At 31.8% G+C, this 60,948-nt stretch overlaps 6 protein-coding genes across 8 annotated transcripts; 3 read left to right on the forward strand and 3 right to left on the reverse strand.

The window, feature by feature from the left end:
• The first annotated feature begins 9,245 nt into the window (after positions 1–9,245).
• LOC11412849 (receptor protein kinase-like protein ZAR1) lies at positions 9,246–14,233 on the forward strand. Its single transcript, XM_003623335.4, has 2 exons — positions 9,246–11,072; positions 13,166–14,233. Exons 1-2 carry the CDS (start codon positions 9,536–9,538, stop codon positions 13,792–13,794), a joined length of 2,166 nt encoding a protein of 721 aa, XP_003623383.1. The 5' UTR covers positions 9,246–9,535; the 3' UTR covers positions 13,795–14,233.
• A 2,242-nt stretch (positions 14,234–16,475) lies between these two features.
• On the forward strand, positions 16,476–23,026 carry LOC11412157 (protein DETOXIFICATION 44, chloroplastic). Of its 3 annotated transcripts, none has more exons than XM_039828307.1 (12): positions 16,476–16,922; positions 17,161–17,319; positions 17,491–17,564; positions 18,136–18,271; positions 18,856–18,952; positions 19,059–19,159; positions 20,274–20,437; positions 20,981–21,052; positions 21,159–21,275; positions 21,664–21,759; positions 21,897–22,018; positions 22,409–23,026. In XM_039828307.1, the coding sequence occupies exons 1-12, from the start codon at positions 16,481–16,483 to the stop codon at positions 22,467–22,469; spliced, it is 1,641 nt and encodes a 546-aa protein (XP_039684241.1). In that variant the 5' UTR covers positions 16,476–16,480; the 3' UTR covers positions 22,470–23,026. The 3 variants fall into 3 exon arrangements, with proteins under 3 accessions (XP_039684241.1, XP_024625929.2, XP_024625928.2); XM_024770160.2 differs by having other exon boundaries at positions 16,477–16,922; positions 17,431–17,564; XM_024770161.2 differs by lacking the exon at positions 22,409–23,026 and having other exon boundaries at positions 17,431–17,564; positions 21,159–21,267.
• Positions 23,027–23,370: 344 nt separating this feature from the next.
• Positions 23,371–26,274, reverse strand: LOC11408065 (uncharacterized). The gene is made up of 2 exons (XM_003623337.4): positions 25,967–26,274; positions 23,371–25,051 (listed from the first exon to the last, which is right to left on the reverse strand). The coding sequence occupies exons 1-2, from the start codon at positions 25,987–25,989 to the stop codon at positions 23,554–23,556; spliced, it is 1,521 nt and encodes a 506-aa protein (XP_003623385.2). The 5' UTR covers positions 25,990–26,274; the 3' UTR covers positions 23,371–23,553.
• Positions 26,275–35,086: 8,812 nt separating this feature from the next.
• On the forward strand, positions 35,087–45,465 carry LOC11416699 (nucleolar complex protein 3 homolog). Its single transcript, XM_003623339.4, has 13 exons — positions 35,087–35,306; positions 36,864–37,033; positions 37,141–37,334; positions 38,896–39,104; positions 39,245–39,347; positions 39,607–39,770; positions 40,619–40,757; positions 41,033–41,212; positions 41,296–41,432; positions 42,532–42,867; positions 43,397–43,536; positions 43,664–43,761; positions 44,728–45,465. The coding sequence occupies exons 1-13, from the start codon at positions 35,140–35,142 to the stop codon at positions 45,205–45,207; spliced, it is 2,517 nt and encodes an 838-aa protein (XP_003623387.1). The 5' UTR covers positions 35,087–35,139; the 3' UTR covers positions 45,208–45,465.
• Positions 45,466–46,066: 601 nt separating this feature from the next.
• Positions 46,067–48,461, reverse strand: LOC11415714 (macrophage migration inhibitory factor homolog). The gene is made up of 2 exons (XM_003623340.4): positions 48,193–48,461; positions 46,067–46,406 (listed from the first exon to the last, which is right to left on the reverse strand). Exons 1-2 carry the CDS (start codon positions 48,301–48,303, stop codon positions 46,179–46,181), a joined length of 339 nt encoding a protein of 112 aa, XP_003623388.1. The 5' UTR covers positions 48,304–48,461; the 3' UTR covers positions 46,067–46,178.
• Positions 48,462–51,766: 3,305 nt separating this feature from the next.
• LOC112416665 (uncharacterized) lies at positions 51,767–52,552 on the reverse strand. The gene is made up of 3 exons (XM_024770974.1): positions 52,525–52,552; positions 51,919–52,420; positions 51,767–51,779 (listed from the first exon to the last, which is right to left on the reverse strand). Exons 1-3 carry the CDS (start codon positions 52,550–52,552, stop codon positions 51,767–51,769), a joined length of 543 nt encoding a protein of 180 aa, XP_024626742.1.
• Positions 52,553–60,948: the final 8,396 nt, after the last annotated feature.

Consider the following 60,948-nt stretch of genomic DNA (forward strand, 5'->3'; position numbering starts at 1 on the left):
GCACATTTCATCTTCCTATCACCATCATCACTCCTTCTCCGTCCACAATATCCTCCGCGCGCCAACGCCGCCCATTTTCGTCCATATATCGGCGGCGGCGCTCTCTCGCTTCTGCTCCACATCAATTTTGGATATTGAAGAACCGGATCAGTTTGATTATGGTTCCGTGGTTAATTTATCATTGACCCAATTCTATCTTAATACCTTGAAAAATCAACCTTGTTTCATGGTTGCACTTTCTGCTATTAGTTTCATGACTTCAATTACTGAATTCAAATCTTATAGTATGCTAACAAAATTTGGAAATTTTGTTTTAAACTTAGAGAACGAGATTTTGCTAAATTTTGTATTGTTCGTTGATGCCATTGAATTGTCACTAAGAAAAAGGATTAAATTACTAAAGAAAGGGAATCAGATTGGGGAACATGAACCATAATTTGTGAAATCCTTAATTTCATTCATCCTCCTCCACCTTCCTTTCAAATCATCCTCACCATTCTCTTTCTCTTTTGTGTTTTCTATTTTGTTCTTCAAGCACATCATACGACATTCGTTTTCGTTTTTGTTATAGCTTGTAGCGTTGTTGTTTGAAACCATTTTGTACTAAACAGCGTATCATAGAAAAATCGTGATTTGTCAAATTCCGCATCACCGACTAAATCTCACTCAATTTTTGTTACTTTAATTTGAACTCTAAATATTAATTAAATTTTATGATTTGAACATAACAAAGTTAACTAAAGATAAAACCGTGAAAAAGGACATATACAATCAAAGTAGTCAAGATAAAAGCGCTAAAAAAATGTACATCTCAATAAAGAAAGAAACTACCATTTAAAAATAAAGAAATAAAATAATAATTCATTTTACTAATTTGCATTATTTGTTGACATAAATTAACAAATTCGAGTCTAGAAGTCCTAACTCAATTGGCAAATGCCGATATTACAAGGTCGGACGTCGTGATCCAGGTTCGAACCTATGACCTTACAATTGTGTATGAGTTTATTTTCTGTGATTTACCACTTCATCTAAGACCTAAAAAAAATAACAAATTCGATAACATTTATCATATAAAAAAATAATATTTAAATATCAAAGGACTTTTTTTTTGAAGAAGAAATATCAAAGGACATTAAGAACAGGGATCTGTATTTTCGATCCGAACTGATCTTACTTTGCAAAACCGAACTGTGAACCTTTACTAATCGAATTGGTTTCTATGTGATCAGAACAATTTTTTATGCGAATCAAACTATTGCTATTTTCTTGAACTAAATTTGAAGGTTTTAATTTTGTCTTTCTCTCAGTTTTTATTTGGGTGTTGATAACCTTTAAAAAAAATTCTAAGAATAATAAAATGGTTTCACAAATGAGAGCACAAGCAATGCAGTGTAGTGCGACAGAACAAAGACTAAGTTTCAAAGAAACTATCGCTAGCACCACTCATATTAAAATTATCATTATTGTATTTATGTTTCTCGTGTCTGTGATCACCACATTTACGATGTTGATGAAATTCGGGATCAAAGAAAGGTCACCAATCGAATATAACATAATTGAGGGCTCAATTATGCAATTCAATTGAGACCTCAGTTACTTTATACTCAATCAGTGACCAATCTTTAGACCCGAACTTCATCAACAATTTCATGGAGTGTTTTGTATCTTTGTGTAAGGTGATGTCCAATTTAAAAAGGTTGTGTGAAATTGTTTGTTAATGATCTTACCCATATTTTCTCCTAATTGTTTGTAGAACGTATGGTGTGTGTACTGCTTTTACCTAGTATTTCGTTTTGGAAATGAAATGGAATGATGATTTGAAGAAGTCATAAATGAATGGTAACATTTCCATTTCATACGCTGAGTTTTAAATTTTTTTTTTTTTTTGTTTTATTTTGTATAATAAAATTTTGATGAGTTGGTTTCTAAGAATAGACTTGGGATACTATATTAGAATTTATAATTGGTTAGAAAATGAGAGACTCATTTAGATACATTGAAATAAGAGTAACTAGCAACTAATGTAATTTAAAAAAAAAAAATACTAAATATTAAAAAACAATAGAATCATAGTTTGTGCAAGGGTTGTATAGTATTAGTTAACGCAATGCATAAGTTATTATAAGTCTTTTAAGTATCTTGCTAACAAGTGTCTTTAGGGCAATAGTTACTCTTAAGGGTAATTTGAAAAGAGCGTAATAATAGAATTTTCTAAAGGAAAGAGGACAGGTTGCAAACGTTATGTGAAAGGGTGAAGCTTTAATCTTTTTTGCGGTTGAAGTCGAAGTACACTACATTCGATTTTGACTACCAATTGTGGCGGCGGAGTCCTTTACATTAGTTAATTACTGTTTTTTAGCTTGTTTCTTTTTCTCTACCATTGTGGCTTTGTACAGTGTGTTTTGAACTCTGATTTTGTCTACGCTTTTTGACACGCCTTATGCTAAATAGTGTAGTTGTGTTATTTTTATATATTATTTTGGCTTTTTCAAACAAAAAAATAAATAATTGATAAATTTTAAGTAGAACATGTTACATTTTAAAGTTTCAATATATTGAATGCATTATTTTCAAATCAAAATTTCTTCTTTGGTTTTCTTAACAACTGGCCTTAAAGCCTTAAAACACAAGTCAGCACAGAGGCCAACCACACCAAAAACCCCAAACACCCATTAGAACCGAACCGAAATACAATCAAACAAATAACAGCCCCACAATACAATAAACCCAATTAACCGTTCAAACACTCCTTAAGATTCCAACACCACTCGTAAAACAAACAAGACGCCAAAGTCGATCTATTTAAACTCCAATGCCAAGCTAGAGTCTTTATTTGTTCCACCATATCATCAACACCACAAATCTTATTATTAAAGATTCTATCATTTCTCATCTTCCAAACAATCAAAATCACCACGTGCCAAATTATCCACGCTCCTTTCCTCAACTTCTTCGATGCATAAATTAATATTACAAAAACCAAAACAAGCAAAAAAAAAAAAAAAAAAAAAAGGACCAAAAGCAAGTTTCCTATGTTTGAAGACAATTTTGTTATGGACTAAACAATTGCTCCACTCCCTTGTGACAAAAATGACTGAACCAGCCATGCATGTGTATAGCTTGGCATTTCTATTGTTTAATTTATGACAATAGAAAAAAGACTTAAAAGTAGCATTAAAGAATTGTGTTGTAAATATTAGGATGTAAATGTTAATATTAGTACATGAGGGCCATTAAATAAGCTCGTTAGGTTTTAGATTAATCTCTATTAAAGCAATTTAGATTTAATTATTTGTAATTACAACCCTGAAATAATATTCAAAAAATTATTTCACAATTCTACATGGTATCACGAGCTCCCGATTTTTGGGGTCTCGCTTCCGCATAAACCCTAGCTTATTTTCATTGCAGCCTTGTTGCCTTTGAGCGCAAAAGCTTCCTGGGTGTTTTTTCTTGTTGCTTTTGTTTAACATCGAATTTGTTTATACCACCAATTCACATACTTTTGTTGATCAGACCAAAACACCATCCAACCATTGTAATTGTCTCCTTTATACCGGCCAAAATTAAAATTTTCTTTGTCATCCATTGAACCCACGTGCCCACATGTGTCGCTTCTGTTAACGCACGTGAGGGCTACACTCGGCGTCGATCCACGCATGTCTGCAACCCGCGTGTATGTAACACACACCGCCTTCTAGGTAGTGTTTTTCAGCCAATTATTATAGTTTCATCGTTTGGTCTTCCTGATTATGTATCTGTGCTCAAAATCACGATTGGAAATATTTTGTGTTGCTGGTTTTCTTATAGCATTTGTGATTTTTGGACAATTTTGTCTTCGTGTACTGGTCTAATTAGAATTGGGTGGTATTGTACATCTTTGGCCTCTTTTTTGTTGTTGGGTGATACTGAATTTCTCTAGTGGTGAAGAATTGAGACCTAGAAGTGTGATCCACGTGTTGGGTCGGGTCCATATAGAGTTTAGCTTTGTGTAAGGAGAAGGAAAATCTCATCTGAGTTGAATCGAGAACTAGTAGAATGAAAAGTTAAAACAAGGATTTAAAGGATATCTACCCTAAAATAAAAAAATAAAAAATATCTACCCTAAAAAAAACAAGGCTTGATGTACTTTTCGTTCCGTATTTATAAAAAAAAAAAAATAATAATAATAATTAATTAATTAATTAATTAATCATCCTATTTTAAAATTTGATTTTTTGGTCCCTCATTTTTTTTTATTTCGAATTTTGTTCCCCACCCCATTTTAGGGTCAATTTTAAATAATAGGTTCACCCTTAAGCAGCTAAAATCTCATAAACGGGCCTAAAGTAACATATATCAAACGTTTAATAATGACAATCATTGTTTCATTTGCATACCACATGAACTGGTGAATTCTGGTTCACGAAGGATTGAAAATAAAAATATCCCAAGCTATTTTAAGGTAGGAACGTAGGCCAATAAAAATTAAAATGGGGGAAGGTAAGGGAATTGAAAAATGCATATTGTGGTAGGTTATTGAGGTCTGAGTAGTCTTCCTGACCTTAAAGAAATACCAGTGGTAGATGCACATGGTGTGTTAATTGATTTCCTATATGCAGGCGCAGCTAGTGATTAATTGACCCTTTTTTTGGAATTAACTAAGAATAACATTTGTTATAAGGGAGAGAGAAGTTTTTTCTTTAATAGAAATAAAATACATTCATTCAAATTGATAGAGTATATTTATACATTACAAATTCAAAGTACCTAGAAGCAAAAAGGATGAATTTACGAACAAACTCGCAGTATCCATGTTAGTAGCATAAAATTACGACAAAGTACATATGCCTACAAATATGATTATATTCAAGTTTTCAGAATGTTCATGTCTTCGGATCTGCAATGTTGACAACGTCAAAATCATTAATTATATAAGGAGTTTTTCTACTTGCACCCTAGTTAATCATGGTTGCACCCCAAAATGACAATATTACCCTTTTATAAAATTTGATTTTCAAAAAGCATATTCCTTCTTTCTTGGTTACACCCCAAAACCCCTCTTCCAAAATCATAATTCTCCAATCGATCGATTGTGTTCTGCGAAGATTTTCAAAACCATACTTTCTCACGTCCATTCATGATTTCAAATAAAATTCGAAGCAAATCAGGTTAGCAAGTGTTGTTCTTCAATCGATTGTGTTTTTCTTCTTATGGGTTCTCAGTTCTGCGATTTTGTGTTTTCCTTGTTCTGTAAACTCAGTTTAAGTAGGTTCATGTAAACTCAATTTAAGTAGGTTCATGTAAACTTAGTTTAAGTAGGTTCATGTAAACTCAGTTTAAGTAGGTTCATGTAAACTTAATTTAAGTAGGTTCATGTAAACTCAGTTTAAGTAGGTTCATGTAATTAGTTTACATGAACCTACTTAAACTGAATTTAAGTTAACCTTACCAATGTAAATTAAAACTTTAATCGTACAGTGCATCAGTGCAATTGAAGGAAAAAAATTGAAACTTGCAAATAGAAGAAGAAATTCAATTACTTATATCCAATTGAGTATGGATGAAAAATATTTTGATTCACTCTTTAATTTTCATGGAGATTGATATTGAACATCAAATTGTTTGCTTGTGATCGCTTGTGGGGGTGAAAGAGGGTGAAACTCAGTGACAATGAATAAAATTAGGGTTTTAAGAAAATTTATATAAAAGGACAATTTTGGTATTATAAAAAACTTTTAAGAAAATTTGGGTGTAACCAGAAAAACATGAGGTGTAAATAGAAAAACTCTTATATAAGCACTAGCTCAAATCTAATTTTTCAACCTGAATCAAATAAGGAAAGGAGAAGTTAATATGTAAAAAAATATTACCATCTACCTACCCCTTGGAGGATTTATTTTCACGTACACGAGTGTAACATATATTTATTTATTTTTTTTATTAGAGTTTGAACTCCATCTTTAAAATTATGGTTAGATCTAACACAACCTGACAAAATCGTGGTTAGATTTGCCCCCACTTATATAAATACTCGTTTAGATCATATTTTATTCGATTTGAGACTCTTTAACACTCTTTCAAACAACTCCAACTCTTTTATATCTTAACTCAAACTAAATAAGTTATCCAACTCGCACGTGTAACATTTTAAGCTTGCAAAAGCTGTGATAAAAAAATGCATGCACCCAAAAAAGGAAAACTGAAGTAAAATGCAAGCTTAGATAGAGAGAACTTGTCAAATTTTAAGGAATCTTCTTTTAAAAAAAAAATTAAGGAATCTTCCCTTTAACAGATGAATTATGGTCCATTCTAAAGCGCCTAATCTGAATACAGGATTTTGTTGAACTTTTTTGTATAATAATTCATTTTCAAATATTTGTATGAGTTGTTGTTGACAATGACATCAAAATGTGAAACCCTTGGATAAATGGATCTTATACTTCATATATATTCTATTTTAACGAAATTTTGTAAACTGATATTCATTGCGGTCACATTTGTAAGCAATTTTTACTTTTTCATATTTATTAAGTAATTGATGTATCTAGAATATAAGTCCAGATACATCATTTATTTAATGGATCTGACAAAACAAAAATTGTTTATAAATGTGACAGAAGGAAGTAATATTTATCACATAGAACAAGCCGTGGGACCTATGTTAATGATCTAACAGTTGAACTAATATTTGTTTTTTTAGCTGGTTTTGTGTAGTTGGAAGGAATTCATTGGTACCAACTATATCCCTTGAATACTAAGCAAAGTGTTTTATTAATTTATTTGCTCTCAAATTGTACTCTCTAATTATTCTTTAGGAGTGAATATAAGCTGTATTCTTATGAAAAAAGGGAAGATATGATTGTGCATGCAGAAAGTGCTTTGATCTTTTGCTAATTTGAATCATTACTGAGATTATACGCACAAGAAATACTCAACACAAGCTTCATCATAATATAGTTCGTGTGGCTTTGTTAGCTTCTAAGTTTGATTTGCATGATTAAGAGAATTTGTTCAAAGAATAAATAATTAGAGGAATAGTTAGGTTTCTTTTAAGTGTCCAATTTAATTAGGGAATGGTAAAGTGTAATTTTGAGTGGAATGTGAGGTACAAACAAGGGTTTAATTAAGTTGTGACATGCCATTATGGTTGTGAATGTGACTAAGTGGTGTTTGGTTGAAGAAAGGGATTGAAGCACCAAGTCTCCAATTTTGCATGATAACAATGTCGTGAAATTCATACTCTTACCGATGCATTTTTACTGTCATTTGCACATATACTTTAATCAAGTAAAACAACACATACTAGCTTTAATAAATGATGTTCTAAATCATCTTTTACGGTGCATTAATCATCTAAACTATTACTTTTCCCACTCAATTAGCTTCTCACGCGCTCTATTTTTTATAAAAATATTCTTTATTTGAATTATGAAATCCAAATCATATAGTAGGGATATTTGGATTCCGAAATCCAAAACATAGTAAAACCAAGAAAATATGTTGTGATTGATGTTAAAGGTCTCTACTAACTGTCGTATGTTCCCTGCCAAAAACTACAAAATAATTTTAGGAATTGTATGAGCGATAAACCTATCCTAGAAAAAACACCCCTAACTAAAAAATGAGAAATAAAATGTAAGAATGATTGAGAAGTAAAGAATGAATATGTTGAAGCATGGAAGAGTACTACTTATAGTCTTAAAATTATCATAGACCGTAACTACAGATAAAGAAAATGTTTACCATGTCTAAACCGACCAAAAATAACATTAAACACACCACAAACAGTCTAAACCTTTGGTGTAATGTCATCATCCACAGTCTGGGATGGTTTGGATTATATATGCTGAAAGTCTCAGCAACATTTCAGATTATATAATTTGAACTGTTCCGGACTATGTTTAACCTTGGCATTTGCAGGTTTTACATGGTAAATAACGCATTGAAAAAGTAAACGACATAATTCAACGGCGTAAAGCAACATAATAAGAGAAGTGATGATGAAAGAGAATGTGTTCTAAGAGGTTGTTTTTTAGCTAGATCATGTTGCCTGCCAACTGACATATTTCTATTGATAAGACAGCAAGATCTAACTCATCACAACCTCTTGGTATGCAGATTTGCCGCATAATTTTTCGCAATTCTTTGTTGAGTTTTTAAGATGAGTGATGATAAATGGGAAAGTGTTCATAACAACGATGTTGGAACACCTTCCCTCTTACATGCTCTCATAACAACATCCGACAAGGTCTTCATAGTTCTTTGTTGTATTTTACAACAAATGAACCAAACATGTATCTTTATACATATTTGGACGGTAACTTGTTCAGCAAGAATAACTCGTTGAACACCTTTTTGACTGGTCTAACCAGTTTTCACATGTTTTATTACCCTCGTTTATGAATCGTTACACTCTATGCACTCATTCTTCACAAATTCTCATCTGTATATACCCATCAATCCTTCCCAATTCTCATTTCATCATCTCACATTCTCTTTTTCTCTTTTCTTCTGCAATGTGCTTTCACCGTTGGTCTTTCATACAAAAATGTTACTTTAGTATTTTAGTGATTGTATGAACATGAAAGACTCCTACGTCCTAGAAATGAAACAAACCTTACTCCAACCTCCTTCCATATCCATTTTCTTCCACCGCAAATTTAGCATTCGGTGTTTAATAAATTAGCCCTAGGTATTTACCAATTTTTTGTAATAACCTCCAATTTTATCGTAAATGTACTATGAAAGTATTTATATATTAATAAGATGTGAATTTGTATCATGTCTCTTTACTTTTCTATCTATTTACATTTAATTTATTTTTTTGTCATTTTCAATTATATCATCTTAATAATATACGTCATTGTTTCTGGAAATTTGGACAACACAAATATTCAGATTATATAATATGAAAGTTCCTTAAACTTTGTTCGGAATATATAATCCGATCAAAGAATATTTTGAGGAAAGAAAATTAAAACGCGTGAGAAAATCAAAGAGTAGAAAAAGTAATAGTCAAAACAATTTATCAATATTGTCCTGTCTAGATTTAAGCCTCATTAAACAAATAAAAACATCCAAGCAATGATTTTTCCCATACATCACTCAAGTACCATTCACAAACAATTTAGTCAAAATAAAGAATCCGACCGAACACTCTTCACTTCTAAAATGATCATGTTATAACCTAACTTCACTGTTGAGCACAATCATTTCAACATTAGAAACTCAACATAATTTCCAAATCCATTGATCCAATTTCATGTTGTATTGTATCCAAATACAGACATTATTACAATATCATGTTACTTCTCTTTCACTCCACTCTTTTCATTAACAAAATCAATCATCTTTTTGGCGCCAAATGGACCCCACCAAATTAAAATCTCATCTTCCCCATAGTATTGATATTTCTCTTCATAAATAAATACAAACCTACTTCACTTTCTCAATCCTCATCCTCATATTCAACTGAACTCAACTGAACTCACCGTACCGTACTTAACTCTAACCAACACAACCCAAAACGGCGTCGTACTTCAAATTCTAAATGCAAATTATTCTTTTCTCCTTCTTCATCCTCCTTTTCTTTTTTCATCCCGTCGTTTCTCTCTCCTCCGACGGCCTCGCTCTTCTAACACTCAAATCCGCCGTCGACGGCGGTGACACCGCAACTACATTCTCCGACTGGAACGAAAACGACCTTACACCCTGTCACTGGTCCGGCATTAGCTGCTCCAACATCTCCGGGGAGCCTGACTCCCGTGTCGTCGGTATTGGACTCGCCGGAAAAGGTCTCCGTGGTTATCTCCCGTCGGAGCTCGGAAACCTTATCTACCTCCGTCGTCTTAGCCTCCATACTAACCTCTTCCATGGCTCCATTCCCGTTCAGCTCTTCAATGCTAGTTCCCTTCACAGCATCTTCCTCCATGGAAACAATCTCTCCGGTAATCTCTCCCCGTCGGCGTGTAACCTTCCTCGTCTTCAAAATCTTGACCTCTCTGACAATTCACTCGCCGGAAACATTCCTCAGTCGATCGGAAACTGTTCACAGCTTCAGAGACTGATTCTCGCGAGGAATAATTTCTCCGGTTACATTCCGGTGACGCCATGGAAGAAGCTGAAGAATCTCGTTCAGTTAGACTTATCAGCAAATGTTCTAGAAGGTTCAATTCCAGAACAAATCGGTGAGTTAAACTCACTCACCGGAACGCTAAACCTCTCGTTTAATCATTTAACCGGTAAAGTTCCGAAGTCTCTAGGAAAATTGCCGGTGACGGTTAGTTTTGATCTTCGGAGCAATGATCTAAGCGGTGAAATTCCTCAAACCGGGTCGTTTTCGAATCAAGGACCGACGGCGTTTCTGAATAATCCGAAACTATGTGGGTTTCCTCTGCAGAAAGATTGTACCGGTTCAGCATCGAGTGAACCAGGAGCTAGTCCTGGTTCAACTCGACAACGCATGAACCGGTCAAAGAAAGGATTGAGTCCTGGTTTGATTATTATTATAACAGTGGCTGATGCTGCTGCTGTGGCATTGATTGGTCTTGTTGTTGTGTATGTGTATTGGAAGAAAAAGGATAAGAATAATGGATGTAGTTGTACTTTGAAGAGAAAATTTGGTGGTAATGGAAGCAACGAAAGATCGAATTCGTGTTGTTTGTGTTTGGCTTTAGGTTGTGTAAAAGGGTTTAAGAGTGATGATTCAGAGATGGAAGAGAGTGAGAAAGGAGGAAGAGAGGGAAATGGGAGAGGGGAAGGTGAAGGAGAAGGTGAATTGGTGGCAATTGATAAAGGTTTTAGCTTTGAACTTGATGAATTGTTAAGGGCTTCTGCATATGTGTTAGGGAAAAGTGGGTTAGGGATTGTGTATAAGGTAGTGCTTGGGAATGGGGTACCTGTAGCTGTGAGGAGATTGGGGGAAGGTGGTGAACAAAGGTATAAGGAATTTGCTACTGAAGTTCAAGCAATTGGGAAAGTGAAACATCCTAATATTGTTAAGTTAAGAGCTTATTATTGGGCTCATGATGAAAAGCTTTTGATTAGTGATTTTGTTTCTAATGGCAATTTGGCTAATGCTCTTAGAGGTAATCAGTTCAATCAATTCCTTTACATTTTGTGTTTATGTTTGTTTGTATGTATCTCTTTCTGATTTTGCTTTTGGGTCATTGATTTCATTTGTTGCATTTGTTCATGAAGAGGCTTAACCTCCATTTTTACACTCACCTTCATAGCAGAGTAGCAGGTTTGTGAGAAGAGAGGGCACTATTTCTTTCATGATGAGAGGTGAATGATAGTACTAGTAGCAACATAATGAATAATAGTTAATGATAACATGTGAAATTGGAATCTTAGATAATGTAGTAGTACTACTTACATCAATTTTATTGGTATAGGTTATACACTAACAATGTAAAATATTTATAAGCCTAGATATTAGACCAATTTGTTAATAGTACTAAAGTGATTTTTCAATTATCTACTTAGTGACATGTATTAGGATATATGTTTAGTTTTTCTATATGAAAAAAGTGGATATCAATTAAACTCTATCATCATTTTAGGTAGATGAAGTGGTTGTAGAGCATTTAATTTAGATGAATGCGGACTTGAATTTTATGTAATATAGGTTTGATGATCATTTGGTCAATTGTGGTCCTTTAATTTCAGCCAAAACTAAATAACTTTATTGTCTTTTCTAGTTTGTTGAAACAATTGATAGCAAGGCAAATAATAATGAACTCTACATATTTTTATAGAAAATGATCCTATACTATGCTAGATTTGCTTTCAGGAAAATAACAAAAGAAATCAAATTTGGGGTTCTGTCTTTTTCCATTGTCTCTTTCTTTTTATAATTGTCGTTTTCTTTATTGTTTTGTGATACAATGGGACAAAGAATAAGATGGTTAGTTAGCTGGTGCAAATGCTCAATATTAAATTTCTACTTTGTCTTGGTAGAAATGAAAAAAATGATACTTTATATTGTATATTTTGATTTGAGGTGAGAATGTGGGTGTAGCTGGGTCAATATCTTATTTAGATGCTTATTTATTATTGGTAAGGGCATTGGATCGAGAAATTGTTTGGTAAATGTCAATGTGATGTCCTTTGGGGATACCCCAAGAGAAAGGAGGACATTCGCCATGTGTTTGGGAAATGATATGGCAGTGGTATTCATGTCTGGGACCATTAACTTCTATCTAGATTCTAGATCTTTATCTCATTCTCACCACATGGGGCCACTCAACTAACCAAAATTTTAGGCGGAAAAGTTGCAATTAAACACCTTAGTAAGTCCTGTTCCTGCACTTAGCTGGCTGGATGCTCTGCAGCCCTCTTGCTTTCGAGTAAAATCTTGGTCGTTGAATTAATTTAACGACTGAGATTTGACTCGAGAGGATTCAAAGGGCGGTGTCTTTTGACTAAAATTTTCTTTTTAGTTGTTTGGATATCTTTTTATACATAAATTTCAGTTTCACACAGCCTCCATAGAATCTTTTAAAGTAGTTTTGTGTAAAGTGTCGTTTATTTTTAGTCTGAAAATGAACTTGCAAGTTTGTGCCACTTTTGTGCCTTTATTACATTCAGCTAAAGTTTAGCTTCTTGACTTTTGGTTTTTTTTTCAGTCGAGCTTTCAAGTGTTGGACTCTTGGTGAAAAACTTTGCTTTTCTTTGTTGCATTATTAATTCCTTTGCCTAAACCTTTTTTGGTTTCAAAGAAGTCTCTACCAGCTTCACGATCACTTGATTCAATTGGGACCTACTAGAACTGTTTTCTCACTCCTTTGCTTCTACTACACTTATGTTTGGCTGCTATAAGGAAAATGCTAAACATAAACACTTAATTTTGACTTTTAGAATAGTCAATAGTGTTATGTGTTATGTAAGATATACGGACCAATTATTTTCATGATTTATTATACCCTTAAAAAAAATCCATGATTATTATATTTGAAACCATTTATAAAGAAAATGAAATTGTTACATATGACTATCTCAGGAAGATCGTGAATTATGTATAATTTTATATGTATGATTAGCATAAATATGTAATTGCAACAAAAAATAACTCATAAATCATAATCGGCATTTGCATTCTGTAATAGATGTATAATGTTCACATAACTCGTAATTTGTTTATCTACAAACAGTTCACATTTAATTCCTGTTTATGCAGGGAGAAATGGCCAACCATCTCCAAATCTTTCATGGTCAATTAGGCTGAGAATAGCCAAAGGAACGGCCAGAGGTTTAGCTTATCTCCATGAATGCAGTCCAAGAAAATTTGTTCACGGCGACCTCAAACCCTCTAATATCCTCCTCGACACAGACTTCCAACCCCTCATTTCTGATTTCGGTCTAAACCGGCTAATCAGCATTACCGGCAACAATCCCTCGACCGGCGGTTTTATGGGTGGAGCTCTTCCTTACATGAAGTCATCGCAAACAGAACGAACCAACAACTATAAAGCTCCTGAAGCTAAAGTACCAGGCTGCAGACCCACCCAAAAATGGGATGTGTATTCATTTGGTGTTGTGTTACTTGAATTGCTCACCGGTAAGTCCCCAGATTCTTCCCCAGGAGCATCGACTTCTGTCGAAGTGCCTGACTTGGTAAGGTGGGTAAAGAAAGGGTTTGAACAAGAAAGCCCTTTATCTGAAATGGTTGATCCATCACTTCTTCAAGAAATTCATGCCAAGAAAGAAGTACTAGCTGTGTTTCATGTAGCACTATCATGCACAGAGGGAGACCCTGAAGTCAGGCCTAGAATGAAAACTGTGTCCGACAATCTTGAAAGAATTTGAACATAATATTCTGATGTTTACCAGCTGAAAGTAGTGAACATGAGACTGGAAAGGAACATGCATTTCAGTTCCATGATGCATTTTTGTGATGACATTTAGAAGATTTTCTTGTGGGGGCATCAAGATGGGGTTTCAATTTGCAAATACTTTCTTTCCTATCTGGAATTTGTCCCTTTAGCTTCTGTTTTGAAGTCAGCAATTTTTTGACAAAGGTCATCATCATCACAAGTCTCACCTTATCTTCGAATGACCAAGAAATTTAATAAATTATGTTTAAACTTTGTTGCAATCTCATTCACTCCAGAATCTGATCACAAGGATTCACATTAGCCAGTGTTATTGTTACTTAATTGGAAAATTCATATGTAATATGGTGTATAAGAAATTTTATTCAATGTCTCCATTATCAATGATAACTAGTTTTACAAGTTCTTCTCTATTTGATGGGATAGTGTTTTAATATTTATTCTAATTTTTGACAATTTTTAAGGGTTTTGTTAACTAGTGTCCTCGGGGTACTCTTTAAACATTTTAAATTTAGAAATTATTCTCTTAGAAAGTCAACTATTACAATTTTCAATACATTTAATACACAACTTTTCATATAAAACTTACCATTTAAAGTGTTTAAAGAGTGTCCTAAAAACACTCATTAACATTTCCCAATTTTAATTGTTTTTCTTTTTTTACAGAAACAACCTCATAACTGAAATAATCTCCTTAATACAATCTGGAATAAAATCATGAGTATAGCAACAAGACAGATATATGGTTGCAATTTGCAAGAAAATGAACAGCCATATTTGTTTGACGTTTAATAAAAACTACTACCGAACGAATTTGACTTTTAAGTTGGTAATGTCTATGTGAGACTAAGTGAATAATATGATATATGCATTTAAATGTTGTATATATTTTACACATCTAAATGCTCAATTTCTTAATATTGTATTTGAATATTCAATATCCAAAACTAATATGTCTATCCAAAGAAAGAAAGAAGAAACTAACAAATTTAGTTGCCAATTAACAAAAACACATAATTGACTTCATATCCAAAAATATGATGTCTCTAGAAGGTGATGTGATGTTCCTTGCTTCTGGTGGTACGCTCATTCTTCACGTCAGGGATACTTACAAAGGGAATTATGACGTCTCTTAAAAATAGTGGTTGGGTCTAACACAACCCTACAAAATCGATTTATGAGGTAAATGTTGCTCCCATTTATAAACATATTGTCATATCATCTCCTATCCGATGTGAAATTCTTTAACACAAGGTTAGATAGTGTGCCAACAGATAGCAAGTGAGTAAGCTAAGTATAGTGATCGTACATGGAGACAAACTCCTTATTTATAATGTAACACCAAAGTGATACACTCCTGATTATTGCTATCTACATGTTGAAACCGGATAAATTCAATTTATTGTGGAAAATTGAATCCGACATAAGTAGTGATTTTATCATATTTGAATGTTTTGCATGAATTAAGAACGACGAAGCACATCAATGCTTCTAGAATCCTGATGTGGAAGAGAGTTAGGGTGTGTTTGGATTGAGGGTTTATGAGGGGAAGGGAGGGGAGGATTTGTTTTTCTTTTATAAATCACGGACTATATAACATGTTTTTCTAAAATAAATTAAGTGTGATTGGAGTATTATATGATTGTTTATCATATTAATATGTTAACTTTTAAAAAAAACATTTCATGATTTTCGTAATTTAAAAATGAAATGTAAACTCTCCCCTCCCTTCCCCTCCTAAACCCTTCACCAAACACACCCTTAGTTTTTTAGGATGACGTCGGAGTGGATTTCTACGTTGTATCATCCGTTATGTTGAGGTGGACACCTCATGTAGAATTAATGTTGGATCTCATTGTTGTGGTGTCTAATGCTTTTAAAGTGGACTTCCTTGTTGAACAATCCATAAGATAATTATAGAGAAATGATATTTGTACATCCACTTTGTGACAACTTTCTCTCTCATACTCACAATATGTTTTTATTCTCTCTCTTCTTTTTTCTCTCTCCATTGTTTTTGACCAATGAAAAGTGAGAAAAAAGAAGTTGTACCAAAAGTTGTCTAAAATGGTTGTTCAAATATCACTACTCATAATTATATTGGAACTTTTAGACTCGTATCATTGGACTTATATATAAATTTGTAACATTTTTGGTGAAATGTAAAAAGGGTGCCATAATATCTAAAAAAATTGATATTTGTACAATCATTTTGTTACTACTTTTGTAATAACTTTCTTTTTCACACTAACATTATGTTTTTATTTTCTATCTATTGTTTTGGTTTCTATGTCAATATCTATTTTTCTTTTTAAATTTATGGTTATCCTAAAAGTTATCGCACAATGATTGTTCAAATAACATTTATAATATCTATTGGAGTGGTGTTTATTTTAATCTATAAGAATAAGGACTAAAATAAATGTTTTAGTCCTCGCAACTAAATACAACGTATCTAAGATTTTATTTTATTTTATCTGATAGTGTAGTGATTGAAGTTCAGATAATCGAACATTAGCTCCTACGTATATTATGCAATTTCTCTCTCAATTGAGTTAAAATTAAAGAAACAAAATTTGATTAATTTATTTGTGAGCCAAAGAAATACACATGTCCGTTGAATTGGAAAAAGTAAAAATTTATATTAAAAAAATGAAGATATGGTTTGTTTGGCTTTGCTTTACAAGCAAAACTCACATACTATGCTCCCTCCGAAATTGAGAATGGCGTCTTCTTCTTCTTCTTCTGCATGTTTTCTTTGCAATTTCCATCACATTCCCTCTTTAAAATCCCCAACATTGAAATCTCCATCTACACTAACCACAAACTTTCTTCCTCATTGCTCTGCTCCTCTTCGACTTCGAGCTTCTCCTTCCAACAAAAATCCCATCACCACCACCACTGATGATGATGATGATGATGATTATCTTGATCAAACACCACCCCCTAAACCTCCTTCTCTTCTTCCAAATTTCAGAAATGGTTGGTTTAAATTTGATGAACTTGGAATGGATATGCTCTCCATTGCCCTGCCAGCTGCTGTCGCCTTGGCAGCTGATCCAATTGCCTCCTTGATCGACACAGCCTTCGTCGGTCACATAGGTACATTTCTTGCAAATTCATTTTCTCAAATTATCGTTATCAGTGTCCATGTGTCAGTGCTTCGTAGATAATTAGTTAGCTGCCTGCAGCATTTTATAGTAGATTGTATTATTCCGTATCCTTGTGAGCTTAGCTCAGTTGGTAAGGACGATGCATAATATATGCAAGGTCCGGGGACACCACCAAAAGAAAAGGATTGTATTATTCCTTAATTAGTTTTTTTTTTCTTTCTATACAGGGGCGGTTGAATTAGCTGCAGTTGGGGTTTCAGCTTCTGTGTTTAATCTAGTGTCGAAAGTATTCAATGTTCCTTTACTTAATATCACTACATCCTTTGTTGCCGAGGAACAAGCGCTAATTGGAAAGGAGGAAGAATCCGAGCAAGCTGAGGAAAATGGTATTGGTTTTTAAGAATGGTTTTCTGGTCATGGTTGTATATTTTCTTGATCAGATGTATCTACAGATAGTTTTGGTCAATGGTCTCACGTAGTTATTGTAAATTTCTCAGGAAAATCCGAAAGAAAGAAGCTCCTTTCTTCGGTATCAACTTCTTTAGTACTTGCTGCAGGTCTTGGAATTGCTGAAACTGTAGCACTTTCACTTGGCTCTGGCCCTCTTATGACTATCCTGGGTATAGCTGCTGTATGTCAAAGCTGGTTGTTAATCCGATATCGCCTATTATTTTATTTCGTTTCTTCTTTTTCTAATTTCTTCCGAGTCTGCGATTTACCATGCAAAACAACCTCACCAACTCAAAACACTAGAAGCACAATTTAAAGAATTTAGTTCTAACTGTGTATGTACAACTTGTGTGGAGATGTGAAAGGTAGAGGTAGAGGTAGAGCTACAAAAAAAAAAATCCATCTTAATTGAAAGTAACATTTTTACTAGTATTTTGAGTTAAATTTGATTTTTCTCATAAATGTGCAACTAATTGTTAAGAAACTTGAGTTTTTCCCAACAAGTCTGAAAGTTAATTATTCATATTGTAATCAATTAAGAAATGTTAACAATCATTATAAATGTATTGTATTGCATTACGTTCAACAGTTACCAGTTCTATGCTATGCATAGCAAGAAATATATCCTTGTATTTTGTTGGTTTGTGGTTATAAAAGGAAAAGAAGAAAGGTTTTTATTGCTCTTCATGGGCATATGATTGGATGTTGTTTTCATATTCTTAAACTGAATATAGATCTTGTATGCTGTACAGGACTCTCCAATACGTGAACCTGCCGAACATTTTCTTACATTGAGGGCCTTTGGTGCTCTACCAATTGTGATTGCATTAGCTGCACAAGGCACTTTTCGTGGATTTAAGGATACAAAGACACCTCTATATGCAGTTGGCAAGTATTGCAGCAGCTTTCTCCCTCTCCCTCTCCATTTACTTACTCATAACTTACATACAGTTGATTCCAGTTACAATCGCTTATAGCCTTTAACTAGTTCTATTTATCCAAGAATGAATACTTAAACTCGGCTCTCAATATAAATAAATAAGAGACAAAATTTTACAGATTTTGTAAATTTGAATTATAAAAGTATCCTTGGCGAAGATGATCCATGGTAAATATGTCATGAATCTTCCATAGTTGACTTAATTGCTGTAACCAATAATATCTGTTGTTTATATTTTCTTAGCGAAGAAAATTCTAACTTTGTCAATATTAGGATCTTTTAAACAATCTATTCATGGTACAGATCCTTTTAGTCTACTATGTTAAATGCAGGCTCAACATGATTCTGTGACCGTTTTCTTAGTTATATCTGCGATTTCCCTGATGGTTTTCTATAAATTCTCACTACTATTCTGCTCTATGAACTGTCAATTTCTTGTTTTTACATGGTTATACTCTGCAAAATGCTCCGTGCAGCCCTGCCAGTGCTGATGTGGATGTATAAATAACAAAGGCTTCTCATTAAATGTCAGGTGCTGGGAACTTTCTTGTTGTGATATTGGATCCAATATTAATATTTCTCTGTGGTCTTGGCATTAGTGGTGCTGCAATTGCTACGGTGATCTCTGAGTATGTCAGGAATGCGGTAAACTTAGTACTATATGTGCATTTTGCACATGTCCTTTAATTCATGTGATCTTCTGCTTTTAACAGAACTTGTCTTTTTGTTCACCAGATATTTAATAGCTTTCATTCTTCTGTGGAATTTGAGTGGCAAAGTTCTGCTAATCCCTTTTGACTTTGATGGGGCAAAGTTTTTCAGCTATCTGAAATCTGGTACGTGCTTTTCAATTTAGTTGAATTGTTTATTTGGCTGTAATATTGTTTAATTTTTCAGCTAGCTAGTGTAATATGGTTTATAATAGAACATTATGGTGTAATTTGATCCATGTAGCCGACCCCACTTAGTACGATAAGGCTTGGTTGTTGTTGTTGATGTTGTTTCTTTGGCTGTCCTTGTCCTTCAATGAAATTATGAATGATAGTGAAATTATCAGAGTTTGTTGGAAAGTTATTTAATAGTTTTAGCATTATATCATTGAAATTTTCCTAGCCATGCTTCAACTGAGCTTGATAGTGTATTTTAGATTCAACTCACTGAGTATCTCAATATTGTCTTATCTTTAGAATGAATCAACTAAATATGAGTATGTGATAGTAAATAACATAAATTGTTGGCTTTTGTTGATTATATGCTTAAGTGGTACTAAACAATAAACATGATATATGATACGAAATTATTACATCGTGTAATCCTTGTTGCCAAACTCATCTGGTGGGAAAAACTTTTGTTGTTGATTTATAGTGGAAGTGTCGTCTCTAGTGATCATACTGAAAAAACTCTTGGAGAAACATTACGTGCTAATTCAAGTTTGATTTTACTGTTTACTGACTAGTTAGTTGAAATGAGAGTTTTAGTAACAAGGATATACTTTGTAGTTTGTCCAACAACAATATTTGTTGGAGATGTTACTAGGTTATAATTCGTAATGCAAAAAAGACAGGAATTAAGTTGCCTCTTTTTCTCTCTCAAAACTACTTTTAGCATGCAATGGTTTTTCTTACAAATCTATTGCTAGTCATAGATGATTGGCTAATTGAAAATAGCGACAGTTTTATTAGATAAAGTCCATGTTCAAAGGATATTATAATCACATTGCCTCTCAAAGGTGAAGTTTCTGCATTTGTACTTTTTACAGGACTTATGTTTGTTCGTGTATGAATCATGATAGTGTATACTTTTGCATTTTTAGCAAAATATGATTTTCATTGGCTTTTTCATTGGCTTGAAAATGTTTTCTTTGGTTAACAACTATTTCTTGACAGAAGAGATCGTGTGATTAAAGAGTAATACGGATTAACTTTTACTATTTATTATTGCATTGTGTAGGTGGTCTGCTAATTGCCAGGACTTTGGCTGTGTTTATAACTATGACACTGACAACATCTTTGGCAGCTAACCAGGGCCCTATACCTATGGCAGGCCATCAAATTTGCATGGAAGTTTGGTTGTCTATATCTTTGCTCACCGATGCTCTAGCACTGGCTGGTCAGGTTGGATCATACTATTGCATTCTCTTATAAAGTGCCATTTAATTAATTCATTTCAGATATATACCAATGTTACACATGATTGAATTATCGAAACATATATCATAGGCAGTTTAGCGCCTACTTCCAAATCACATGAATCCAGACAAATAAAAATTTATAATTATGAAGTGTAGTATGTTGAATATTAAAGGGCTTTCCCTGACCTTGAAATCAACCAAATTGGGTATCATCAAGTTTGAAATGTTTGCTGATAAGAGAAAAAATCCAAATTTCTTTGCATGGCTGAAAATACTGTCCCATCAGTAAAGAATTCCAATATCGTACCATTCTCGCCAACATGACTGTAAAAGAAAAAAACTGTTCGCAAATGGCAAATTTTGAAACAATTGGTTGTGGATCATACTTTTTCAACTGATAGAGATGCTACATAGTGGAATTCCTAATATTGGGAAATCTGACACAAACAAGGTGTTTGAAAATTATTAGTGAGTGCAATTCATTTTACTGAAACTTATTGAGTTATCTTATGCATTTATTTTACAGTCTCTTCTTGCCAGTAGTTACTCACTGGGAAATTATGAGCAAGCACGCCTCATTATATATAGAGTGATACAGGTTAATGATTGCTATCCCTATAATCTGCTTCCCTTTTTTATCAGATTCGAACATAGAATGATCCACAACTCTTTTCTTCTCCTACTCTCCTCTACATTTCTAACAGATTGGTTTAGGAGCTGGAGTCGCTTTGTCGATGATCTTATTTTTTGGGTTTGGACCATTTTCTAGTTTATTTAGCACAGACTCGGAGGTTTTGGATGTTGCTCAGTCAGGTATATGGGTAAGAAATCACAATTGTTTGCTGAGAATCACTTTTACAGTTGCTTGATTCGTGTAGGCTACGAGTTGAAGTGAACTTAATCTGGATGTCTTTTTATATTGAAAATATTTTCTACTTTTATTGAGAACATTTTCAGATTCAGATTGGTATTCCTTTTATCTGGATGAATCATACACTGTCTGCGAATGTTTTTCGGGCAGTATCAAAAATATACAAGTGCTTGAAGGCTATTTTGGCCATGCCAACTTTTTAGGGGTCATACCTAATGTTTGTTATATGTAATTTGAGTCTCCATTCTGTCTTTGGATGCATGTATGTATACATAGAAATGTTTGGTGTATACACAGTAATGTTGTTTGAAATATCTGAAACTTTCCCACATGTGCAGTTTGTTGCTGGATCTCAACCAGTGAATGCTTTGGCATTTGTTATTGATGGGCTTTATTATGGGGTTTCGGACTTTGAGTACGCTGCTTACTCGATGGTAATTACCCACTTCAATGATTAATAGTTGTTTAAGCATTTCAAGTTATTTTATTCTCTTAACTGATTTCCTTTTGTCCTCCTTCTTTTTCCCCCCTTCTTTCTTACCTCTTTGTGTTTGCCTTTTGTCAATGATAGGTGCTAGTTGGACTAATTTCCTCAGTTTTCATGCTGGTGGCTGCTCCAGTAGTTGGACTTCCTGGAGTCTGGGCAGGATTGTTTCTCTTCATGGCGTTGCGTGTTCTAGCTGGAGTTTGGAGGTAAAGTGTATAATTTTTTATGGATGATGCGTTATACTAATCGTGGTGACAACTAGGGTACCCATGGAAGAATGGTGGGTAATTTACCCCAACCAATACACATTAGCCACATAAGCACATTTTTAAGTGGTATCCATGAACTATCTTGACCCCACCAACAAATTGCTCATTTTCATTGGTTGGTGGGTAAATTACCCACCATTCTTCAAAGGTAATTTAGAAAAAACCTTCGTATTTGGATCCTAGCTCAAAGAACAATGGCAGAATGATCCTGGAAACATTGGTTTAAATGGAATTTGACAGAACTTTGCAATCATTAGTTTTTTATTTTCTCTTTATCTATCCTACTGAGCATATTTTGATTAATATTTATATTTTCCATTTCTTCAGGTTGAGCAGCAAAAGTGGTCCATGGGATATGATCTGGTATAAAGATAGAGCAGAAGACTGATTCTCAAGAGCTTCTCCAATATGAGGATACTGATAAGTTCTGCACTCTTTCCTACTTACCAAATCCCCATGCTCCTAAAGAGAATCCAGTAGCAATACAGGACTATAATAAATTATTAGAATGTTGCAAAAATTGCTGCAAACCAAATGCTAAAATCTTTCAAAGTAGAGATTTTGAGAGGCTAAATGAGCACACGGATGGAGAAAAATTGTTGAATGACAGACGTGTAGCATGAAAGTCAAGTCTGTTAACTTTCTGCCATTTTTTGGAAATTTGTTTTATTAAGAGATTGTCAGTTCATTTGCATATTTTCATTGCCAAAGGAAGCTGCATCTTAGAGTTGAGATCTTGTACTGGTATAGTCTACATAAAAAGTCTGTTTCTAGGAAAAACTCATTATTGTCGGTGTAATCTTCACTAACCAATTGGTAAAAGGTCTTAGTTTCTTTTATTTTGGTATAGTAAATATAAACGAGTAGCTTCGGATACTGAAAGTGTCTGTAAATGAATATCGAAATATGTTAATTTCTTCACAAATCATCCCTTTGTCTTTATAATTTGATTCTTCTATCAACTGTCATTAATAGTGTGTAACGGAACAACTACTGTGACATAGTAACTATGCATGTATGTGCTGCATAAATTGCTTACATGAATCCCTATAAAATGTCATGTGATTTGTAACTTCAATAAAATAGACTAAAAGATTAACTTATGAGACTGAAAGATAAATTTGTAAGGGAGTTGACAAATTAGGAAACTTATATGTATACTCAACATTTTTCAAGATTCAATAACCAAAGTACATGAACACTAACTTTTATGGATAGGCAGAGTATGATGTACAAAAAGTATCTTCTAGAAAGTACAAAAAGGCATCATAGTTAGACTTGGACATTCATAAATTGTAATAATTATATATAACTCAATGGAAAATTCATAGTACAGAGCATCTTTACAGTGACTGAGATGCTGAATAGAAAGCAGATACATGGTATCATTTGAATCACTAAGGTAGGGAAAAAAGACCTATAAATAACCCCACCAAAGTGAAAAACAAAAACCTTATAAGCACATAGGAACTTCAAGATCCTATATGTGAAAAACATATATCAAGTAACTTCTTCTCTTCTAATAAACCAAAATCATAATCAGGTTTTAAGAAACTATAATCATAACCAACTTCAAGATCTGCAAACTGCATATTATTCCAATTTTCAGGCAAGTAACCACCCAATTTCTGCAACTGTTGAGAAAGATCACTCAGCTTCCTACTTTGCCCTGAACTAAGTCCATGAAATGCATTTCCATTACTTCCTTTCTCTTTCAATTTAGTGTTTTTATTAGTATTGTTGTTCAAAGCCTCAACTTGTGACATTCTTTCAATTGGTCCAACACTGTCACCACCAAACAGATGAATTCCCTGCATGTAAGGTACTACTATTTGTGCCTCATCATTCTTGCAATCAATAGATTGGCCTCCCAGCTTGTATTCCAATCCCTTAAGCTCACTTTCCATTTCATCAAAATATCCATTTTTATTTTGCTCATTTTGTGACCGAGCATGGCTTAAGAAATGTCCATTTTCTTCCTTCTTGTGTTTCTTTGCAAGAGAAGCCTCGGTTTTGATGTTACAATGCTCAGAACTTGATCTTGGATTGCTATCTGGAAGCATATTGTGCTGGTTTCCAAAGAAATGATTGCTGCAGCTCAACTCAAAGGATTTCAAATCCTCCGGTGATCCTCTTATTGTTTCCTCACTCTGCACCAGATCTGCTATATCAGAAGATCTACGATCAGCTCCTGAGTTCATGCCTGCATCCATAGGCTCCTTCTGCACATGATTAAACTCTCCATCCAGGCTAGAATTCTCCAAAACCTTCCCCAATTCTCTCTCTAGTCGTTTATTTTCTCCATGTGTTTCAGATTTGACATTCTTGTAAGACCTTTGATGAACCATTTTCTTACATTTCTTATTTGTTGGACATTGGACAGTACCATCTATCATCACTTCCTTTGATTCCTCTACCGAGTCATCATCAGAAACAAAATCTTTAGAAAGAATCTTATTCTCTTCCTCAAACTGATGAAGATTACCCTCCAACTCTTCAGCTTTTCCAAGATCCTCCTCGCCATTCATTGAATCTGCAGAACCACCGCTTGATGATGATGGCGATCCATCAGGGAAGTTCAAGCGAGCACTAGGTCCATACATAGCCTTAGCTGCTTTATCATAAGCAAGAGCAGCATCATGTGCTGTAGTGAAAGTACCAAGCCAAAGCCTATTTGCTTTCTCACCAACATGTTTACCATTGATTGGTTCACGAATCTCAGCAACCCATTTACCCCAAATTCTCTGTCTAACTCCTCTGAAATTGCAATCAGAATTCTGAGGACCACCTTTACCTCTCATGCACCCTTTTCTTGAACCTTTTGCAGGAACTTTGTGAATCTTATCAGCTCCATTACCTCTACAACCAAGTTTTTGTTGTTGCTGTCTGTTGTAGTTCTTCCACTTCTCAAGAGTGTCTTCCACTGAGTCAGTTCTTCCACCACTGCGTCTCTTGCGTGATTTCCTTTGTCTGCAACCATCCCAACAAGCAAACAAACAACAAATTTCTGTTAGATTTCTATTAGTTCCTTCAAAAAAACATAAGCAAAGTTGCAAGGTGAAGTATAAATTATATAGTTCAGAAACGTAATAAGAATCAAGAAATAAGCATATGCATCAAAAACAAAGTAGATGAAATGAAAATAAATATATGAACAAATAAAATTTGGATCAAATGAAAAAAAACAAATAGATTGGCAGCAACAGCGACATGGAACCATAAATGAACTGAATTCGCAATCAGCAGATCTTGATTGTTCGATGAAAATTTAACAACTCATATTCCGACTTTGCCAATTCGAATAAAATTTGTATGATTTTCTTTTAACAATTGAGATTCGGCTAATTTTCATCCAATAGTTGAATTTGTGATTGTTATAACTCATACTTCATAGATTCCATTTTCAAAGTTAACAAATCTCAAAAGGATAGAATGAATCATATTCTGAATTTGTAAAACCGAATTCGCAATCAACAGATCTCGATTGTTGAATGAAAATCGAGCTACTCCTATTCTAACTTTGCCAAATCGAGTACTACTTGTCTGATTTTTCGCAATTGAGATTTGTAGTTGAATCTATGATTGTTGGAACACATACTTCAAAGATTCCATTTTCAAAGTGTTGTCGAACTAGAGATTTAGCCAAGGTATCAACTAATGATCCTCAGTTATAATTCCCTTGCTTCAAGGGATTAAAAAATCTCAAAAATATTGAACAAATCATACTCTACTTTTTGAAACTAAATTTGAAATATGAATTGTTTGATTTTCATTTAATGATAATTAGATTCATGAATCATTTAACCATGAGACTCCATAAAATCTATGTTCAACTATAGGTAGCTTGAAATGAATTTAGAACAAAAAAAGAAAAAAAAAACTGACCCAGAAACGGTATCAATCTTCATACGCTTTCTAAGTACTGAAAATTTTGGCTCCTTTGTGTATAGCTTTGAAATTTGTGTTATTTTTTGAGGTTTAAGAGAGGTTTTGAAATTTGTACTATATTGAACAATTGGGACATGTAAACGTCATCACAAACGTCACTCTTGACTTGGAAACTAAGAAAAAATGTTGAAGTGATCAATTTAGTATTTACGTCATCAAACCTTTCTACAAAGGGAAATATGGATTTTTCTCTCACCATAAAAAAAATTATATATTTTGGATAGGCTTGATGACGTGGCTAATTTTGAGAATCTAATGCAAAGGCTGTGGGCTTCTGGGGTTATGACACGTGGCAGTTGTTGTTTCATTGGTGGCAGGCTGTCAAGAGCTTTCTTCACTGTGAAGGGCTTCCTTTTTATTTGGTGATGTTGTTTGCAGCTTGCTTTTTTTGAACAGTTTTGTTTCCAATGCATATCTAGATTCATTTGTCTTTGTTTTTATGAATTTTTTTCTGATTTGCTTTCATCACACTATTATTGTTAAATGATGGTTTTTTGTTATAGGATAGATGATGATATATGTCGTGTGATGTATTGATAGGTATTGAAATGAATTTCTATTTGTGGTATATTTTTTGGTTAATATATGTTATTCCGTAATATTATCGATTACTATTGTAAAAAATGATTTAGATTTCAATTACGTAATTCGATGTTTCTTTAGTTTTAGATTTTAATGAATTTTGATTTTACAAAATTGATGATATTAAAGTGGAAGAATCAAAATTTGCTTAAATTACAAAAGACAAAAGTATCTTAAAGTTTGAAATTTGATATCATATGGGTTTAAAATCGAAGAATCTTCAAATTACAAGGTTAAAATCTAAACAAATTTTTTTTACAGATAAACTAAAAACCGTTAATAATATAGAGATAAACATATATTAACCCTAAAAAATTTTACACGTAAAATTTGTAATGTGATTTTAATTAATTTATTGTAAATAGAAAATAAAACATATATTATTTACCCAAAAAAGATAAATACTATAGAAACCAATAATAAAAATGCAACTATATCCTGACAAAAAAAGATGAAACTATTGTTTTTTTTTAAAGAAAAGAAATGGAACTATATAAAGTAAAAAAATGTCCGTTTAATATTTAAATGCGAGGAAAGATATATTAACTCTAAGAGTAAATCTCAAAAGTTATTCCTGATTTTCCCCTTAAAAAAATTACTCCTAATTTTAACTCTTGGTTTTACTTTAATCCAACGGTTTGGCATGTGTTATAATTATCCTCACGTGAGCACTTATCCGGTAACTACCACTTGATCTTTAAACCCCTCCCCGTTTCAAAATGATAAGGTTCGATCAAATTCTTGAAAATACAAATGTTCTCTTTTTCATTTTCTTAATCTTTTAGATCTGCTAAAAATAATCAAACACAAACCTTAATTCCCTTCCGATCAATTAAGATTCATGTTGTGTTTGAAATTATTTAACTTTTATTGTGTACATTTTCACCGTCTCTGGTAGATGGGTACGTATTGTAATTTCGTTAAACATGGTGTTCTCACTCTCAAGAGTGAGAAATACTTAGTTAAGGACAAACACAAATGTAAAAGGTTTGGGCACATTTCACACAAATGCTTTTTTTTAAGATAAATTGGTTTAATGATATTGAATGATTTGACTAATTTATTTATTATTTAATTTTCTTCATTATTGTATGTGTGCCCAAATACTAATAGAAATCATATTCATGTCATAATTTGTATTAAAATATAGTAGAATAAATTTTTGAGAACCATTCAATTGGATCACACGCAAAATTTGAATACACTATCTAGTCCTACTAGTGTTTTGGCAAAAGTGTTATAATAGGTGTGTGGAATTTTTAAGAGTGTATTTGTAAGAGTGCTATTAAATTAACGTTGTTATATGTCAAAATTGAAATAGTCTTTTTTTTAGTTCAATATCCAAGATTACGAAAATGAAATACAATGTCTATTAAAGATTGTCTTCACACAAATAACATAAAAATACCAAGTCTGAGTTGTTTCACAGAAACATTGAAATACGAATATTTATTACACAACACGATATTTTCAAATATTACAACATTTACTAAAGCCTTTGTTTGGTCTTTGGTAAGCCTATCGTTTTCTCGAAAAATTTTAATAGATCGGAACTTCTCCGCGTGTGGACCTTTAATGAACGCTTCATGGTTCGATTAAGAGCGCCAAACGAAGCCAGGTGGCAGCACACTCTCACCAGAAGCAATAGAACTCTTGTTCTTTTTCCCTCTCTTGACTGGTTTCATAAACATAATTAAAGCTGCAAGTTTAATTTCACAATGTTGCAAGTTTCACAATCAAAATTGTAGTAGTCTATCTTGCAAGTCAATTTAGAATCCTTCTTTTTTTTGTTTGGTTGAAGTGCAACATCAATAGTTGACAATATAAAAATATATGCAATCATGTTTTTGTTCTCTCTAAATATACAAACTTCATAAATTCACGTGTTTCATATTACATTTATTTTAGCCTATTCAAATCAACTTGAAGGTAACTTATGAATTATATATAACTAGTGTAGGTAATTAATATGGTTGTTGTTTAATATACGTTGTAGTTAGACTATTTACATGTGAAACAACACATAGTTGTATAATAATGTATATGTTATAATATCATGTTTTGATATGTGCAATTGAAAAGTTGGGGGAACTCATTATGGAGCATTCACCGTGACAGATATCAGATAAAAAGTTGAGGAAGTTGTGTAGTGAAGCAAGCTATAATGCTGACAAAGAAGTTTCAAACATTCTCCATCCAACTCGTTCCCTAGGGATGTAATGGTGGAACTATCACGGCAGCAGATCAGGCCGTTAATTGGCTCCTTCAAGAGTATGAGAAAATTCCACTAATCAAAAGTTGTTTACAATCATGTTACATATCTATCTGCCAGTGATAATTTAGCATTTTGGAGTTTTTAATATGACAATTTTATTAATTTGAATCTAACTACTAGTAGATACCAACATTTGTTTGAAAAATAAAACAAATGTTGATGTGATCATAAAAAAAAAAAAATAGAAGAAACATTTATCGTTGATAGTTAACAAAACACGTGAACATTATTTTCATTGAAAAAAAAAAAAGAAAAAAAAACACGGGATTGTTTCACAGTGATACATATTTTCATTTATATCTAATTGATGAATCACAAATAACATAACTTTCAAAAAGTTTTGTCAAAAAAAAAAAAAACTTTCAGAAAGTTACAAATTACTTATTTCTCAACTATAAATTATAAACGAGATTAATATTTATTATAAGACATACAATTACTTTTTATAAAATTACACATTTTTAAGATTGATTCTTTTGTAAAAATAATTTGCCTTTTTTTTTTCTTATGTCGTTTATGTAGAACTAAAAAAAAACCATTCTTCATGTGAGATATCATAGAAATTTCTACAAATCAATCAAGACTAATGAAAATAAAAACATTTACACTATGTTTGTTTCTAAGAAAAGATTATTAGAGGGAGAGAAAGTTAATGGAAAGAAAGATTCTTTTTTTTTTTTTTTTGGTTGAATTGCAACATCAATAGTTCAAAATAAAAACATGCGCAACTATGTTTTTGTTCTATCTAAATATACAAACATTATAAATTCATGTGTTTAATATTACATCTATTTTAGTCTATTCAAATCAACTTGAAGGTAACTTATGCATTATATATATATACTAGTGTAGTTTATAAATGTCGTTGTTGTTCAATGTACATTGTAGTTAGACTATTTACATGTGAAACAACACATAGTTGTACAATAATGTATATGTTATAATATCATGTTGAGTTACGTAGTTTATAATGTTTTTTTTTTTTCTGTATGAGATGATAATATGTTCTTGGGCAATTATCCTTGAACTATTTTGCTAATGACGCAATATTTCTCATAATACCTCTTCGTGATTGCACACGCTTTTTCTTGTACTCTTGATGGCACAACAATCATTTGCTTGAATGAAATTTTATGTCTTTCTCTTAAACTCTTTTTTAAACTATTTGAATATAACTAATTAATTTTCATGTCTTAAAAAGCTTTGACATGTATTGTTGAAATAAATCATTAAGATATGTAACACAACTCAATGTGTGTTTTGTCACAAAACATTAATTATAATCTTGTGCGGTTTTCAAGTTATTCGACCATGATTGTTCAACTATAAACATGTTCTTCCTTTAATCTTTAACTCTTGTGGTAACGAGGTTGAACCAATGAATCTCATATTTTTGTTAAATATTCAATCAACAATCTTGTGATTTCATCAATAGTCTTTTGGCATCTTCTATGATCTTGTGATGTTGTTGTTGTAGTATTCTCATGCTATTATAATTCTCCCATTTAGTATATACACGCACATGTAAAGATTTCTTTTATGTCTACTTCTGTTAAAAGACTTAAGTGTAAACATAATACTTAACCTTTATTTTATAAGGTTTATTGTGACATCAAAATGATTTTTGTTTCAACAATCTCTCATTTTTTTATGATGACAAACTTTTTGAATCAATCTTAAGATTTATGGATAAATATAGTAAAAAAATGTAAAAATGTTCTTATGTATGCAATTAAGCTCCCCCTAACACACGTGCAAAAGTTTAATTCATATCATTCTAATTAAACTTCCCCTAAACATATGCAATAGGTTAATTCTTAACATTCTTCATCGATTCTCCATACGTCATAGGTTTCTATCCCATCACATATATTTTCCCCTTTTTGGTATCTATAAAAAAGTATTGGGGATGATATGAAAAAAAAAAAAAAAGAATTATAAATGTGGGAAGCATGAACACAAATATAATGTACATAGGGATCATGTATATGAGGAGTCATATTCTCATATCAAACTTAATCGCTTGCTTTTAACATACATTTCATGTATCATGCTTAATATTCATTTATCAATACATGAATAAAGACAATTATGATCATTTGATCTAGTGCAACAATTTTTGGAATAGAAAAAAATGATTTATTAGTGGATGCGATAAAATCGAAGTCATTTGTAACAATATCAAAAATATTTCTCTCTTCTGAATATTCTCATGTTGAGGATATTTATAAGTTTTTCAAATGATTAAGTTTGTTAAAGGATAATTCTAAGCAAGATGATTTTCTCAATTTGATAGAAATCAATTACATGTATTTCTCAAGAATTTAGATATTCACAATCAAGCATATGATTAAACTTTATTGCATGTGTATGTGTGAGTTCTGTTATGCGCTTATCTTTTAAGTTATTATGCTTAAACGAGATTATAAACATATAAGGTAAGTTTGTAGAGATATATTTATGCACATATATATTGATGTCAATGATGTTACATCACTATTTTTGTCTCCAATTTTTGCAAGTGCATCAATGTAAACATTTGACAATACTGATCAAAATTTTCATGTTAAGAACATACCTAGTATGAGTTGAAGAACAAAATAGAACATTTTATTCTTAGACCAGTTTTAAAGTTTACAACAAAGTAATACATATCATACTGAAACTTAATTATGTATTATGTTTCTTTTAGAAATGTTTCAAAGATAAATCCTAAATTCGAATCCATTTGAAATCATGTTTGAAAAATTATATTTTCATGGGTTAATAGTGTTTTACCCCTTGTTATATAGGTCATTTTCGGGTTTGACCCCTGTAATATTTTTTATTCGGTCCTTGTAAAAAAAATTGTTTCAAAATACCCCATAGGCCATCTAACTATGCATATTTGCTGATGTGGCACGCTGAGTCACATTTTTCTGATGACGTGACACGCTGACTATATAAATAATTTTGTTTTTCATTTTTTTTATGGGTATATGTGGCATATGTGACTATTTTTTTAAAAAATGAATATTTTTTTTTTTGCAAAATTCATTCTTTTTTCAAAATTAAGAAGATTTTTCCAAAAAAAATTCTCGACCTTTATATATTTCAAAATTTCCAAAAATTATAAAATAAATCTGAATTAAATTAAAATTATAAAAAAATTGAAAATATAAAATTATCTAATTTTTTTTATTTTGAAAACTAATTTCTAGAATTTTATTTTATTTTTAAAAAATCTTCAAAATTTCGTAAAACAAATATGATTTTTTGGTGGATTCTAAGGTGAAGAATCAATTAAGTCCCTCACCAGTGTACCGCTAATTTTAACCATTAGATTAAATACACTCATTAGTTACTACCGCATAGGATCTAATCTCATCTCTTTGCAATTTTTTCTTTCTATCTTTCCTATAAACTTCTGCATTTACGCAAAGAAAACTGTCTCCATCCTCACATTCTTGTCTAAAATATTATGGTTTGGTTTACTCAATTGCCACTCTAGATAACTTTTGTTTGATATTTGTATGGACAATTTTTTATTCAAAATTATAAACTGAATTTGGGAAATGTTATTTTATTTGCACTCATTTTTGTGCAGGATTAACAACAGAGATCTATGTGTACTTAAGTTTGATATCAATTTGGTTTCAGATTGTTATTTGAAAAAAAAAATTCAATAAATTTTCACATCACTTCACAATAGGGATTCATATTTTAATCTATTAATTTTTATTGGCATTTCAAAGCAGCAAAATTGAATAATTTTTTTCTTTCTAAAAAGGTTATTTTTGGAGCCATTTATAAATGATCGAAACCACCATTGATGTAATGTTATGAAGGCTTTGAGAACAAAGAAATAGAAGGGGCAGAAGAGGCTAAATAGAGAAAAAAAGAAGTGTGATATAGTGTATACGGTGTATGGTATGATGTAAGAAATTAGATCAATCCGATGACTTTTAATGCTTTTTTTTAATTTCAAAAAAGATTTTATAAAAAATTATGGAAAAAAATCTGAATTTTTTCTATTAAAATTTTGGAATAAAAAATTATCTATTTTGTTTTTAATTTTTCAAAAAATATTATCTAAATTCTGGACAAATATTTTCAATTTTAGGAAAAATATTTTCAATTATGGAAAAATATTATCTAATGTTTTGTTTTTTTTTAATTATGAAAAATATTTTCCAAAATTTTATTTTTTTTATAAAAAAAAATTAATTTCAAAAGAAAAATCTGAACTTTGTTTTAATTTCAAACCTGTTTTTCTAATTATTTTTAAAATTTTTTAAATATATTAAGTTCCAAAATTCTTTTAATTTTTTTTCCATAATTTTTTTCAATTGTTTTTTTAAAAAAATGCACAAATGCCACATGTACCAATAAAAAAAGGAAAAAAAAAATTAATTATACAATTAGCGCGTCTCGTCATCACAAAAACGTGACTTAGCATGGCACATCAACAAATATGCACAATCAGATGGTCTAAAGAGGTATTTTGAAACATTTTTTTTACAATGACCAAATTAGGCATGGCAATGGGGCGGGGTGGGGACGGGTTTTACCTTCCCCGTTTCCATACCTGATTCTCATATACTTACTCGTTACCCTACCCATACCCAACAAGGATGAGAAATTGAATCTCATCCCCGTCCCCGACGGATTCGGGTATCCCCTCCCCATCCCCGTCCTCGCATTGAATATTTTTTTTAATAAAAAATAAAAGTTTTTTTGCATCCCCAAGAGCAACGTTGTAATACATTATCCAACAATAAGCTCACCTTCACATTTGTTAGACAAAATTATTTAGTTGATCCTTTAAATATCAATGGTAGTTTTTATTAACATGACAATTATCAAACAAAATAACATAACATATCAACATAAAATAATTTTTTACATTTGGGACGATGTTTGGGTATGAGTTCGGGGTGGTACCTATGTACCCGTTACCCGTCCCATACCTGTGTTTTGAGATTGGGGAAAACCCATACCCATACCCAAACCCAGTCAAAAAGGGGAAAACCTGTCAAATTGGGTTTAGTTCGAGCGGGTAACCACGGGTATGGGTTTTGTTGCCATGCCTAGACCAAATCAATTTTTTTTTTTTACAGGAGTCAAACTCAAAAATGACATATATTACAGGGAGTAAAACACTATTCATCCTATTTTCATTAACCATATCAAAATATTTGCAAAAACCATATTCAATATATATCACTTAAGAACAAGCAATGAATATGTTAATGAGTAAACTAGAACAAATTCATGAATATCATCAAGTTTTAAACTACTATGAAATTTCAAAGAAGACATTTTTATGATCTAAGTCTAAAGTCTATCATGATTTGTCTTTTAGAAAAAAAATTATAGTTGATCCATGTAAAGAAATGAGAATGGTTCAAATTACAGCTCATGCAAAAACTTGTTTAGAAATGTATTTTAAGAACATTATAATGACTTCATTCAAGAATGCAAAGAGTTGAACTTTGCTAAAATGATGTTGAATCGTTTAGCATTCATCAAGGTATCTCAAAAGACATAGTGTGAAATTACATAATATCATGCAAAATTTACCCTTGACACAGCATCATCTCCTTGTATAATTTAGAACATTAATTCACATTAAATGCATTCTTAACATGTTTTCTAAAAAAAATATTAAAAAATTTGGCAGGATAGACTTAGGCCTAGCAAAACCTGATCTATTTTCACCCTGCAAGTCGGTTCAAAATCTCCTATTTTCTTCTTCTTCTCAAAGTACAACATTGATAACCGAATAAAAAAACATTCACAGGTATCGGTTTTGTTATTTCTAATATACTACAACTTTAGATTTTCTAAAAATTTTCATTTAATAAATAGATTTTCTAAATTTTTCATCTAATTTAATGAGTTTGGGAATACTCTATTTAATCAATTTAAGAGTTTGGATGAAAGACACGTGGCAAACAAACATTCAATGGAATTTTAAATTAAAAATAAATAAATATTTGTTTAATTAAAAATAAAAAAACGCTCTCCTTCTTCTCAAACAGTACGCATCCATTCCTCTTCCTCTTCCGTTTTTTTTATTTTTTATTTAAACAAATATTTGTTTATTTTTTAATTTAAAATCTCAGCCATTGAATGTTTGTTTGCCACATGTCTCTCATCTAAACCCATAAATAGAGCATACCCGGCAGGTACACGTGTATCTCTCATGTCATAAACCCTAATTCACAAAACCCTTTCTCTCTCATTCATTCATTCAAAGAAACTCGCAACCATGGGCAAAAAGCAAAAGCAGCAGCCGAAAATCGTTCTTCCGCCGGAACTCCCACCGGAGATTCACGATGATGAAGTCGAGTATTCCGATGACGATGTCAAATTCGTCAACGAAAATCGTGAATTTGCTTCCTTGATTTCTTCCTTAGACACTAAATCAATCACCAAGTGAGAAATTAATCCCTTTTTCTATTCTCCTTTCAATGCTTCATTTTTCATTGTAAATAATTGTTTCTGGGTACCCTTTTGTTTCTGAAAAAGGGAAAATAAAACTGTCTTTTTGATAAGGTTTTTTAAAGGGTTTGGATATTTGCAGATTTAAAACTTTGAAATTTCCATAGTCATAAGCTATATAGATTGGCATTGACTATAAAAAGTGTTTTTTTATTGATTATGATTTATGGGTCCGTGTGGATTGGCTTATTTGAGTTAATTTACTGACATAAGCACTTCTGAGACTGATTTAGAGAGCTTCTAGAAACAGCTTATGAATCTTTGAAGTTGTTTTCAGCTTATTTCATTCAGCTCTCTTACATAAGTTATGAAAATAAGTTATTGCTTGTATGAAAATAAGAACTTGTTTGAGCTAATCTACTGACATAAGCACTTGTGAGACTGTTTCACTGAACTTATGAACGCCTTATGTTGTTTTTGTAGATAACTTATGCAAACAATTTTTAGCGTATATGTAAATGGTTAGGCTTTATTATATCTTTTGTTAGATAAATAGCTTATATAAAAACACTTAGGGCTCATTTGGATAAGGCTTATTTTGAGCTTATACAAAACAGCTTATGTAAATAAATGAGTTTTTTTGTATTATTATTAAGCTTGTCGTATAGCCAACATTTTTTGGTGTTTTACTTTATAACTTTCATAAATTTTATTTGATGAACTGATCTCTATATGATGAATACATCATAGGCTATGGATAAACTCCAATGAAGCCTGTTTATGTCATAGTTACACTGATAGAGAATCATTCATCCTTTGTTTCATATATACCTACTTTCCTTTGGTTGTGTTTTTTATTGGCCTTGTCCTACTTGAAGCAATTTTTTTCCTCATTTTTCGAGATTAATAATGATAATATAAAGAAGCTTCATCTTTTGTATATTTGGACTCCTGATACTTGTATATGATAGAAATGTAATATTGGCAACTTTGCCGAGGTGATCAAAACCATATTGGTTTCCTCTTTTTCCCTGTTGCCAAAACTTGAATGACTGGAACTAGTTTCATGCTATTCTGATTTATATTGTCAGTACAGTTTTCTAGTGCAGCCAACATATATTGGTTTTTTACTTTATAACTTGTGTAAATTTGATTTGATGAACTGATCTCTATATGAATATAGTTTATGGAAAAAAAAAGTTATGAAGATACAATTTTCGTTTGTGAAAAGTTATAAATTAACATAAAAACTTATTTATTTGCATAAGCCATTTTTCATAACCTCAAAAATAAGCCAATCCAAACGGGCCCATGAATCTGATAAGTGCTTATGCTATAAGCTATTTATCCAAACTGGGCCTATTACAAAAACTTTCTGAGCCGGCATTTGCTTATGAGAACTATTGAGATTTAACCGATGTCGTCTCCTTCTTGTCATGTACAGTGTGGAAATCACTTCCAAATTGTAACAGTGTAGCTCATCTTAATATATTTTACCCATTATAGTTATGAATTTAACTGACGTAGGATATAATTTTTGTGTATCCTAAGGCATGTTACACGGGTTGCTGATGCTAAAGACGATGCTTTGGAGAAACTATATGAGCAACGACGCATGAAAAAAGATGCTAAAAAAGAAACAGAAGAAACAGGTTTGCAGGTTGACCGAGTAGATGCTCTTCCTGTCAAGTCCTTAGATGGAGAAGTCTATTACCGGACAGGTATATAGTGTTCTCTTATATAGAATTTGTGCATTGTCGTCGTTTGTCATTCTTTTCTTTCTTTTACTTGTTGATCTGGTAACATATGCTGTTCTCACATTCTGCAGCCACGCGGACGGCACCAGTAAATGGTCCAAGGAAAGAGGAAACTGAAGAGGATGACAATGAAGACAAAGGTTTTGTGAAGCTAACTAAGGCTGAAAAAAGAGCCAAACTTAAGAAAAGTAGAAAAGAGGGAAAGAAACAAGGGAAAGAGGTGGCTAAAGAAGAAGTGGAAGAAGCACCACAATCAACAGTTTTGGTATATTACCTATAACCTGTTTAACATTATTAATTTAACATATTCTTTGGATCCATTTGATTTGCTAATGAGGGATTTGACAAGACAATACTATTTGCTTCATGTTAGATTTCTAATATAGTCACAGGACAAAACAAGGTTTTTGTTTCACTTTTGATTTTGAAAATAGTCGCAAACAAAACTTTTCAAAATGAAATGCTAAGTATTATCCCTCCTTAACTCTATTACCTATTTCCATCCCCTCTGCTATTAATTCAGATTCCATTCCTCCGGAATTATTATCTTCTTATAAATTCTAACTCGGATACTACAGCACCTCCTGTCCCAGGAGACCCCTAACATTCATCTATGCAAACAAGTTCAAAGTCCGTAATTCATAAAACCCAGATTAGTTCCCACTCTCCTTACACATTTGGAACCTACCACCACTCCCTTTACACGTCTGAAACCTACCATAGTTACTTACTTGGCTGGCACTAAGTGGTTGGCAACGATGCAGTGTGAGAATGATGCATTCATTAATAAAAATACTTGTTGCTCTTCATGCACATAGGCAGGCATTCGACTGTAAATAAGTATTTTAGGTAAAGGGTAATCCACATAGAAATATTAATAAATACAAAGCAGAACATTTGGCAAAAGGATTTCACCAAGAACTTGATTTCCACAGTATAGGAACTTCCTCTACTGCTGTGGAACCAGTGGCCAATAGAATAGGCCTTACCTTAGCACTAACTCATTGGCATATCTAACAGCTAGATGTAAGTATACTCCTAAAAAGATTCCTAGATGAAGAAGTAAATGCAACAGTCTCAAGGGTTTGAAAACTAAGTAATCATCAGTTCATAAGTTTAACAAAGCACTATATGGGCTCAAAGAGACACCCAAAGAATGGTTTGTGAGGCTGGCTTTTGCAAATATTAGGCTTTGGTTTTAATTCAAGACCATCAGGTGTGTTTCATCCCTTTTCACTCTTCATGGTTCCTCATAGTCTCTATGTGCTGGGATATGTAGATGATATGATGATAATTGTCATAGGCAGATAACCCAGTTGATGGAAGGCCAAAAATCCGCCATTGCCATACAAACATGCCACTGCGGCTTATGGCGCCACCATGGCGGGCATCCCTTCACAAATTGCTTAAGGCATACTGCACAGTTAATTGTCTGTGTCACTGGTAATGACCAAAATTCTGCCATATAAATGTGGGATTGCGACCTATGCCGCCACACTGTCTATGGTGGCTGGCACAAAATTGACCACATCATTCCACCATGATGTCACCATTGTGCCGCCATTGCTTCTATTTAACAACCTCGCTTTCATGGAAGTTAACTAATTCTGTTATAATGTTATGTCACTATCGGAATACTCTATAAATATCGACTCTTTGTACCTCTCGTGGTATGAAGTTTCTTGGAGACTCATTTGTTTTCTTTCTTCTCTTATTTACTGACATTGCAAATTCTAATATTTCTCTTGAACTGCTACCTTTTGAGAGGACTTTTTAAGTCATTGAACTCAATAATTTATATAATTTGTCATCATTTCATTGTTTAGGATGAGGTTAAAGAAGATCTTAAAGCTGAAGAGAATTTTGAAAGTAAAAAGTGTAAACTTGCAGAGTTGGGAAATGCCTTAATAACAGACCCAGAGTCCAATATTAAATTTCTGAAAGATATGGTACAGCTATCTAAAGATAAGGATCTCACCATTGTTAAACTTGGACTTCTATCCCTCTTGGCTGTTTTCAGAGATATTATACCTGGGTATGATTAACTGTCATACATTATAATTACAATGCTCATTCTAAATGCAATGATATTATAGTCTGCATTTGGTTTTTTTTTTTTCGAATTAATTCTATTTTTAATCCTTTAACTTTGACATCAATGCATGCAATGTCCAGCTATCGAATCAGGCTTCCTACTGAAAAGGAACAAGAAATGAAGGTTTCAAAGACTGTTAGAAAGATGCGTTTTTATGAATCAACTCTTCTCTCTGCATACAAGGTTTATATTCATGTTTGACTTCTATGTAAATTCATTTTATTACTTGATTTAGCTGAAATAAGTTTGTGCTGTTAGACATGACTTCCTGTTCCAGTGCTTGCACTGTGGTTCATTGTGTTGTCTTTAACCGTACATCTGAATTGGTCAAAAAAATTATGATAGCTTGTTTAAAATTATTTACAGAGTATAAATTTTATTAGATATTTGTGTCACTAACTTTTTTTTTTTCTCCTTTGCTTCTATTTATACACGTCATCAGGCTTACTTGCAAAGGCTGATAGCCTTAGAAAAGCTGCCTTCATTTCAGCTTGTTGCAGTTCAATGTATTTGTTCTTTGCTTGATAAAAATCCCCATTTCAACTTTCGTGAAACCTTGTTGGACGTGACTGTCAGGAACATAAGCTCCAGTAATGAGGCTATAAGGTGTTGTAATATCTTTACTATTGGCCATTATTATACTAATGTTTCTCAAGTATTTATGTAATTTCCTATTGAAGAGCATGGATATTAGTTTCATAAACTCAAATTTTAGGCTGAAGAATCCATCATTGGAAAAGGAAACTACCTGCCATTTGGGGCATAAGGGAAATTTCGTGGGTAATTGGCTATTTGGTGGATTAAAATGCTAAACTACCTTGTGTAGTTCAAGTCTAGATAAAAGTTATTTATACTTTCCATCTTGGTTGTCAATACCGTGGAATAGTGCCACAATCACATTTGTCTTCATTTGATTTTTTAAACGCATGGAAAAAACGTTTGCATTCTTTCTAAATGGAACTATATTTATGCCATTGATGGGGGTAATAACATGTATTATCTACACATTAGCTCCAAGCAGTTGAAATGGTGTTGGTAAGTATATGAAAAATGTTTCCAAATTTGAAGAGCATACATTATAAATAAGAACGCCGATCTTAAAGGATGTGAGTATTATTGTTGACATTGCACTAGGTGTAGAATTTTACAACCCCATGTCCGTGTCAATTGAAAACTATGTTTCCCCGTTACAAATGCGACAGGCTTTACTGGTGTGTAACTTAAGTATTTTTTTTATTCAATAGTTGCAAGTTATATCTTATTTCATTGGCTCAACTCTGGTCGGTCAGTAGCCAGTATGGCTTCTATATGTTGAGGGTCCAAGACCAAAAAAAATTCTCATGGTTTTCCAGTTTTTGTTTGCTCATATAATGAATATTAGCAATGATCTATTTTTTGTTTCTATATTTGTATGCATTTATACTTGCTAAGATATTCTTGTTTTTGTTCTGCAGGAAATTTTGCTGTTCCACAATTAAGTCACTCTTTACAAATGAGGGTAAACATGGTGGTGAAGCTACTGTGGAGGCTGTCCGGCTGATTTCTTATCAAGTTAAAGATCATAATTGCCAGTTGCACCCTGATTCCATTGAGGTATGATACAAGTCCTATGCTACCATCCCTTTTTTTTTCAATGTTTTACCAGAAGTCCTATACTTCTCAATCTTTTGTTTTTTGATTCAGGTTGCTATTGCACATTTTTGAGTGTGATGTAATCATGATAGCTATTTGAGTTTAACTTATTTGATTTGAGTGTGTGATGAAATCATGATAGCTATTTGAGTTGAACTCATTTTATTTGATGTGGAATATTTCACTGAGCATAAAGCTGTTAAGTGATGTTTGTTCTTTTCAATGCTTATATCCAGGTTTTCTTGTCTCTTTCATTTGATGAGGATCTTGCGAGGTCTGAACAGATGGAAAAGGATAAAAAATTTAAAGACAAGAAATTTGGTAAGAAAAGAAAAAATACGGAGGCATCAAATCAGTTGCCTGAAAATGACAGAAAGAAAAGCAGGCAAGAGTCGATTTCAAAGACAAGAGAAGAGGTGATTATTTTTCCAATAAGAATCACTCTGTTCTGGATTTTTGGTTGATAGCAGAAATGAGATTCTACCAATGCTTGTTGTAGGTTGAAGCTGATTACAAGGCTGCTTCCTTTAGCCTGGATGTTATGGAGAAGAGACAGATGCAAACGAAAACACTCTCTGCTATGTTTGAGATATACTTTCGCATTTTGAAGCATACGATGCAGTCCATAGTTGTCAGGTGTGTTTTAATCTATATCATGTGTATTACTATATTACTATGAAACATAAATGTTGATGGGTTTGTAAATCCTGTTGCCCATATAATAAGATAATTGATGCTTTGATATATGGACGGCTGGCTTAAATTAAAATGAAACTGCTATAATAATAAAAAAATGGCATTCAGGTAAAATACATGCTTGAAGAATATGGATGCGTGATCCCCTATCATGTTCTTGAATCTTGATTCAAAATTCCAATTACAATCAATATGCGGACATTGCATTGACTTGATAGCATGTATTTTTACCATTTTGACCAGTAGCTTTCACAGTTCTTGGTTTGTTCTTTATGACCACTTGTGAACAATACTCATAATTTTACCCGTGTAACCAATTATTCATACATGCCTATAGATTGTTCACTCTAGTACAATTATCTGACAAAAACATCATCAAGAGTCTGTCTGTATAATTTGATCCCACTTCGTTTTTTTGGATTTGGATCCTCTAAAGTGAGTAAATTAAAGTGAGAAAATCAACGGTTGGAATTATTTTTACAACCGTTTCCACTTCCAAACCTTTTCCTTTCTGCAACCCCCCTTATTTTTTTTCTCTGGAAGAATTCATTGCACACACTTAAACTCAGATCCACAGTCATTTTATATATGCTTATGGATCCTTATGTTGGAATTATTTCCATCTCCAATTTTTTTTTGCACTATTGGAACTTTCAAATAGTTATTTTTGAGCTCTACCTATCTTTTTTTTGTCTACGAAGTGAACTTCATTCTGAAGTTTGTGCGTGGCTGCAGCTGTGAGCACATGTGCATGTGGAAATTTTAGTTATTGTTCCGGGCAACTTGAATATGTAACTGAAAGGAAAATGAAGATTAATGAGAAATCTGTCGGTTTAAAGATGATGCCTTGGATATCTTTGTTTATTTCATATTCTACTATGTTTTGTTTTAATTTTCTTTTCATTCTTATGTATCTTCCTATGCTTTCATTTTTCTCACATGCACTTTCTATTTGTGTTTAACTTTTAATAAGTATTGGATGAGAGTTAATCAATTCTATTATCATGGTTTGCTAATTTTCTTTCACTTTCTTGGTCAGGCCTGAAACAAACCCTGGGGCACTTTCTGCTGCAGTTGGAATGGAACCCCACCCATTGCTTGATCCATGTCTGAAGGGACTGGCAAAGTTCTCGCACCTGATTGACCTTGATTTCCTGGGTGATCTAATGAACCATTTGAAAATACTTGCTGCTGGAGGTAGCAACTTAAGCAACACATTGGAGAAGTTACCTAAATGTCTGACCGTATCTGAACGCCTCCAATGTTGCATCGTTGCTTTTAAAGTGATGAGAACCAATCTCGATGCCTTGAATGTTGATCTACAGGACTTCACTGTCCATCTTTACAATCTCGTACTTGAATACAGGCCTGGGAGGTTTGTATTAAAATACATATCCCATAGTCCTTTCTTTTCCCAACTGACCAATATGTTATCATTATAGCTGTTTGATGTGATCTTGCATGTTAGTTTGCTTGCACAAGTATTCATATATAGTTTAGTATTGATAATTATAACAACAAACCGCACTATTAGATATTAATGATGATTATAACAACAAACCACACTATTAGATTAATGATAATAGATGCAAATGCAATACATTCTTGGGTCTTTATCTAACATCTTAAGATTTTAGAATAAGTAGATATCAAAATTGTCAATATCATATGGTTTTTAATTACGAGTCCTGTCTTTTCTTCCCTTATTTTGCGAATTAAATTATGTTTTAGCACTAAAGTAGCACTTGTTAGAAAGTTAGGATATGAATGAATTAACATGAGTTCACTTGATTCTGAATGTTTGAGTTATCTGATTAATAAAGTGTCGCCGTTTCTTTTGTCTTTTATTTCTTAGCTTGAATGCTCAACTTATTATTAATTTATGTATCATTTTTATGAAACAGAGATCAAGGAGAGGTGCTGGCAGAAGCTTTGAAGATAATGTTGTGTGACGATAGGCAGCATGACATGCAAAAGGCCGCTGCGTTTATAAAACGTTTGGCTACATTGTCACTGTCTGTTGGATCTGCAGATTCCATGGCTGGTATATTTTAATATTCTTATACCAACCGTTATCTCTGTATGTGACCATTTGGAAATTAGGTGTAGAAGAAAATAAAAAGAGAAGAGAAGCAGACTTAATATGTAGTTTTCCTTTGTACCCGTTTCAGCCTTGGTCACAGTAAAGCATCTCCTTCTCAAGAATGTCAAGTGCAGAAATCTGTTGGAAAATGACACCGGAGGGGGCTCTGTTTCTGGCACAATTCCTGTAAGATTTCTTTTTTCATGGTTTTTTGTTTACATTAAAGTGCACATTCATCTCCACTAGATTTTTTTTTTTCTTTTCATTTTTTCTCCCTATTTAGTTTATGCTTGAAGAAATTTAAGTAAAGATGGAAAAAATAGGTGTACAACAAGAGCACAGATGTTTAGGTATCCTACTAATCCCAAGGAGTCGTAATAAAAGAAATAAGGAAATGAATGGGGTATGCCAAAACATGTATGCTGGCATTCCTTGTAAATGTGTCCTTAAGTAAAAATCACTTTGAGAACTCCATTACTGTAACTCTTTCAATGCAAAAATGAAAAGAAAAGCTTAAGATTATGCTTATTTCTATTGAAGTTGCATTTATGTGAAGTTAAAACAAGGGTGGTTGTGCCATTGGATTGTTGTTATGCCTAGTGTATTGGCTAAACTTTTACTTTATTTATGTATTTGTAATGATGTTTATAAACTAATCAGCAACAGAAAATATGAAGACGTTAAATACATTTTTATATCCATTTGTTGTGATGTATCTTGTCTCTTTTTAATGTAGAATTAGATTATTAATATTACGTTCTGGTGTGTCCATCATGCTATTATTGTTTTTCTAGGTTGTATTGTTGTAATGGTTAATAATCAAACAAAATTATGCATAGTTCAAAAACCTGATATACCAAGAATGAAAACATCTTTGTTTAGAGATAAGTTAATTAAGGAAGAACTTGAGGGGAGTGGAAAAGAGAGAGAAATGCTTTCAAAGTTTTATGCATCAGCCTGAAGTTATTCTTTTATTATGTATATGATATTTGGTTATGTCGAAATCTTATTCTTGAAAGAAAAACTGGGTGAACAGAAATTTTAGGGCAGAGGGTTGAATTTGATTACAAGATTTTTAGCGGGCACCATTATTTTCTGTCAGCTTTTACGGAGTGTAACCATCTGTTTCTGTCTTACCTTTGAAATATGCAGAAATATCTACCATATTCAACTGATCCTAATTTAAGCGGTGCCCTTGCTTCGGTACTTTGGGAACTCAGTCTTTTGTCCAAACACTATCATCCAGCTATATCAACGATGGCGACAGGCCTTTCAAGCATGAGCACTGAACAAAACCAAGTCTTCCTCTCCAAATCCTCTCCTTTGCTAGCTTTCAAGGACATGTCTATTGACCAGGAACTAAGTTTTGAACAAAGTGGCAGTATCAAATTAAACAACAAGAGGAAACGATCACATGGCAATGCTACATCAGATTCCATTGGTTCCACTACAGTAACGAGTTCATTCAACGAGGATGATTTGAGAAAGAAATTTAGTTCTCATTTTATGGTTCTTCATGATATCAAGGAGAACGAAAGGTTAAGAAGTAAGTTGGATAAGACCGCAAAATCACTTCAGCTGTATGAACAATATAAGATTCAAAAGAAGAAACGGTCAAAACCAAGTAAATGATAGACCATTGTTTGGTGATGTAGGCTTATAATTGCTAAGAATTGTCATTATTTGTTCTAATTGTTGCTTATCTATATTTCCAGTAGTTATTGTATCAGTTCCATTTCAAGTGGAGATACTTCTCAACCAGTCATGTATGCCATCATTTTAGTGCAGGAAAACAATGGATACAATTTTTGTATAATTTTTGACAGATAAAACCCAATTTCAATTAAAATACGAGATAATGCAAAAAGAATGAGGATATCCTTCTTGTGAGTTGGGTGTTGTATTTTCTTCTATTTTGTTATTGGTTATTTTCTATTTTTAATATAGGTTGTGGGGCAATTAATTTTTCAACACCTCATTTTCTATATATAAATAAGAGTTAAAAATGTGAATTTAATTTTTTATACCGAGCGTTTCTCTTCTATTATCCTGGTTATCGAATGGGAAGCTACAGGTCTCCTTATTGCTACGAAGATAGTTGCTGATAGAGGTTTTGAACGTGTGTTGCATATGAGAGCGATAATCAATCTGCAGTTCATGTTGTGAGAGCGATAATCAATCTGCAGTTCATGTGCTCAATGGTCGTATCCACGAAAATAGAGCCGCTCACAATCTTGCTAGAGTGTATAGTCTAGCCCTATTCCTTGTTGTATTGACACTATTGTTTTGAATGAATTGCTATGAGTTTATTTTGCCTAAAAAATTGCTGACATTGACATATCATATGAATTTATTTTGAATGAAGTAAATACCATGTTTGTGTGATTTGAGACTTTGGTCCCTCAAAAGATCTTGTTTCAGACTTGTCATTTGTCAAACCTAACATGGCATAGGAAAATTGATAATTTATTTTTGCCGTGCAAAAAACAAGTAGAAAGAGAACATATCATAATATTAATTCTGAATATTTATTACATTACACACTTCATAAACAAATTGTGATGATTAGAGCACAATCTTGGTGCTATTATGTAATTAAAGCATTAAAGTTTGGATCTAGTAGGAAATGCAGTGGTATCAAAGACTTTAAGGAAAAAACGTGTTCTTGGGATAGAAAGCTTGGACTGCAATATAGTACCAATGGTAGCAATAAGATTCTTCTTCACTTCTTTGTTTATACCACCCATTGATATTATTTCAGCATAAGCAGCTGGTTCTTTGTTACCTTCAAATGATATTGGCACAGATGATTTCAATAGGACCATCACAAACTGCAAAATCATCATCATGTCATTTCATATTCACAACAATACTACAAATTAATAAAACAAAAATGTCATAATAAAGACCATACAATATTTATGATTGGTTATTTTTGAAGCACGATATTTTTCTATTTTAGTATACCAACTCTAGGATTCAGGACAAAAGAAATTAAAGGCCAAACATAGATACATGGATGTAGTGACTTTTTCTGAATATATGTAAAAAGTGTTCAAAATAATGGGGACCATGGCCACTCTAGGACCACTGGTCCCTTCATCACTTGTTATTTTCCAAACTAAAAATTTATACTTTGTTATTTTAATTACAAAGTTATATTATTTTCACTTCATTTTAAAATTATTAAATAAGAAAATATCATTATTTTAAAACACTGTCATATGTTTTTTATTTTAAATTTTGAATAGTAAAAAATATAACAATGTTTTTCATTTTATATTTTGTATAACTAAGCTAAAATTAATTTAAGTCATTTTTATTAAGTCTTAAAAAATTTAAGAGATAGGTACTGATTCTATGTACTAAAATACAACAAATAAACACATAAATACATAGTATTAGTGGTGTTGGTACAAAGGTCCCACACAAAGGTAGATTGTCCATTCTCATTCAAGATAAAGATGAGTGGCATGAAAATATCCAGAAATGCAAATGTAGAAATATGACTTTTTCCTTTGTCCTCCCACTTGTCCATTCACATTCAAATTGTTCTTTTTTATTGAAGATTTTAATTTATCCTGATTAAGGCTATGTATGCTATATTTAAAATTGTAAAAAAAAAAAATGCTCTTCTTAAATTAATACAAAACAAAAATATCTATCAAAAAGTATATTATTAATAGATAATAATTTTAAAGATTAATTTTCCTGAAAAATATTTTAAATTTTTTGATATACTCTTAAAACAATTGTCAACATGTCCAAAAAATTTAATTCATATATACTTATCAATATAAAGATGTTTTATACTACTTTCTATAAATTAATTCATATATACCTATCAATATAACCATATTTTTATACTACTAGTTAAACTAAAAAGAAGACAAATTGTTTACACTTTCTATTTCATAATTGTCACATTAACTTTATTATTAAGATATGGTTTTAAAGTCAACAATCATAAAAAATACTGAAAGTACAGCACTTCCCCCGAACCAAAGCAACCATGCCTGGTTTGTGGTTTTAACCAAGTTGCATGGGACCAAAATCAATATGAAACCAAACTTGTTTGTTTTTCTTGGGTACCATAATTTAAATAACACCAATGTAACACAAAGATCATCAATTTGTTAACCTATATAAACCTTATACTATATGTTTCTGAAATCTCAATACATCATAGATTCATAGCTCAAATTAAAATCACATTTAAAATTGTTTTTTAATTTGATTATATACTATGTAGTATGTTATTTATAAAAGAAAAATACACTTAATTATTCCACTAAATATACTATATACTAGTATTAATTCAGATTGTTTAGTGAATAAAAAAAATCAGGCTGGTTAGAACTGTTTGATTAAGAGCTAGAAGCCAAACAATATTTACTCAAATTAAATGACTTGGATCAAATTAAACTAACCAAAAAACATGAATCATTCAATTAAAATCAACCAACCATGAAACATAAATTATGAAGAAGAAAAATAAAATTGAACACCATAATTTGTGTAAAGTCAACTAATGATTTAGGCAAAAACAAACCAAAAACTCATAATCATAAACTTTGCATGAAAAACAAAGAGAAAGAGTGAGAGATATATGAATACCTTTTCTGGTTTTCCAATGATTGTGGAGATAGCAGTGGTGACTTCAGAAAAGATTGGATCAGTGTCAACTCCATCTAAGTTAAGATTAGTGGAGATGTAAATGCAAGGCATCTTCTTCTTCTTCTTCTTCTTCTTCTTCTTTTTCTTGATCCTTTTTTTAAGGTATGTGGATGGATCTATATATATTCTAAGATTTGGAACCCAAGTTGACTTGGTTGGTTCAACCTTTCTTTTGCATCTTCTTACTCCTTGAATGTGTTTATATACTATATATTACTGCATCTTCTCATGTTATGTCTTATTGGAATTAAAATATTCCTATGTCTTCAATTATTTGTCCTTTTATGGTATTAATATTATATTTGTTACTTTTTTCAAATGTTACCCTTAATTATTAAATAAAGTTATTGTGTCGGTTCCCGCGAGTTTAGCTCAATTTACAGGGACAATGTATTGTAATATGTAGGGGTTCGAGTTTGAACCCTAAATTCCCCACTTTTTTATAGACAAAAGAAAAAAATATATTTATAAAACAAAGACATACAAAGACATAGGAGACATTAAACCTGACCCAGATACAACCAAACAGCTTTATAAATAAATTTCTAACTTCTAAACTAGACAAATAAAAAGTTGTTATGTATGGTCGTTAGTTAATAATTGAATTAAAGATGTTTTGGTCTTTTTATTATGGATAGTTAATATTTTAATTATAGATGTTTTGGTCTTTTTTTTAAAGATGGAAAAGGCTATGCCCCAAAAACACATCAAGCAAAAAACAAAGTTTTTAGGAAAGACAACAACCTTCTATCAATCAAAGAGGCAAATGAGACAAAATAGAGAATTACATTAAAAAATTGAACCTGGAAGAGTAACTGAAAATCATGAGATAAGGAGTAATGATCCAATTGATGGAAGATACCAAAATTTTTTAAACCTTTCTAAAAGTTAGTTTCAAAGCATTAACAATAAACCATAACTTAGTGAAAATTGTTCTTCACCCAACAAAAAAAACGTTCACTCCCATACAAACTGATTAAAACACCATTTACATGAATTAATTCACGTAGGTGTTAAATCCAACATGACTTAAGTTACGTTCGCTATCCAGTGTGAGTTAACTCATGTAGGTTATAACTCCAACATGAATTAACTCATATAGGTTATAACCGAGCGTGAGTTAACTCACGCGAGAAGTATTTTAGTCCGTTGGTATGGGTGTGAACGTTTATCATTGGGAAGAAGAATAATTTTCTAACTTAGTAGCCAAAATGAGTAAGCAAACCAAACCAAGAAATTTCCATGATTGTCACGAGTCACAATCTCCACATGTCGTTGTAGACCAATGGTTAATCACAACATTTTCCTCATTCAGCTTCACATGATCAAAATCTAGAGGGATCCAACGTATTGGACAAGACACACTGTTACAAGGACCACACCAAATCAAAGTACCCGTACATTAATCTTAACACATGTAAGACTTTAATATGGTTGATAATAACGGCAGGAAAATAGAGAACTATGTAATTTAAATCACACTCATTACCACTGGGAATAAAACTGGTAACTTCTGTTAAAAAAAAAATCTTGTAGACCATTATGAATGCAACACAATCTCTCATTTAAGATATCCTAAATGATCAAAATGCATTTGATCCTATAAAAGAAAGTTGTCAATCAAGGAAAAAATTGATGCAAATTAATATTGCTCCAGACTAGTTCTCCTTATATGATTAGAATATGTATATAAATTAATAAAACTGTGTAAGAACCAAGAGAGATGGCAAATCACAAACTTCCTACTACAAAAGATGAAAAATGCTTAGCTAATATTGGTTTATATTTGGGGTCATCTCTTTGAAATTACACTTCAGATACAATATAATTATTTCTTAAAGGAGATGCAATATAATTTTGAAAATATGTTTTTTTTTTCAAAAATTAAATTAGTCAACTCAAATTGACACTAGAGAGAATCGTACATGAAACTTTGAAGATGAGTAAACTCTCAGGTCCCAAGGTAATGCCACCGGGTCAACCCAAGTGGGTTGAAAATATGAAATAATAATATAAGAATTATTGAACTCCAAACCTTATGACTGGAGGCTTGAGTATGAACTCCTAGTAGGTTATTCAAGTTTGAAAGTATCATTTTTCAGTTTATATCATCATCATATCATATGATATACTAATTATATATGTACTATAAGATTAATAAAATCAAGTAAGTGACACTGACCCCAATATAATGGCAAGTGGAAGTGGTTGTTTGCCAAATCCTCTTGCTGTAAGCATATGATGGTGGATTGGATGTTAGAATTCCAATATGAATGAACGTACAGCAGCACCTCTTTTGTGGGTCTTGTATAAAACGTTTTTTCTTCTTACCCGATTTGAATTAATTATGAGATTAAAATAAGAGTTTAAGATTAAGAAATATTATCTCTAATTCATGATTACAACACAAACTACTACGTTTGTCAAAAAAGAAAGAATGCAAACATGTTTAACTAAACAAATGCAAAACACAAGAGTGAATGAATGATCTATCGTACTACCATTGCACATTAAAAAAAATTCTATCAATGAAAGAAAAAATTGTTCGTTTAACTAAACTACCATTATTATCAAGTAATGATATATTCATCATCATTTATGTAAAGTCACATATATATTGACTTGTGAGTGATACCAACTAATAATAAGTTAAGACAAATGATAACATGTGTTTTAAGAGCATATTAGTAAACTTAATAGAGCGAAATTTGTCTTAAAAAATGTTTATTCAATATTTTAAAAGTTAAAATATTATTATTTTTCAATGTAATATTATTATTTTTAGATTCTTTAATATGTGTCTTAGGACATAAGTTAGTAAGATCCTTAAATTAAATATCTAAATAAAAGTAATTAATATTACATTTGAAAACTGAAAGGGGCGTAATTCATTTTGCGACAAATTTCTTTTATAAGTGGTCAAAGTACATATCCACTTATTTTAAAATGAGTATCGTTTAAAATTTTATACAACATTTAAAAAATGCAATGATATTGGAAAAAAGTATTACACTTTTCATAAACTAATTTTATTCACTTTTGGTATATTTCTCATCATAAATGTAAATTGAGTATAACACTTTGAAAATAGTGTATACAATATTTATTAGAGGGCAAAATTGAGAAAAAAGAATTAAACCTACATTGGAAAATGTAGATAATGTAATTTTTATTTTGAAATGACACTCATATTTAAATGGAATGAGTATTACTTCATGTATTCTTTTTAAGCGTCGTCGTTTGATAATGTGCACTATTTACATAATATATTTTAAGTATGTCTTTGTGAGCTTAAATCAGTTAGTAGGGATAATGCATAATATATGCAAGGTCTGAGGTTTGAACCCCAGATACCACAAAATAAAAATTGAGCATATTTTTAATTAATATATAAAGTCAAATGTTAGCATATAAGATGTTCAATTTATCTCAATGAATATATTTTTTTTAAACAATCAAAAATGGGATTATATTAACAACAAGAGTCTCAATAGCACAAGACGTGCCACAAAGACTACTTCAGGATTCTGTACAACAGCAAAACCAAGTTAGCCAATACCCAAACATTGTAACGGGTTTGACCACCAACTAAAAGTACCAAACAAAAAAGAAGCTTTTCTAGCTTTCAGCCAACCTAAAGACAAATATTTTACTTTATCAAGCAACCTGGGTAAAGGAGTAATAGAATCATTGAAACACATATTGTTACGTTCAGTCCATAAGACCCAGGCACAAAGAAGCCAAATAAGCTGGAGAAAAGACTGAGAAACCTTACTTCCACCTGTTGAGTGAACAAACTGAACAAAATGATCAGACAAAACATTAGTGTCCACTCCAACAAAACCAATCCAATCACGAACCAACGACCAAAGTAAAGCAAAGTACGAACAAGAGAGAAACAAATGTTGCGCTGATTCCAAAACACCGCACCCGTAGACACACAAACCAGCTTCTGATGGAATTACACCTCTATATATCAGATTCGATTTGGTAGGCAACCGATCACGAAGAAGCCGCCAAGCAAAGACTGATACCTTCAAAGGAACCTGTCTGTGCCAAATCATCTCCGCTGCCGAGTCCACCAACGGTAAATCTTTAGAAGTCAACACGGAATAAGCCCCCCGAACAGAGTAACCATGTGAGGGTTCCGGGAGCCACAACCATTGATCTGAAACATTAACAAGCAAAGAAACATCAAGCAGAAGACCCTACACTCCACTAACAACTCCTCCTCCCACGCCCACAAACTCCGCCTCCACTGCCACGCCTCACCTCCCTCCTCAACACCAAGAGAAAACATATCTGACACTGTAACATATTTATTTTCAAAAAGCTCAAACAACCTACGAAAATGAACACACAAAGGTATCGACCCCAACCAAGTATCAAACCAAAAAATTTAAACTATCAATTTTTAAATTTTTTTGTGATAGATAGTTATAGTTATTAGTTGTTAAAATTATGCGTTGACATTATGGAGTGGCCAACAACAACACTTAAGGAACTCCTTAAAAAAAAAAACAACACTTAAGGGTATGTTTGTTTCAAGTTATAATTGTTGATTCCCGGGAATAAAATGATAGAAATGTATATGCCTATGTTTGTTACAAGTTTACTAAAATTTATTCCTTTGTATAAAATGTTCCTGGGAATAGAAAAAATTTCCCCAGGAAAAGGGTGGGAATAAAGTTCCCATAGAGATGAGAATAAATTCATAAATAGTTTACCTATTATAATCCATATTTTTATGGTTCCTAGGAATATTATAAAGCTAACCAAACATATTTTTCCTAAATTCCTTGGAATAAAATTCTCATCTTTATATTCCAAGGAATGTTATTCTTAGGAATAAATTTGGTAAACATGAAACAAACACACCCTTAAAAAACTGAGGGAGCACGGTTGATCCTAAGATTTTTGTTGTCATGTACCAAATAAAAAAATGACTCTCCCTCTTATTATTAAATTTTTTCGTTTGTGCACAATGGTGGAACTTGAACAAAAAGCTTAAGGTACCAAAGGATGTTCAAAAAATTATGTTGAAAATTTACAACAAAAAATAAAGGCAAAATCATTAATGTATAATAACATTAGTGTAACATTAGCGTGACTACATGTGAAATGAATTAACTTTGCATTTGCTCAAAAATAACATTAGTGTGACTACATGTGCAATTAGTTTAAAATAAAGAAAGACACCTCACGATGTAACAAATATCATAACAAACAACACTATCAACTATTCTTCCCAGAATTAACCAAGTTCTTTTTTTTAACCAAAGAAGTAGCTAGCAAATAGCTAGGCTACCAAAATAGATATATACCAACAAAAGGAAACAACATCAAAAAAGAGAGGGGGGCCAAACCAATACCTCTCTAGTAGGGTTGTAAATCTATAATTAGGCAAGCCTAATCTATTGTTAACATAAGAAGACCTAATGCAATCTGGTAAATCAAACCAAACTGTAAAGTTTGCAAGATTGTAACCTAAGCTTGCCAAAGAGTCTGCACATACAATCCCTTTCCTATATATATGAGTTACCATAAAATTTATGGTTCTTGTACGTTGCAAACAATTCAGTCATATGTTTCTTGGATGCCAAGGAACTAGAGAATGGTTTTTGAATGCCTTAACCACTAACTCATAATCTGCTTCTAGCCAAAGATTTGTCCATTGGTGAGAGTTGGCCAACTCAAATGCTCTCAAAGCACCTCATAATTATGCACGTAAGGTGTAACGCCCTCTCTAATTATTTGATTATTTTAATGAGTTTAGAATATACTTATATGATTTGTGTGATTTATATGATTTATTTTGATGAGTGATATTTTGATATGTTATATGTTGGTATTTATTAGTATAATATATATGATTTTTTATAGAAATATATGTCATTTGTTATAGAAATATATATGATTTGTTGTAGAAATATATGTCATTTGCTATAGAAGTATAAATGATTTGTTATGAAAATATATATATATATATATATATATATATATATATATATATATTGGGATAGAATATTAAGATTGGGATTTAAGAGAAAAATAAGTAGGTTAAGATTTTTATAAAAAGGAGAGAAAACCTAGTTTTAGAAAAACATTTGCACATACGACTGTTTTTGGAAAAAGGAGGAAAAAGCCAAGAGAAGAGGGAGAAGACCTGGAGGCTGCGATTTTCATTCTTTAAAGGTAAGGGTGGGACTAACATTCAATCTTCTTAAGCCTATGATTCTGAATTTCTGATTTAACATGTTGTTGTTCTTAGGTTGGATAATTGGGATTAGGTTTTGATTATTGATTTTTGAATTGAAAAGTGTAGAAACCATCGAAATTGTGTTAAGAATTGAAGTTCAGGCTGTAGAATAAACATAGGTTCAGTTTCCTATAAAATTTGGGATTTGGGTTGATGAAATTGGGGCATTTGGAGTGAAAACTGGTCTGTTCCCGTAGATTTGTCCGTCGCAACTCGCCACAGCGAGTACACTTACTCGCCTCGCGATCTGCACTTTGACAGCATTCCCTATTTCGCGTTCTTGCGTCTTTTTCACACGTTTCTGTTTTGAATTGGCCTTTGGTGTAAACATGAAAGTTGTAGATAATTGTGTTAGCTTTCTAGTGGCTTTAGTTTGACATGAAAATGATTTTTGGTGTTTGAGATATGATGAAAATACTCCAAGGAGGTCTTAGTGAATTTTTATGAATTTCAGCACAACTTTGTCCGAATTTGAAATGAAAACTGGTATTGATTGGTACAGAATTGGTCTTAGGTGTAAACACGAAAGTTGTAGGTATGGATATTAGCTTTCTAATGCCATTGGTCTGACGTCAAAAAGAGTTATAGAACTTGAGTTATGGTCAAATTACTGCACGTAGGTCACAGTGAAATCTTATGAAAATTCAGCATAACCATTTCTAAGTTAATCCAAAACTTATGGGATAATACCAACCCTCAAAACTAGAAGTTCTATGAGTTCAATTAAGGTGTTTAAGAGTATAATAATATGATTTAGTGTCGGGGTAGGAATGTGGGTTGAATATAATATTACTGATGATCTGTGAAGCTATTATAATATGATTTAGTGTTGATAGTAATGTAATATATTTGTATATGCATTATGTGAATTATATATGATGTTTAAGTTGTTGATTATCATTTGATATTGTTATATCTTGAGATGTTTACGTGTCGCCTATGTTGCTGTTGTTGGTTATGTGAAATATTTATATGTCTTATGTGGAAGATGTATGATGTTTAAGTTGTTGATGCTTCACATTAATATTGTTATGTTGTGAATTGCTTGTGCTGTTTCTGTTGATGTTATGAACTGCTAAGTTGTTTGTAATGTGATTTAATGATTAAATGCATTACTCGAAATATTATTGAATGATCAAGATGTTGTTGAAATGAATTTTTATTAAGTTTGATGTGATTTGATTATGCTGCAATTGTTATTTAACTAAGTTGCATGAGTATGAATAAGTTGATGATGAACTCCAAATTATTGGATGTATAAGTGATAAGTTGATTAAGGTGTCTTGTTGATAGAGTTCATGCATTAGCATTCATTGAGCTTGTCCTCACCATGATTAGGAGCTTTGTCCTCCACACGATTAGAAGCTTTGTCCTCCGCACGATTAAAGTATATTAATACTTATGATGACGATTGGTACCACATGCATATAAGTGTCTAAGTTGCATTGTCGCATTTGTCGAGTCAAAGTCGTTGTTGATGAATTATCATCCATGAGTTGTTAAGTTTTTTTGATGAATTATCATCTATGAGTTGTTGAGTTGTCTTCTACCCATGTGTTGTTAAAGAAGTACCTATGAAGATTATATGATGTTTATGACGTGAATTATATGATGTTGACTAAGATGTTGCTATGTTGTCTATGATATTGATTATGATATTGTTATGTTATGATGTTGTTTATGATACTGATTATTATGTTATGTTATTATTAAGATAATGTTTATGTTGTATTGTATATAATTATTATTATTAAGTGATGATTATGTTGTATTAGATATGATTATTATTATTATTAAGTGAATATTATGTTATGTTGTTGTTATATTTTTATAAGATGATGAATATGTTGTTGTTATATTTTTATAAGATGATGAATATGTTGTTATTATAAGATGATGAATAGTTGTTGATATATTATCATAAGATGATGATTATATTGTGTGGTCTAAGTTATTATGAGATGATGATTATATTGTGTTGTTTAAAGTTATTAGTGATGATGATTACATGATGTTATCTATGAGTTGTTAAATGTACTTTATGATGGTTATGTTAAGTTGATAAGTTGTTTTTTATTCATGAATTGCTAATGAGATGCTTGGTTGAGAAATGTTATTACGAATTAATGATGTTGTTATGTTGTATATATTATGATTTAGATGTTGTTATGTTGTATATGAACTATGATGTGATGATCTATGTTGGTTATGATTTGGTTATTATGTGTTATATGATGATGTTTATAATGTGATGAATATGAAGTAAATGATAATTAGAAGTTGGTTGAGTTATTAAGAATTATTACATGAATGATTATTATTACTAATAGAGGAAGTTATTTACGTTGTTAAATATAATTAATGAATTATATGCTTGATATTATTGTTTTGTGAAATCTCACTCCTTCTGCTTGAAAATGTTGCTCTTCGTATGAGTAACTTGCAGGTAACCAAGAATAGTTGATGTCGTGTGAAATTTCTCTCTCGTGTGTCTTAGGTGCTCTGATACGTAACGGGATGAGAACTTGTTATTGCTTTTCTATTCCTTACGTATTGTTTTAGAAGATTTATGACTATGTTTTTAGATTGGATTTTTATGAGACATCTATGAAGAGGCCTTCGTGCCAAAGACTGTTTTAGTTATTGAATAAATTCCGCTGCGAAGTATTAAAGATTTTGTTATTGAATTTTAAGGATAAATAGTTATTTATTCAGTTTATGATTTTAAGAAAAGAATGTGACATTCCGTTTACGTGGAAAACTCTGATTATTTTTATGAAATTTTTATGTTGGGAAAACGGGGTGTTACATAAGGAGTTTCCCAATTCCAGTATTTTCTCCAAAACAAAGGAGGAATTTAGAGTTTCAGTCTCTAAAAATTCCTCCACAAGATGACAAGTTACCATTTGTGGACCCATCAGTGTTGTACTTAGTCCATCTTGGTGAGGGGAGGTTGCCAAATAACTTCAATTATTTTAGGGGGCCTTGGGGGATGTAGAGTAACATTGAACTTCTTCAAAATAACAAAATTAGATATGCTAGGTGAAGCCACAATTTTTGAAAGATTTCAAGATAAAGCTGAGTTAGAGATTATAGTAGCAAGAGAAGACTTCCAATGGATCTTTTTGTTTTGAAATCTAGATTGGTTCCTTGCAAACTAAATACTGTTAAAAATGTTAATCAAGGTAGCAATGATTACGGTCTTACATTGAGGATTCCATAAGCCATTGTAGATGTTGATTAAAAATTTAAAGTGCAATTGAAGGTGCTTGCAAACAATCTCCAAAGATGTAGAGCATAAGAGCACTCCAAGAAGAGATGGAAAGAAGATTCAGACATAGAATGATAGAGAGCACATAGAGGGAAGATGACATCCTCTAGCAAGTAGATTATCATAAGTTGGCAACTTGTCCAAATCAACTTTGCCCACTTTACCTTAGAAAAATGAGTATGTTTAAATTTAGAGTTAATAATGCTTTTCACTCCTGTAATATATGTCATTTTCGGTTTTCGATCCCATAAAATTTTCGGTTTCATTTGCACCCACATAATTTTTTTTCCCAGAATACCCCCTCTCCCATCCAACTCAGCAAATACGTTGATGTGGCGCTGATTTGGCAATTTTTTTTAATTAGCCATGTGTAAAATAAAATTTTCACATCAGATTTTATTTTAAAAATATTTGAAAATTAATTTAATAAATAAAAAGAATCCAAAAAAAATTCAGATTTTTTTCCAAAAATTTAAAAATTCAGAAAATATTAAGATTTTTTACGAAATATAAAAAAACATAAGAATTACATTTTTTTAAATTTAAAAAATTAGTAAATATATTCAGATTTTTTTTAAACAATTCTGGAATTTAATTTTCAAAATACAAAAAAAGCAAATTTTCAAAATTAAAAAAAAAGGTCAGATTTTTCAAAAAATAATTCTGGAAAAAAATTTAATTTTAAAAATCTGTATTCAAATTTTGAAAAAATTCATATTTTTTATAAAATATTGAGAAAAAAGTCATTTTTCCACGACGATGGCAAAACCATCTAAATTTGTATCCAGATTTTTTAAAATTTAAATTTTTTCCAGAATATTTTTTAAAAAAATTTGACCTTTTTTTTATTTTTAAAAATTAAATTCCAGAATTTATTTAAATATTTTTTTATTTTTAAAAATTATTTCGATTTTTAAATTTTTTGGAAAAAATCCGACTATTTTTATTTCGGAAAAAATATTAATATTTTTTATGCATTTTTAAAAAAAAAATCGATTTTTCAAATTTTTGGAAAAAAATATGAATATTTTTTGGATTTTTTTTTAATTTTTAAAATTAATTTTCAAATATTTTAAAAAGAAAATCTGATGTGAAATTTTTTTTACACGTGACCAATTAAAAAAAAATGCCAATTCAGCGCCACGTAAGCGAATTTGCTGAGTTGGATGGGGGATGGGGTATTCTGAAGAAGAAAAAAAATTATCAGGGTGCAAATCAAACTGAAAATTTTATAAGGGTGAAAACCGGAAATGACATATACTACGGGGGTGAAAAACACTATTAACCTTTAAATTTATAGGCCTCATTTAGTGTTAGCTCTCCATTAGAGTTGTGCTTCCAGACCAATTTATCATTTCTAGAGGTTTTTGGAATAATAACTTGTGTAGCAAGAATTCTCAGATTAGGAAAACGAACAATCAAAGCAGGAGGGAAATTCCATCTATAATCTTGAATGTAAGGAATGAGCTTATTGAGAAGGCTCTCCAGTTGAGACCGAGTAAGACTGAGATAGTTGGCTAAGATTTCTCCACACCAATTGTCTTGCCAACAGTTTATAACTTCTCCATTTCGTACTAACCATTTGGAGTTATTAAGCAAAAGTTGGAATTCAGATCTAGCACCACTCCAAATTGAGGAAAAAAATATGATGTTGAATGCAAGATTATCCTCTTAGCACTCTACTTCTAAGGACAATATCCCATTACTCCTCATATTGAAACAGTTCCCAGCAAGTTTTCAGGTTAGAAACAACATTTAAACAAACCAATGGCCTAGTTCCAAGACCACCTTCATCATATTAATTCTCTAAACAAGCTTATAGGCGAAGAATAAACACTCATAGTATGAACTAATATGCCCTGAATAACTGATTTAACTAATTGCACTCTATCTGCAACTGCGAGAAGAGAAGCCTTCCAATTAGCAAGCTTCAATTTAACTTTGTCTGCAATAGATTGAAAATGAATTTTCTTTGGCTTTGTAACGCTCTATTTTATTTATTTATTTATTTTATTAAGTTTAAAGTCTTTTTATAATTTAATTGATTTATTTGATGAGTGATATTTTTGTTGTGTATTGATATTTATTAGTAGCCCCTATTTTATTATTTAGTGGAGGAATATAATTAATTAAAATTATGAGGCTTTGAGTACTACTCACTCTAAATACTTGTCGCATTTTTACAAGTTGCATTATTTATATAACATATTTTCACCATATTTTTTTAACTTATATATAAATATGAATATTAACATGTAAGATCTTGTTTGATTTATGTCAATAAATATTTTCAAAATATCAAAATTTTATATTTTTATTATAGTATCAATTGTAACAAAAAAAAAAAAAAAATTCAATTTTCAATAAATAATAACTCTAATCAATAGTTACTTATTTTAATTAAAACAACTTTGAAAAATTTGATTGGTGGACTTGCTATCGATATGAATCTTAGGCATCCACACAAATATGCTTGGATCCTGAATTCAACCCGTTGTTCAAAGTGTCCCTTGAAAAATAAATTAGTGCCTAAAATTTTCACACCTATTTACTTAATTTGAAGTTATACGTTACAAATTCTTATTTTTCCAACTTTATCATGCAGAGCAACTCAGTTTTTGTTTACATAAATATCTTTAAGCAATCAAATTAGATGAAATAACTGAAGTGATACAAGAAAAATATTATTCTTCAATTAATATAGTAGTTAATACGATTTTAGCTAAAAGATGGGAACTATGACATTGTGTTTGAAATTCTTGTTGTCGTTCAAAATTAACTGAACGTCTCTATCATTAGTGTGACTGGTGACAATTTTACCATATGTGGGGTCTTCTTTTAAGTCGGGTTTATGGTATTGGTTTCAAGATTCATAGCCTAAAACATCAAGAAGTTCCATAGCCTCAAATTACATCAATAGTTCCAAATGTTAGGAGATTGGAGAATGTGTCAGTGAAATGAGCACGGTCAATATCATTTCAAGTCTCTCTATCAATGCACCCTGACTTAGTTAAAATAAAATAAATAAATAGCAATTATTATGGTTAAATTGTACATTTGTTCCCTTAATTAATTATGTGTTTTATTTTGGTTTTATAACTTCTATTATGGTTAAATTGTACATTTATTCCCTTAATTAATTTATGTGTTTTATTCTGATCTTATA

This window comes from Medicago truncatula, chromosome 7, assembly GCF_003473485.1.
Source record: "Medicago truncatula cultivar Jemalong A17 chromosome 7, MtrunA17r5.0-ANR, whole genome shotgun sequence".
NCBI lineage: Eukaryota > Viridiplantae > Streptophyta > Magnoliopsida > Fabales > Fabaceae > Medicago > Medicago truncatula.

What these genes read in the sequence shown, in the direction of transcription:
- LOC11412849 (XM_003623335.4), top strand. Translation starts at nt 9,536, where the DNA reads ATGCAAATTATTCTTTTCTCCTTCTTCATCCTCCTTTTCTTTTTTCAT. An exon ending in TTTGGCTAATGCTCTTAGAG is followed by an intron (nt 11,073 to 13,165) that starts GTAATCAGTTCA and finishes CTGTTTATGCAG; the next exon opens with GGAGAAATGGCCAACCATCT.
- LOC11412157 (XM_024770160.2), top strand. Translation starts at nt 16,481, where the DNA reads ATGGTTTGTTTGGCTTTGCTTTACAAGCAAAACTCACATACTATGCTC. An exon ending in AGCCTTCGTCGGTCACATAG is followed by an intron (nt 16,923 to 17,160) that starts GTACATTTCTTG and finishes CTTTCTATACAG; the next exon opens with GGGCGGTTGAATTAGCTGCA. An exon ending in TTTCAGCTATCTGAAATCTG is followed by an intron (nt 19,160 to 20,273) that starts GTACGTGCTTTT and finishes TGCATTGTGTAG; the next exon opens with GTGGTCTGCTAATTGCCAGG.
- LOC11408065 (XM_003623337.4), bottom strand. Translation starts at nt 25,989, where the DNA reads ATGAAGATTGATACCGTTTCTGG. An exon ending in AAGATTGATACCGTTTCTGG is followed by an intron (nt 25,052 to 25,966) that starts GTCAGTTTTTTT and finishes GGATGGTTGCAG; the next exon opens with ACAAAGGAAATCACGCAAGA.
- LOC11416699 (XM_003623339.4), top strand. Translation starts at nt 35,140, where the DNA reads ATGGGCAAAAAGCAAAAGCAGCAGCCGAAAATCGTTCTTCCGCCGGAA. An exon ending in TTTCAAAGACAAGAGAAGAG is followed by an intron (nt 41,213 to 41,295) that starts GTGATTATTTTT and finishes TGCTTGTTGTAG; the next exon opens with GTTGAAGCTGATTACAAGGC. An exon ending in ATGCAGTCCATAGTTGTCAG is followed by an intron (nt 41,433 to 42,531) that starts GTGTGTTTTAAT and finishes TTTCTTGGTCAG; the next exon opens with GCCTGAAACAAACCCTGGGG.
- LOC11415714 (XM_003623340.4), bottom strand. Translation starts at nt 48,303, where the DNA reads ATGCCTTGCATTTACATCTCCACTAATCTTAACTTAGATGGAGTTGAC. An exon ending in TCATTGGAAAACCAGAAAAG is followed by an intron (nt 46,407 to 48,192) that starts GTATTCATATAT and finishes ATGATTTTGCAG; the next exon opens with TTTGTGATGGTCCTATTGAA.
- LOC112416665 (XM_024770974.1), bottom strand. Translation starts at nt 52,552, where the DNA reads ATGTTTTCTCTTGGTGTTGAGGAGGGAG. An exon ending in TCTTGGTGTTGAGGAGGGAG is followed by an intron (nt 52,421 to 52,524) that starts GTGAGGCGTGGC and finishes TTAATGTTTCAG; the next exon opens with ATCAATGGTTGTGGCTCCCG.